Source organism: Amblyomma americanum, chromosome 2 (genome assembly GCF_052857255.1).
Source record: "Amblyomma americanum isolate KBUSLIRL-KWMA chromosome 2, ASM5285725v1, whole genome shotgun sequence".
NCBI lineage: Eukaryota > Metazoa > Arthropoda > Arachnida > Ixodida > Ixodidae > Amblyomma > Amblyomma americanum.
Window position 1 is genome coordinate 159,524,009 of NC_135498.1, and position 72,089 is coordinate 159,596,097.

The following is a 72,089-nucleotide window of genomic DNA, read 5'->3' on the forward strand; positions in this document are numbered from 1 at the left end:
TAGAAAGCTATAAGGAAGAGTATGAAGGCGAAGAGAATCTAAACATGGACAGGCCTATCACCAAGGAAGAGGTAATCGAGGCGGTAAGAGCGGCCACAAAGAACACTGCAACGGGAGCAGACAAAATCAGCAACTCACTAATCAGGAATCTCAGCGACAACGCCATAGACCAGCTAGTGGTGTACCTCAATAAGCTTTGGCAATCCGGCACGGTTCCGGCAGAGTGGAAGCACGCAATGGTGGTTATGATATCAAAGCCAGGCAAAAAGCTATCGATCGAAAACCTCAGACCCATTTCCTTAACATCATGTCTAGGTAAGCTCTACGAGAGGATAATCACCAAAAGGATTCAAACACATCTGGAAGGAGGAAGGTTATACCCGGATAGCATGTACGGTTTTAGAGCGAACCTGTCCACCCAAGACATCCTAATACAGCTTAACGAGGATGTTCTAGCCACGATGCCAAAAGCAGGGGAAAACGTGGTCATGGCCCTCGATAGAAAGGGGGCCTTCGACAACGTCAGCCACAACGCCATCATGGAGGGAATCAATAACACCAACTGCGGAAGAAGAGTCCATAATTATGTCAGGGCCTTCTTAAGCGATAGAACTGCGACAGTCGGGCTTGGAGACCTTAGAAGCGACCCTTTCGGCACACCATGCAAGGGCACTCCCCAGGGATCGGTCATCTCACCGATATTATTCAACGTTGCGATGATCGGGCTTGCGCGACAACTCGAGAGGATACCAGGGATAAAACACGCGATGTATGCCGACGATGTCACGGTATGGGTCACCCAGGGCTCTTTGGGGGAGAAGGAGGACAGACTACAGGAAGCAGCCGCGTGCGTGGAGAAGTACACCAAAGAAAGAGGCCTCAGATGCTCAACCGAGAAATCGGAGCTGCTGAGAGTCGGAAGACATCCCACTAAAGCGGAGCTGGAAGTCTACCTGGAACGGCAGAGGATCCCAGAGAAAGACATGATAAGGGTGCTAGGTATGTGGCTGCAAAGAAGCAGGAAATGCAGCCACTCCATCAGCCTAATTAGTAAAGCAGCAGAGCAGGTAGGAAGAATGATCAGCAGAGTCTCGCATAGGCGGTACGGCATGAAAGAGGAAGACACGCTCAGACTCGTGAGCAGCCTGATAGTCAGCCGAGTCACCTATTCACTGCCCTACCAGATACCAACCAAAGCCGACATGGAACAGATAGATGTAATATTAAGGAAGGCATATAAGACCGCCCTGCATCTACCTAGGAACACACCGAACGAGAAACTACTCCAGCTAGGGATTAGTAACACCTTCCAAGAGCTGAGGGAGGCCCAAATTAGGGCACAGTATACGAGACTCCGAGGCACGCCAACAGGCCGGGAACTGCTGAAAAGAATAGGGGTGGAAACACAAGAGCGCCTTGACAGGTACAGGAACGTCCCGGATGGAGTTAGAAAAGCCATTCGGGTCGCACACCTGCCCAGGAACATGGATCCGAACCTGCACGAAGGAAGACGGAAAGCAAAAGCCGAGTATATCGAGCGAGGCTTAGCCAATCTGGAAAACACGGTCTTCACGGACGCGGCGCTGTACCTGATGGATAGGAAGCGCACGGCCGCGGCTGTAGTAGTCGACCACCAGGGAGAACTGATCACCTGTGCAGCGGCAGAGGCTGCGGACGCAACAGAAGCCGAGGAGGTTGCCATAGCTCTAGCGGTCGCTTGCGGCTCCCAGGGAAACAAATCTCTAAACATACTTACAGACTCGAAAGAGGCATGTAGGAACTACACTAGGGGAAGGATAGGTGCCGCAGCCATGAACATACTCAGAAAAGCGCGTGTCTCAGACACAAAACACATACACAGCCTGGTTTGGATACCCGGACATGCAGGTATGAAGGGAAATGAAAGAGCGAACGGCCATGCTCGAGCGATGAGTTTCCGAGCGAGATTACCGGACGACTTTTGCACCCGAGCCTGCGACGGGGGGTATGCAGAGCACCTGGCCCTATAAAGGGGCTTAAGGTATAAATATCCTCCGCCACACAAGGCACTAACAAAGGAAGAGGCTACCGGGTATAGCGCAGACTGCAGACGGCTATTTTTCCAAATTTACACATACTAAACAAGATGTTTCCGACACAATATAGAGCCACATGCCCGTGGTGCGGGGCGGTACCAACGCTGTACCACATCACATGGGAGTGTGAGCGAAACATAAAATTCCACCAACACAAACACACAAGTGCGGAGCAATGGGAGAGCCGGCTCGTCAGTAGCGAGCTCACGGTCCAAAGGACCCTGGTGCAGCACGCTTACGAGGCAGCGCGGCTCAGCGGAGCCCTGGAATGAGGGCCCGACCTTGCGAAGACGGGATCCGGGATCGCCTGATATGAAGACGACGCGGATCCTGCTGCCGCCGAACTACGCAAATGTTCAATAAAAGTTTTTCACTCACTCCATAAGAGGAACGGCTTTTCCCGTGAATGTGGGTTTGAGTGCTTCTGCGGTAAAAATCCCTATCTTCATTAGGCAAGTTTCCCGATGCAGTCTGAAATTTTCAGCTCGTTCAGAAAGGAAGCGTAAAGGAGTAAAGGCTTCAAAATGACTGGGACTGGAAATTTCGCGGCCTCTTCAGTGAAACTGGTGATAGTAAAAAGTGTTTTAGCGGCCGAGGTGGCATGAATCGTTGTCTTTTTGATCCCAGTGGTGATTATAAAGTGTCTCCTTTAATATGCTCTGTTACAAGGTTAGTACTTCATGCCGTGTTCTTTCTTTTCTTTGATACACTGCTGCTGAATACGTCCCACTTCAGTCGTGCAATGCAGTACATTCCTCAGCGGTTCGCTGCAGTGACTGATTAAAACGACCGTTCCAACCCCCCCCCCCCCCACCCCACCCCCCCAAGGACCATCTCCTCGTGTACACCGACGGCTCAGTGGCCGCAACAGCTGCTCCCTTGCTGTGGGGGCCACCATCCCCGCCCTGCAACTGCACAGCCAGCAACAGGCAGCATTCCTGGGCTCCTCCACCACGGCGGAGTCGATGGGGATCCGGCTCGGGCTGGGCCTGCTGCTCACCCTCGGCCCTCCGCCGCCCAGGAGTGCTCTGCTGTGCGACTCCCGCGCCGCCCTCAGCCGCCTGCAATCTAACGGCCGCGGTACCACACTAGTGCGGGAAATTCGCTCGCGCATCGAACGCCTCGGGCAGAGAGGTTGTGCTGTGCGTGCACAGTGGGTGCCCGGTCACTGCGGCATCGCCGGCAACGAAGAAGCTGACGACCTCGCGACCGCTGCACACCAACTACCTGCCAGCGATCTGCCCCTTGCGCTGGAGGACGTGCGTGCGGCCATCCACGACCATCTCCGAAAGCAGCACCCCGTCCCACGCATCGGGGGAGGTGAGCGCATCGACAGTGTCACCGGCTGTCGCGCACTTACAAGGTCACAACGTGCAATGATCCTCCGCGCGCGCATTGGCTGTGTGTGGCCCGGGGCACGACGGGTGCGTCACGGAATCGCGACGAGTGATGTGTGTGACGGATGCGGTGCAGTGGAAACACTAGAACACCTGCTCCTTCGCTGTGCCGCGTTCGCCGATGCTCGTCGCGATATGCTCGCGGCCTATAGGGCGCAAGGCATACTACCAGACTCCATCAAGACGCTATTGTGGCCGCAGGGCAGTGCGCGCACTCGTGAGCGAACTTTGGTGAGACTCTGTGCATTCTTCGAACACGCGGGCTTGACGTCCCATCTGTTCTCCGTCAGGTAGTTACACGCAGTGACCGAACGCTCCGCGAGTTCTACCTTCAACGATTAATAACTGGACGCCCCACTCCAGTTGTAACCATCACAGTGCTGTGCGTGTGTGTGATTTAATTTCTCTAAAATGAACTAATCACGCGCACAACCTGGACACATTTCTTATTGAGTAAATAGCTTGTACATATTACATCTCCCCCTATCCCCTCTTCCTGTCCCCTCACCTCTTTCATTTCATTTCTCCATTCTGCCTGCTATCCTTTATTTCCGCTGCCCCAGCTAAGGTGCTTCAGTATCGATGGCAGATGCCGGGGCTAGCAAAAATCTTTTCCTTCCTTTTTACTATTATTTTTAATAAAAACACTACCACCATCACCTTTCCCCCCGAAAAAAAATATGTATACGGCATGTAGGCGTACTGTAGAGGGCAATAAGTTCCTGAAATATGCCTTGGTCGACAAGAATTTCGTCGTTGCATAGCTACATATTTGGTTGGTGACGTAATGACGACAGCGTGCCTATATTCCCATTTCGTGCTCGCTACGTAGGAATAGGGGTGTTATCGGGAGCGAACTGCACCGTCTGCCAAGGTATCGACGCGGGAATTGTATTTGTAACCGCGCTGTATCAGTATACCAGGTGTTACAGGGAAGAATTTAAGTAATTTTCAAAAAAAGTTTTTTTGGATTAAAAATATGGCTGCGGAATATACATGTTACAGGGAAGAATTTAAGTAACTTTCAAAAATAGGTTTTTTGGATTTAAAATATGGCTGCGGTATATACATGTTACAGGGAAGAATTTAAGCAATTTTCAAAAATAGGTTTTTTGGATTAAAAATGTGGCTTTTGCGGTATAGTATATCACCAGTGCAAGAGGAGACCAGAAAACCGGTGAATTATTTTAAGTATTAAGTTGGTTAACCAATATTTAATAAACTTTTCAACTGTTACAGTTAAAGCTTAGCTGAAACTAGAGATTTATAGCCGGTTGTTAGTAATAGCCATATCAGTTTTAGAATTTCGAAAACGTGGTTGCCCTTTGCGCTCTGGCTCGACAAGAATAGACCTTTTTTACTTGTTACGTGCATTGGAAAGGTTGCTTTGCCTGCATGTTTTCGACACGATATAGCCAAATTTGTCGAGCCACTGGGGCGAGGGTAATCGCGTTTTCTAAATTCCAAAACTGATTTGGCTATGAGTAACCACTAGCTACAAATTTCTAATTGCATCTAGGCGTCTAACTCTAATAGTTAAAAAGTTAATTATTAAAAGTAGTTAACCAGCTGAATACACAATAAGACACACCAATTTTCTGGTGTCCTTCGACACTGGTAATACTATGCCGCAAAAGCTATATTCTTAACCCAAAAAGCATATTTTGAAATTTACTTAGTCTTCCCTGTAGCCCCTGGTGTATGTCAGGAAGCACGCTCGGACCTTTGCTTGTACCGCTCGTATCACAGGCTTTCACACCGGCTGGGCCACTGACTTAAGAAAAATTTTGCTGTTTCCCATACCAAAAACCCGCCGCTTGTCCCATCGACCAAAAGGAACTGGTCAACGGCAGTCGATATATGTGCAATTTCATGGCGAACGGGGTACACAGTCGACGTCAGTGGGCACGGCTGCTGTAAGAGACTGCGTAGGGTACGCACTGTGGTTCATATAGGGCAACAGAATTAGGCTACCGTACTGCCGGCATTAATGCACTTTGAAAAATTATGAGCACAAAAAGTGGTTGGGCTTTAACGTAGCTAAGCCGAGTAGACGTGCGAAGGCATGTATGCGAAAGGCACTGTAGGCTGCCCTTCCGTGAAGAAAAGAAGAAAAAAATTACCGTTGCGGTATGGAAAACCTCTAAGTTTATAGTCACCCACCGGAGTGGCTAAACGACCGCCATGTTTTGCGGCAGAGCAACAGCTGCTGCTCGGTTCCGCATTGCAGACACTTCTCGTCGAGGTCAGAATACAGTCATAGCAGTGCACTTGTCAAACTTTGTTAGGTAGTGAATAAACTATGGTGTATGAAATTATTCCGGAACCGTCAACTGTGGCCTAGTATATGCGCCGTTATGTTTCTTTGAAAAGTAAAAATTCAGTATTGCACGGTGCTCAGTCAGATTTTTTTCCTGATCACAGTAGCAACAACAAGGACTAGACATTTTGCGCTCCGGCCTCCATGCTGCTTACATGTCCAGGGGTGTCAACTTTTGTTTCCTTTGTGCGGAAACCACTTACACTCTTGATTAAAAACCTTCTGAAGTTATTGAACGTGCATTGGCGTCAGTGCCAGCATACAAAGATTGAGTGCGAAGTAATGCCGACAGCGCTTCAGAAAACACAACACATTCATTACTTACGAGAGAGATGTCAATGACAGCGGCGCTTTATTTTTTTTCTTTACTGGCGATATCTGCTCTCAGAAGACGTATCCGCCGTGTGCGGCCGGAGCGGAGTAACAAGATAAGCGTATTTGCAGGCCGTTCAGATCAGGTGTTTGCCTCGCCTTCTCTAGAGTGAGTAAACAACTACAGATAGAAGAGACACTCAGTCGCATCGCGATAACAATGTAACGTTCCCGACAGCCCCGGTTTGTTGCTCTCCCAGCCCTCCCTCATCGAGCGTTGTGAGCAGCTGCGCCTGGATCCGCGGTAGTGAAACGACGGCAAACCGCGGGCGACCTTCCCACAACAGCGACAGTTGTCCTCCCGCTCGGCTGGCTTCGGAAGTGCCGGTGCGCTATCGTGTTCTCACGTGGCCCACGAGCGGCAGGCGCAGCAGAGACTCTTTGGGGGCGTCTGGTATTTTTTTTCGACTAAAACTGTCCCGGCAGGAAGGATGGCGACAAAATGGCGGTCGTCGCTAACGGCGTGCCCAGCGTTCGGCCCGGACTCTGCGGAGAGCTGGATGACCGCGGTGTGTTGCGGCTTCCTCCTGCTCCTCAGTTTCTCCGCCATGAGCGTGAGCGGAGTGTTCTTCTACGGAATCGTGGAGACTTTCGGAGCCGCTAGGGAAAGCGCATCGTGGCCCGTAACTCTCAACTGCAGCCTCGTCCTGCTCGCCGGTAATGTATTGAAGGTCTTTACTGTACCGGCTTCGAAACAGGTGCATTGGTAGCCGGCTCTTGCGCGTTTGTCTCCAGCCAGGAGAGGTTGCCTAAGCGTTTTCCTAGTTTGATAGTTTGCAGGGATGCAGTTAAACCAGATGCATGTTTAAGCCGGTTCGCTAGAAAGTTTGAAAATGGCCGTGATGGAGTGCCCTCCACGCAGTCACATAAGTATAAAGCCGCGGAGAAAGAACATTCGGCGCTTGATGGATGACAGCGTTAAAAATAAGAATCTGCGTAGTCTCGGCTATGTGTAAGCAAACCTGTACAATTAAGTTGGAAACTTGCAGTTAGCAGCCGTGCTGGCTGTAGTTTGATAATACGCAGAAAAAAACATTCGATATTGGTAGGTCTTCCTTGTATGTTACCTTTTAACCTGTTACCTTTATTTCGTTACCGATGTTAGCTCTTAGTTTTATGCTATCAGAAGGAGCATAATAGCAGATTTTTCTAGCCTTCCCGGAAGCAGTAAAGAAATAGTAATAGAAATAGAAACACCCTACCGCCCCCTGCTACTCTTGCCTTCTCTTGGAATCCACTTCGGTACACAATGGGGCAATCGGTTATTTGCTGTGCACATTATATGCCCCTGTGATTTTCCTCTTGCAAACCTCAGCTAGGAAATGATTAACTTGCATTTGTTTCTTAACTCACTCTGCTTCCTCTCTGTCTCTTAATATTGCAGATATGATTACCCGCCAAGACTCTGTGAAGATGCGACTGTTATATACTTTCCTCTTTAGGAACATTTGTAAACTGGTGTTCAGGACCTGGGGGTGTCTGCAAAATGCACTCAGCCCCATTCTTATTCTCCCAGTTAGTTCGGTCTCGTGGTCCGGATTTGCGATCACTACTTGCCAAGGTAGATGTGTTCTCTTACCACTTCCGGTACTTCGATGCTTACCATGACGTGTTCCTTATTTGCCACTCTTCTGAAAATTACTTCAGCTCTCTTCACCGTAATTTCTAGTCCGATTATCCTGCTTTCTATGTTTGGGTCTTTAGCTCAGTCATGCGCTGCAGTTCATCCCGCAGGTGACTCAGCTGGACTATTTCATCAGAAAATTGGATGTTACTGAGATTGAGAAGGTTTTAATTGAATTCTGTCCCAAGCTCTTCCCAATAAAACCCTTTGAGTATCCCTTGCAAACACCCCCCACATATCAACGAGACACGGTATCTCCTTGCCTGACACTCTTCTCGATTGGCATTTTATCTGTTTTCCTCTGGAGCACTATAAACGCTGTGCAGTCATTACAGATATTGTCTCGCATCTTAACGATTTTACGTTGAACATCGTGATCACGCAATGCCTGCAGAACTGCGGAGGTTTACACTAAGTGAGATAGTTTCTCGTAATCTATGAAGGAGATATGTAGAGGTTGGTTATCTGCTGTTCATTTCACTATCACCTGAATAATGCTGTGAATAAGTTTTCTTGCCAAGTGCCCTTTCAGCAAACCGGCCACTTGAACTGGTTGACTGAAATGTAAGGCTGCAATACTAAGAGCGGTTACCTTGGTGACCATTTTGCAAGCAATTGGCTGTAATCGGATCCCTCTGTAATTTTTCGAGTATTGGACATAAGCTCTGCTATCGATAATGTCAGCATTCTTTTATGGTTCCGGTACACACGAGGCCTTGAGGTATTTGGTAAACAGGTTAGGAAGTTTTTCTATCACAATGTCCCCCCCCCCTTCCCCCCGTCTTTCAAGAAATCCGCAGTTACTTGGCCCTACTAGCTTTTCAATTTTGCACTGCTCTCAAGGCTGTCCTTCCTTCGGCCGCCGTTGACCACTGGATATACATTTTCTCGGCACTGCAGGCTGGACCATTACGCGTCAAATTTATTTCCGGCACTATAGAAATCCGATAAGAATTTCTTGGGTGCTTTTAGCATCTGATCTATGCTGTTAATGGCATTGCCCTCTTGGTCTCTTAGTACGTACTATCGCGATCAAAATATTGCCGTACGCGTGTTCTCGGAAAAAAAGTTTGTTGCAGCTTTACCTCGCGACACAGTCGCTTCTTGTTGTTCCAGCGTATAGACTATACTTGTTCCCTCATACCGTTACACATTTCAGGCGATTGGATTATATGACTGCGCCTAAAAAAGCTTTTTCCAAACACTTGTGGCCCGTAAACGTTTCATCCCAATAGTACATCTGATTTTTTTCACAGCTCACTTCCTCTTGACCACTTTTAAGTTACTGCTCTTATTTACAGGACGCTCTATTCAATTTATCCACTTATTTCGCTTATATTCTATCTATGCACCGTGTACTTATTAGCTTTGGCAGTTCTTCCTCTTTATTCTTTATAAGGCGTTCGAGGCTTTGGTGAAGTGGAAGTTTTTAACCACATCGTTTGTTTCCGTCAGTATCCTGCCTGGCTACCTTACACCATACTCCTATTGCGCACTTCCTTATTATAATGGCAAGGTTATCGTTGCCAGATGGTGTTTCGAGCTTAAGCGATTCGAAATAAAAGCAATGCGGCAGTGATTGGGAAATTTTGAGGCACTGAATAAAACGGTAAAAAAATGTAAATAAAAAACTCTTATTACATTAAAGAAAGTCCCCACCACGGAACGAGCAGATCAAGGACGCTACGTTTTTCAGCTTTTCAATGTATTCTTTCTGGCTTAAGCTGTCTTCTCATTTTTTCCCATTTTCCGGTGACGAATGCAGCGAACCTTCTATCGTTCAGGTTGATCTTGTGTAATTTGTCTTCTGTAATTACTATGCTTTCCAAACAAGACGAATGAGCAGTTGCGTGCTTCCCTACGCCCATCTGATCGCTCCAGAAAAAGTGTGATGATGCTATTGAAGCGCATATGCAGGTACATAAGATCAGACCTTTGGCGTAAAGTACGCAGGTTTCAAGACCTTTTGCGATTGCTTTGTTACGCTTTAGACCCGGGTTGGCTAGCAGAAATCAAGTTGCGTACCGCCAGAAAATTTGCAGCTCAGAGGAATGAGTTTTGGGGGGCTAAGTGCCTTCAGCAAGCTATCGCTCGCACCAGACCAGCAGGCAACGCGCAAGTTCCAAGAAGCCTTCTAGTTCTGGACGAAGTGGTGCTGACTGAAGAGGTGACTGGCATCCTTGGCAAGGGTCCGAAGTGCAGTTATGAGCCAACGGTTCCAGCTCATGACCTGTTAGCGTTTAATCGGTGCATTTCAAGCAAGGCCGACATAGAGGATCGTGAGAGGTGCCTCTTGGAGGGAGTGGAGGCTCTAACAAAAACAGTTTCTACGGCTTCCACCAGGCACACTAAAGACCTAGCTAGAAGCATCGTTAATTTCTTCAGGCACAACAACCTGCGGTTACTTGAGGCCGACAAGAATGGAGGATTCGTTGTCCTAAAAGAAGATTCCTTCAGCGAGAAAGCGGCACAAGCAATCGCTAAGAACTTCGTATGCGTCAAACCATGTGCCACAAGGATTAAATGCAAGACTTCAGCGCTTTGCAGGCAACTTGAATTGTGTAAGCTTGGAATCTCGATTATCAACTGTAAAAAGAAAGCGCTGTCAGTTTTCTTCAAGGCAAAAACGCACAAGGACACTGTGCTGTTTAGAACTATTTTTTAAGCGAGAAGGGTTCTTGGCAGATGTTAATTACCCAGTTTCTGCAAAAACATCTCGGTTCCTTATAGGTTTTAGACCCTTTTGCGACAAAAAACTCTGGTGATTTAGTTAGGTTCTTGGCTTCTACTGCGCATATTGGCTACGCCTTCTCTAAATTTATTTCGAAGATCTGTTTTTTTCTGTGCCTCATAATGAATTGTTTGCTGCTGTAAAAGAATGCATTGAGAGCTCCGGTGAAATAGCGTTTCAAAACTCGGCTGGGGTTTCAACAGACAGCTTCATGTCCTTGCTGGAATTTTATTTGCAGGCCACCTTTATCTCTTTCAACGACAGTTTTTACATTCAAAAACAAGGCGTCTGCATTGGCTCCTTTGTCGCCCCGATCCTATGCGAAATATATTTAGCTGATATTGACCGCACCCTGACTCTAGAGCTTACTAATCACGGTGTTCTTAAGTGTTTTAGATATGCTGACGATTTTTTAATTGTTTTTTTCTAAACAGAAAACGGTGACCTGCACTGACTCAGTTAGAAGTGTTTTAACTCTTTTTAGATAATATGGCCAAGGTTTGGTGTTCAAACACGAACTCCCAACTAACGGTTCTTTGCAGTTTTTAGATATTAACTTGCAGTTTGGATTGAATCATGTCTGTTGGAAATATGCTCCTGGAGCACAGAAAGCGCTTCGGCCTTTTGATTCTGCTCGCTCAAAGATTGTGAAAAGAGCAATTGCAATATCAAGCTTAGAACCGGCCTTAAACAAATCATGCCAGCATGAAATGCGTTCCAGCTTTCACAATCAGATCTCCAGGCTGCTTTGAGCCGAGCTTCCCTGCTCGCTCCTCACTGCGGTATCCGAGAACCTTTTGCAGAAGACAAAGAAAGGCAAGCGCAGCTGTGTCCCTGAGCGCATGCTGAGTACAAAGCCGACGGTGGTCCCATATATGCACAAAGTCTCCCACAATATAAAAAAGTGGCCAACAGGCATGGCGTTCCGGTGGTATTTTTGGCCCCAAAAAAGCTCACGGGGTTATGCTCCAGGAACACCGAGGATGGAACCCCACGAAGCGCATGCACAAAGAAACATGCTGTACAGCTTGCCAAATGTGCCACTGGCGTGGTCTACCAAATCCCGCTCAAATGTGGACGCGTGTATGTCGGCCAAACTGGACGCTGCGTCATTGAACGAGCAGGGGAGCATGCCCTTTCCATACAAAAAAGAGAAGGGGGAACTTGCCCGCTCATTGCATTTCATGTCATGGTTGTGAGCCGATTCTAAAAGATATCAAGATTCTGGGCAAAAGCAAAAAGGAAAAAGCCCGCGAACTTTTGGAGGCATTTTACATCAGAGAAAAAGGTGATAGATGTGTAAGTTATACCTCGGTCACCTTATATGATAAAGAGAAAAATTTTCTCCGCTGCTTTTGTTGACACATGCAGACTTGACTTGTCACAACCTTCATCTTTGTTCTCTCTCCTCTTTGTTTTGCACGTGTAATTTCTGCATATATATGTTGCTGTGATAGCAATAAAGTCAGTTGATAGTTTGCGCTCTTTCTGTCGACCTACTCTTTACTGTGTTCTTCTCGTCGTGTGCGCAACGCCATACGAAGAAAGCTACGCACCAACTCGCCCAGCAAGAAGTTTTTCTACATTGTGACATACCTTCTACAATTATGAGATCGTCCGTGACGTCGCATTTAAAAAAAAGGAATTACATGTAAACCTCGCTCCGAATGTTTCCATGAGCGTCGGTAAGCTCTATCTCGACGATTCCAAAGTGTGTACGTCACTGCCACCAACACCCAGCTACTTTAATTTATTTGTGGGCAAAGTGCAGCGAAAAACAACTGTATCGTGTCAGCATAGTACGTCTGCTTTTGGTCGCTACTGCGTGCCGATATGAAAGAGAACACACGCGGTATCTTGTGCCGGTGTGGGATATCATTCATCTCTTGCTCATGGAGGATTAACGTCCCAAAGCGACTCAGGCTATGGGGGATGCCGTAGTGAAGGACTCCGAAAAACTTCTTCGACCACTTCGGGTTCTTCAACGTGCACTGACATCGCACAGTACACGGACCTCTATCATTCCGCCTGCACTGAAATTTGACCGCCGCGGCCGGGATCTAAATCGCGTCTTTCGGATCAGCAGCCGAGCGTCATAACCACCGAGCCACTGCTGCGGCCGTTCATCTATGGTTCTTCTTAATGTGTGATGCAAAGAAAATCTCAACAATAACGGCACATGCCTCTACTTGTTAATAACAGCGGGAATTTCAGACCTAACGGCGCTTAAAGGCGAGGCCGCTTGCACCGAACTTTTAAACAGCCACATGTGCGGGATCACCCGCGGCGACAGGCGCGCTCGCTTGCATGTTCCTATAGCACATGTGCGGCGTGCCATAACTCCCGGATGCCTGTGTGGAGGCCGTTTTCCGTGAAAAACATGTTGGCGTCCCGGCATTTCCCATTAATTTATTCTTTTTTGCATGCCTTATAATGCGGCTGCCTGCCATGTGCGTATTGCTTTGAAATCTTGTTCTACTTGGTAGCTCCGCCAGGAATTTGTCTTCCCTCTTTATGTTCGACAGTGTATGTATATGGAAGCCAGTGTCTGTTAGATTCTTGGCCCGTACGTATTGTGTTTGACCGGGATCTGCCCTGAAGTGATAGAGGAAGAAAAGGCAATGCCTGATTTGCACAATACAAATGGTCAACATGTATACAGACATTAGCGTAATGTTTAGTGTCGATAAATGGGTCGGGAATGGCGGCAACTGTTTCCTTCGACTCCGTCGTGACTGGTACTGTAGCATCGCTTTAGCAGCCCTTCTGGTACAGCAAGGGTACAGGGAGGGTCTGTTCACCTGGAGGACCTCTGGACACTCCCTTCCAGCAATCGTATCTGCGCTTGAAGTCGGTATCCGGCAACTGGAACCTTGTGTATGAGAAGAGGTCACGCTCAAAACAATAGGTGTACTTAATTCAGTGCAAGCACACCGAAAAGAATCAAACCTAAATCCGGACGAAAGGCAAGCGCTGCAAGAGCTCAAGACCGACACCAATAGAGTGATCCTCCCAGCGGACAAGGGCAACACATCAGTCGTTCTGGACAGACGGGACTACGAAGAGAAAATATCCACCTTACTCAGCAGTCAGGAATATGAAAGATTGAAGAAGGACCCCACAACCACTACCCAAGCAAGACTAAACAAAACATTAAAAGAAGTATTACAAAAACACTCCACCTTCCGAAACCTCTACCTTCAGTTATTGAGCACCAACGGATCGGCTCCAGCATTCTACGGCCTGCCCAAAGTCCACAAACCGGGGATCCCTTTGCGCCCGATTGTCGACTTTCGGTGTTCCCCTCTTCGCGCGTTGTCAGCATACCTTCACAAACTAATATCCCCAATCACAGTAAAAACAGCGACTCATATCCGTCATTCCAGTCACTTCATCGAACTGGTGTCCCAAGCCACCCTTGAGGCCTACGAATGCCTTGTCTTTTTCGACGTGGTGTCCCTTTTCACAAACATCCCCGTGAAGCTTGCGGTGGCCGCTACCCGTGACGCCCTAGAACGCGACGACACACTCAGCGCACGAACCCCGCTGAGTGTAAATGATGTGTGCCGCCTCCTGGAGTTGTGCCTATCAAACACATACTTCTCGTCAAACGAGGAATTTTACCGACAAGTGAAAGGAACACCAATGGGAGCATCCATCTCTGTCGTCATGGCCAATTTAACCATGGAACACATCGAACAACGAGCCCTCAACTCATTCCACCCGAAACCAAAGATTTTCCTCAGGTATGTCGACGAAAAAGATCTCAGGCTCAAAATTTCCTTCGTCATTTAAACTCCGTAGAACCTGACATTCAGTTCACGCTAGAGGTGGAACAAGAAAACTCCCTGCCGTTTTTGGACGTCCTCGTGTCCCGAAACCACAAAACCTTTCAATTCTCCGTATACCGCAAACCAACCCACTCAGGCCGGTATCTCCACTTCTCTTCGAACCACCCGACCATCCATGAAGCATCAGTGGTGAAGACGCTGTCCAGAAGAGTTGAGACACACTGCAGCACAGAACTGGACAGAAAAAAAGAACAACGCACGATATTCAAAGAACTCGTCATGAACGGCTACCCAAAAGACTTTATTCAAAAAACCATTCGACGTCAAAAACGCAACATTCGTCAAGAAATGAACGCACAAAGACCAACGCCACCACCAAAATACGTCACTTTACCTTATGTCGGAGGTGTCAGCGAAACCATCGCCCGAATCCTGAAAAAGTCGGGTCTCCATGTTGCGCACAAGCCCACAAACACTGTTGCGCTTTGCCTACCTGTTCCCAAAGACCGGCCGCCAAGAGAAAGAGCCCAATGCATTGTCTACCAAATTCCATGCGCCGACTGCGATGCAAGCTACATCGGCGAAACCAAAAATTTCAAAGAAAGAATTCGACAACATAAAAACGACGTCCGCAAATTCGCAAGAGAGCGCAATCCAGTAGCCGAACATTCCGAGGACTCCGACCATAGAATCAACTTCGAAGAAACCCGCATCCTCGGAACCGAAAGAATTACCACAGAAGGCTCCTTCTGGAATCCTGGCATATCCAAACCACCCCGAACAATATCAACCGCACAAAAGGAAACCTGCCCAAAGTATATGCCCAGGGACTTCGCTCTTCAACGTAACGAAAAAAAAGAAAGTTGCCATTCAGCACCTCCCTGCAGTGCGCCAGCGTGACTAACAGCCTAAACCCCCTCACCCTCCCCCGCGCCTTTCGCGACACAGCTGTCGTTCTTTTCACCCCCTCTCCCCTCCATACTTAAAAGTGGCTAGCTACTGCCCTCAGACACCACTGATGAAGCAGCCGAGTGGGCTTCGAAACGTTGGCTTAAAGTTACAATTTTTGGTTGGAGATTGCAGTTTATTATAAATGAAGATGCTGGTTATAGGATTTCAACTCAGCATTTTGGCGTCGCTGGCCCGTGCAGAAAATAAATGTAAATGTCTAGTCGGTTTAGTGAGAAAAATGTAGCTATTCGTTGGAAGGCGCTGATTAGCCGAACTTCGGGACGTCTAGAAACGATGAAACGCCGCGCACGTATTGAGGCGCTCACAGTGATGGTTACGAGTGTTCAAAATTGTTCGTTCTGGTCATGCAGCAATACGTCAGTTAAAATTCTAGATTGTTTTTCGCGGTGCACGGGTTTTTACTATTAGCGATTTTTTACAAGCAATCTTCGTACTTCACCGCTCTCACTTTGGAGTCGTTTTCAGAATAGAGTTTTTACTCCATTTATATATGCAATATACCCGTAGACGCAATATACACAGAAGGCACGGAATGGTGGGTGCCCTTGTGAAAACAGTGCCGTCGGGCTCTTTGCAATGAATTGTTTCGAGCCCTCAGACTAGGGTGAGACGCAGTTAAAGGTGCACTAATGAGGGATCTGCACTCGTCTTTTTACCGCGGGAACTGTATACGTTCCGGCCATTCTTAGAAACGTCGAATTATTGTCCTGTGCGGCCGATTGCCCTAATTAAACTGGAATAAACGTCCCGGCTCCCGCCCTTTCTTGAACTCAACGCGGTAGGTAGGAGGAGTCAGCCAACGCGTCAGCCAGCCCTGCGGCGGCTTGCCGCTTTGCCATCGGCGAAGTGATACGTAAATAAATGAGTCCACGTGTATTTTTATTTCCGTTGGCCTGATTTGCAGCTATGTTGTCTGCGACTGAAACGACTTATTCACAGAAAACTAAAAAAACAAAATAAAAGCGAAACGCGAAGCCGCTACTGGACTGGCTGAAAGGCATTCCATGCGGTGGTTGACTCTGCCTACCTACCGCGTCCAGTTAAAAAAAAAAAAGGCGGAGCGAGGATACGTTTAATCTAATTTGATTAGGGCAATCGGCCGCACAGCATAATAATTCGAAGTTTCTAAGAATGCCCGGAACGTGTAGATAGAGTTCTCGCGGTAAAAAGACGAGTTAAGATTCCTTTTTAGTGCACCTCTAGCAGTTTTAGAGGACAAGCGACGCGTGCTAAGACCGTTTGTACTGTTGTGATTTGTAGGATATTGGCTTTCGTATGTTACACGCGTTGGAACTCCATACAAAGCACTCCAGAACACACGGAAAGAGCAGCCTGGCACGAAATGGCTTAACGTTTAAAAAAAGCTACATTCTGAAGCCGCGCACATTAATATTTTTTTAAAGCGTCAGCTCTTATTAACTTGTTCCTCAATTTCGTGCCGTCGCCGGCATAAGCGTCCGCAACGCCACCTGCCACTTGCCTCGGTTGGCAGGTGGCAAAGTGCAGAGAGAGCAAAAGTGGGAGAGAGGAGAGAGGGCTGGAGGCGATGGGTGGCAAAGTAGCTTGGGCTTTCGCGTCGGCCTCTGGAGATGGTTGGTTAGAAACCCGCCGAAACCAACCACCGAACCCCACTGCAGAGCACCACTGCAGCCCTGGGCAAGTCCAGGTTCACTTTCGGCTGTGCGACTTCGCGACACAATGCAGAACTTTTCTGTGAAGAATAATTTACCGTCGCACCCAAGCTAACACTCAAATATTGGTGCTGCGCACTTATATCAGTTCTGCGATTTTTTTTGCAGGCTGCAGTAGAATGACTTGGTGCTTGAATTTGCGTGTCGGAGCCTTCTATTTGCATTCTGCAGCACATCAGGCGGGGTTCTGTTGCCCTCCTGTGATTAGGCCACCAAATGGAAGTCTTGCCTAGTCTAAAGCTCTTGAGCACCTGAATAGCCGAAGTGTTGACCCTTTAGTACCGTGTCCCTGAGTGCTCGGTCGATTCACTCAGTCCGTCTTACCATCAGGTATTCCTCTCCAACGTCGTTCTATCAAGCTACTGCGGCTCATGGCTAAACCTTTAGGGAGCTTCCATATTTCCGTTGTAGCAGAAGATTCGACAGCACCAGTCGATGAACAAAGGCTGCCTATTTTAGCGGACAGATGCTCAAAATATAGAAACTACGTCCACGTTTATCCTTCGGACTCTCTGATGCCCACCTTATTCAACAGCGGCTGTTTTTATAACCGATCAGCAAGCAATTCAGTGTTACATTTTTGATTACAAAACAATACCAACCGCTGCTGAGCTGCTTCCAGTGAAAGAAGCCATTTGCCACATCAGCGAATCTCAAGCGTGGTGCGTAATTTCCGACTCTATACCTGTGCGTCTAATTACAGAATGCGTTTTGTAGAAACCACTATAGCCGCTGGTCCTTAAGGGTAAGGGAATGAATTCCGAAAGAAGGCAAGCGTGGCAGGGGGCGGCCGAAAGTTAGCTGGGCGGATGAAATTAAGAAGTTTGCGGGGTTGCGGAGGTCGCAGCTGGCAAATGACAGGGTGAATTGGAGAGACATGAGAGAGGCCTTTGCCCTGCAGCGGGTTTAGTCAGGCTGATGATGATGACGAGGACCATCCGACATCGGTGAGCTGCATTTATCTTTGCGGGCTACACGGAAACGAGAATGCTGACGCAGAAGCAAAAATGGCCTCAGCAGTGGCCTTCGAAGAGTAGCGCCGTTTTACGACCAGACGCCACGTGCCTTCATTCCGGTTTTATGAGGAGAGCGGCAGCGTGACACTGGGTTCAACCACACACTGGACTTCTGGGTCTTGGAAGGCTGGATGCTACTGTTTCCTTTTCCATTCCTCTTTACATTCCACGCTACCATACAAGCCACCTCCATATACTGAGACTGCCTGCATTTAATTGGACTGGCGGACTCTTCACACTGCCATTCTTGTGACGTGAGTGACGCTGTGGAGCATGTTACTTGCGGACCGCCCTGTATATGCTTGCAATGGCGCGCTTTGAGCGCAGGCTACTTTGAGAAGACCCTATACAGGGCGCTCGGCCGGAGAGCTCGTAAGCTTTCAAGGCAATCTGGGTGTTCCTTTCATACGCAACACTGGTCTCGACTCGCGGTATTGATTGGGCGAATTCCTGTTGTGGTTACCTATATCTCCTTCCCACTTCTGTACCCAACGACACCCAGCATTCCTCTTCCATTCCTCTACTCCAGTGCCGGGTAGCAGGCCACATAATGATCCTTCAGGCCGACCTCTTTGCCTTTCTGACAAATAGCCCCCCCCCCCCCCCCCCTATCCCCACTTGTTCCTCTAGCCAAGATTGTTGCTCCGGTCCGCACGTCTGCTTCTCCGTTCCCGCTGCCTCCACTAGTGTTTTCCGTTTATGGCCCAGCGACTTAACAGTCCTGGCATCTCCTGTTAGTAGAGCATCTGAATGCAGCGTAGCTAAGCTCAGAAAGTTCCAGGGCTTGAGGCACTTCCTCAAAACGTAGAAATATTGCTGGTTCCATGCAGCCAGCATGCACGTAGGGGCAGCCCGCCTCTCTGTATTGAATGACAAAAGTGTGAGTTATTAGTTTGAGAAAGGTTCAGGCTGTCTCTTTGCAGCTGGAATTCGCGAATCGCGACCTTAAACGCAAGTCAGCACCGAGAGCCGACTGCGTTCAATGCACACTCCCACACGATCGACCTCGCTACCCCCATCTCTTCTACTTTTATTTATTTATTTATTTATTTTTATTGAATACACCAGCTACGGCGTTTCATTCTTTCAACTGGTATCTGTGAGTTGATAGATGAGCAGATGTGCTCACAGGCAGGACTCACTTCTCATTTCTCCCGAAGGAATAACGACTTATGTTTCCCTAGATTCCACTGCGGATGCATTCTGTTGCTCTGACGTGTGGGCGCGTGGGTATCGAAGACAAGTAACTCGATGTGCGAGTGGAAAAATGGAGCCGGGTAACGCTTTTCGACATTGTTATGTTACATGTCACAATTACTCTCACTGCAAGCTACGACCCCGAGGGAAGGGATTCCGCAAAGGTGCCATTCTCACATATAATTGCGAACAAACCACACACAGGATCTATTTGATAGTCGCCGTCTCGCTCTAGTAATTGCCTCTAAATTACCGCCACGGTTTGCGAAGTACTGAGTACAGGAGTACCGCTGACTCAACGCAACTTCGCTGGTGCGTGAGACTGCCTCATGTGCTGCGTCTAGAGTGCCATCGTCGAGGCAAAAAAGAAAAAAAAAACAAATTATTTTGTTATATTTGTGGAAAAAGGAAGCCAGAATTTTTCAGTCAACTTTTAGAGGGCTGCATTTAGATGTAATTAAAACGTGAAGTGCGCGAAGTGTACTGGGAAACCCGTATAGCACTTTTTCTTCGCAACATAAACACTCCTGCTTCTTTTCACTTCACGAACAATTATGTTTCCCACTCTTTGTTATTTAAAGCAATCTTGCCACTTCCCAAATTACTTTTGTCCCGCTGCTTTAGTTGTAGCCGTGGGTCCTGATGTCACAGTGCAGAGGGTGTTTAAGTAGGAGCACCCTGGCGCTTCTATATAGCTGCCCTCACCGACACTTCTACATACAATGCCTCCATTCAGCCCTCCTTCTGTATAATGTCATTTCTATCGCAGTGTATTTCTGCAAATGTCTGCTGGTATTTGTTAAGCGCGAGTGCTTGGAAAGCATTTGGAATGAAAAATCACTACATATCTGAAATGATATCAGATGGTTTCAAGAGGAGCTTATAACGGTCGCATGAACGGACATATTTACGATCAGTGTTGAAAGGAAAACACCGGTCAAACAGTGCCAGGAGTGATGCACATGATTTTTTAGATAAGCTATATGTCTAGTGTACGCCATTTCACACAGGCCATCTGTTTAATAACATGCATTCGATTTCAAAATTACGGTGGAGATGTGCGCAGTTCGGTGTATGTAGCGAGAAAAACCAAAGCCAACAGTACTTTCGTACCCTGGCTTTTTTTTTTTTGCTTACTAACGAATCCTTGCAGAAATCCTGTTATCACACTTGGAAACTGGAAAGAAATTTTTACACTAAAGTTTGACCGCAGAAAGTAAAAATGCTGGACGCAGTACTTCGAAAAATTTACTCCGGCACGCATGAAATGAAAACGCTTCCAACTGAAACGGCCTGAGCTATTTCGGACGTGCGGTGTTTACTTCTTGCAGGTCCTATCATGGGCTTCCTCAGCAAGCGCTACTCGTGCAGAAAGGTCTTGCATGCCTGCGCCTTCATCAGCGGACCTGCCGTGGGTTCGTGCTTTTTTGCCGAAACCATTCCATATATTGGTGTTTTCTTCGGCATAATACACGGTAAGCAAGCAGCGACCGCTGCAAAATCTGCTCGAATTTGGAATTTGCATATTTAAAGGAGGATATAACAACGCCGTAATTTAATATCTACGCGAAAATCCGCCTTATTGTAGGAGTTTTGGAAGCGAATATCGCGTGAGTGTCCAAAAATCACAGTAGATCTTGCAGCTGTTAAATGTAGGAAAGGAGCGCCGGGAACCAGCCACCGTGTGTTCAATTTTATTTTTGCTAAATTGGAAGCATACTGCTGTCTTGAGAATACAAAACCAGACATAGACCACAAAATAATGCGTAATGCAAAAATATTGACATGAAGAAACCGACACAGCTTACGTCCCTAAGGGACTTAGGCTATGAGGGATGCCGTAGTGAAGGGCTCCGGAAATTTCGACCACCTGGGGTACTTTCTGGAGCCAACCCGTGTCTTTCGGGTCAACAGGCGAGCGCCATAACCCCTGACAAACCGCGGCGGCGAAACCGACACAAGTAGAAGCACAACTAAACCATGTAAACACAGTTGCAGTGCAGTCAAAATGCAAGTTTGGACACAGTAGTGACACAGTAGTAAGTCCAGCGGTGCTGTGTGTGTGCCTCTTTGTCTTGTCCTGCGTCAGTTTCGCTGGTTCCACTATGTCTGCAGTACGAAAATACGGATGCTATGTTTATCCGAGACAGATTTGTAGAAGGTAAGGCTGGAAATCAGCAGCAGAAACTTCTCTGTTGAGCAACCCACGAAGAAATCGGCGCCCGCTTAAACAAAACAAAAGAAAAAATAGACTGACCGAAATGAACTCCCGTTTCTCCGTACATACGCGAGCTGGCTTCAACGCACGAAAATGCATGTAGCCGAGAGAGGTTAAAGCACTCCATTAAGGTACCCCAGCTTGTTCCAGTGAAACTCAAGAACCTGCAGCAAAGAAACTCTCGCGCAAATGAATTCACAGCGATAATATCCTAACGAAAACCATTAAGTGAAAACAAATAAGGACAGTCCAAGAATTTTGCCACAACAAATATATCAGATGCATACATGTGGGAAGTCGTGCACGTGGTACCCGTAGAACACGTGGAAAAATCTTTCATGAACGTACTAGCTCTATGGTGAATGTGAAGAATGAGGTTGGTTTACAGGCAGACGTTCATTCTGCGGAATATTGCAGCCGGTTCGGATGCTGTGCCACGATGCGGTCGCTTACCCCGTTCTGCCTCGCCATGCAGGTGATCGCTCCCCTCTGGATTACCACGCTTTTCCCCGCCCCTCTTGCTGCCTGTCCACCGGACATCTCGCCGGAATGGACGCCCGCTCTCAACCGAACCGATATGTGCCAGCCTTGCGCCATCACCGCTTCGCCCGATCGTGCGCTGACTTCAGTGCACTGCACCCTCGACAGACAGTTGGAAACACCATCGCCATCAACATCCTCTCCCGCTCCAGCTTTTAAGCAGCTTCGGCCACCGGCGTCGCTTTGTGGGCTCGGTGGCTGTGCCACGATGCGGTCGCTTAACCCGTTCTGCCTCGCCATGCGGGTGATCGCTCCCCTTTGGATTACCACGCTTTTCCCCGCCCCTCTTGCTGCCTGTCCACCGGACATCTCGCCGGAATGGACGCCCGCTCTCAACCGAACCGATATGTGCCAGCCTTGCGCCATCACCGCTTCGCCCGATCGTGCGCTGACTTCAGTGCACTGCACCCTCGACAGACAGTTGGAAACACCATCGCCATCAACATCCTCTCCCGCTCCAGCTTTTAAGCAGCTTCGGCCACCGGCGTCGCTTTGTGGGCTCGGTGGCTGTGCCACGATGCGGTCGCTTAACCCGTTCTGCCTCGCCATGCGGGTGATCGCTCCCCTCTGGATTACCACGCTTTTCCCCGCCCCTCTTGCTGCCTGTCCACCGGACATCTCGCCGGAATGGACGCCCGCTCTCAACCGAACCGATATGTGCCAGCCTTGCGCCATCACCGCTTCGCCCGATCGTGCGCTGACTTCAGTGCACTGCACCCTCGACAGACAGTTGGAAACACCATCGCCATCAACATCCGCTCCAGCTTTTAAGCAGCTTCGGCCACCGGCGTCGCTTTGTGGGCTCGGTGGCTGTGCCACGATGCGGTCGCTTAACCCGTTCTGCTTCGCCATGCAGGTTAGTAAGCCATGTTGTCTTTACGCTAAGAAATCTAGTGATTACTTTTTGATACAGCTGCCGAGCCCGCAATGCTGCCTTGCCATTGTCACTGAGTGTTCTGATGTCATTATTTCCTTGCTTTTGTTGTCCGGCGACATAGAGACTAACCCCGGCCCTGCCTCACTCGAAACTGTAGTTACGAAACTTAAAAAATTGTCCGCCGGTCAGTCGACATTAATCGTGGAAGTTACAGACCTCAAAAACCAGTTACTAACAACAGACAACCTTATTTCTGATCTAAGCAGGCGCATCAGCGCTCTTGAAGGTCATTACCAAACCATACAGTCACTACGCACAGAGATAGAAGGCCTAAGCACTCACACCACCCAGGCAACTCGCCAGCTCTGTGATCTCGAGGATCGCATAGACGAAGCATAAAACCAATCACGAAGAAACAGCCTCATATTCTACAACATTCCGGACCCTGACCCATCTGAAACGTGGGCCGACTCTGAAAAGCTACTAATTCGCCATTGCTCCGAATTTTTGGACATCACCCTCGACCCCAAAACAATAGACCGCACTCACCGTCTTGGGCGCCACGAACCTGATCGCTGCCGTCCGTTAATTGCCAAATTCGCACTTTTCAAAACGAAGGACGAAATTCTAGCTAATGGCCGCAAATTCAAGAACACTGACTACTCCGTCGGTGAAGATTTTTCACGCCGCGTTCGCAATGTGCGCAAACATCTAGTTACATTTGCCAAAAGCAAGACTAACCGTTTTTCTTTGCGATACAAAACCCTGTTCATCGGTTCCCGACGATATATCTTCGACGAACCATCGCAATCTGTAAAAGAGATACCATAGCGGTTGCTGCGCCGCCAGCCCCCAGCCGCTCATGTACCTACCACCCCCCAGCCTAATCTTTCCTTTTCGGCGATTTTCACAAACATACGTAGTTTTCTTCCGAAACGTGAAATCATCTCCAATCTTGTGTGTTCATCTGCTAGTAACTTGCTGATACTTACCGAAACATGGCTCACTAATGGCATCACCGATACTGAAGTTCTTGCTGACTTACCGAATTTTAACCTTCTTCGCAAAGATCGCACATCCGCTCGAGGTGGAGGCGTTTTCATCGCAGTTAGCAATCAGTTCTCGTGTACAGTTATTAATATTCCATCAGACCTTGAGATAGTATAGCTACTTTGTCGCGCTGCGCCCCAAACCGTACTGCTGGGCGTTTGTTATAGAGCGCCAAATACCAACTCCAATTTCTCTCGAATTCTTAACGACGTGATCAGCCAATTAACGAGGAAATACCCAAAAGCGCATATCATTCTTTTTGGAGACTTCAATTTTCCAGAAATCAACTGGCAGACACAGACAGCTGTCGGCAACAGGGAAGCGAATGATTTTATCGAGGTCTGCCTAAACTTCAACTTAACTCAAGTGGTATCTGAACCGACCCGCGGTGCAAACATCCTAGATCTAATCCTGACTACCCACCCGGAAGCCCTCTCATCTATCACTTATCTACGCGAAATCAGCGACCATAAAGTAATCCACGCCACATTTGAGTTCCACCCATCACGACGCCAGAATCAAAACAAAATTATTCGCCTCTACGACAAAGGAAACTATGAAGCCTTTAGTCGAATTAAACCAATATCTCACAACATTTGAAGCATCTTTTCACGATAATTCAGTAAATGACAATTGGTCCCGTTTTAAGAAAAAGGTTAGCGAACTAACCGACAGATACATCCCCAAAATAAGCTTCCACTCGGACCGCCAGAAACCATGGTATACCAAAACGATAAAAAGACTCGACAATAAAAAGAAGCGCCTTTTCCGTGCGGCAAAATTAAAGCAATACGACGAGTGCGCATGGGAAAAATACTATACAGCCGAACGCACCTACCTATCAGAAATTCGCTACGCAAAATACTCTTTCCTTCACAACGACCTCCCCAAATTGTTGACTTCCAATCCCAGAAAGTTTTGGCAGGTCATAAGTGAGCACCCGGCACATACCATCACTCTAACTAAAGAGTCTGGAGAGGAAGCTGATGACATTGAGTGCGCTGACATTTTTAATAACGCCTTTTCATCTGTGTTCACTAATGAAATTCACCCACCAACTGCAACTTTCGCCGTCGATATAGAGTCCAGCATGCCTGCTATCGCGTTTTCTGAAGCCGGCATTACCTCGCTCATTGAACACCTTAAAACTTCATCATCGGCCGGCGTCGACGAAATTAACTCCAAAATACTGCGCAACACTAATAATATTTCTGCAATGTACTTATTGTTATTGTTTTCACAGTCGCTTTCTACAGGTTCCATTCCGGATGACTGGAAAGTGGGAAAGGTCATTCCCGTCTTTAAGTCCGGTAACAAAGATTCTCCTTTAAATTACCGTCCGATATCATTAACCAGCATACCTTGCAAAATCATGGAACACGTCATCTATTCTCAAATCATGGACTTTCTTGACGCTATCAACTTCTTTCATCCCTCACAACACGGGTTTCGCAAGGGTTTGTCATGTGAAACTCAACTGGCCGTCTTTCTTCATGACGTTCACTCTAACCTCGACCTAAATTTACAAACTGACGCTATTTTTCTAGACTTTGCTAAAGCATTTGATAAAGTTCCCCACAGGCGTTTACTGCTAAAACTAACCATGCTAAAACTGCATCCTAACGTCTTATTGTGGACCGAAGAATTCCTTTCTAAGCGCTCCCAGTTTGTTCTCGTTAATAGCCAGAGCTCCAACCCTCTTCCAGTAACATCAGGCGTACCCCAAGGTTCTGTACTTGCTCCCCTCCTATTCTTAATCTACATAAACGACTTACCCTCAAACCTGGTTTGCAATGTTCGTCTGTTTGCAGACGACTGCGTTATTTACCATACGATTTCCAACACCTTTGACCAATCACAGCTGCAAAACGACATTGACACAGTGCATGCCTGGTGCGATGACTGGCTAATGTCGCTTAATCCTAATAAATGTAAACTCGTATCTTTTCACCGCCGGCGTAACCCCCATATTTTCTCTTACTCCGTTGCTAACGTTCCACTAGAATCTGTATACTCATACAAGTACCTAGGTGTCACCTTGTGCCAGGATCTCTCCTGGCGCTCTCATGTAACGAACATCGTCGCATCAGCTAACCGGTCATTGGGTTTTTTGAAACGTCACCTACGGCACGCCCCTCAAAGTATTAAACTTCTCGCCTACCAATCACTAATTCGACCAAATCTAGAATACGCATCTGCTATCTGGAGCCCGCAACAAGTATATCTCATCAGTTCACTAGAATCTGTCCAAAATCGCGCCACGAGGTTCATTCATTCTGCCTATTCATACGACATCAGTGTATCGTCACTTAAACGACAATCAGGTTTATCAACTCTTGCCCATCGTCGTCGCATTGCTTCTCTTAGTCTGTTTCATAAGTTTTTTTACAGTTCCCTCGGACAACCACCCTACATCACACCGCCCGCTCGCATATCTCATCGCACCGGCCATCCACTGCAAGTGTCATGCCAACGCTCCCGCACCGTCACTTTTTCCGCATCCTTTTTTCTTCGCACTGCTAAAGACTGGAATGGCCTTCCCCACGACGTTGATGCCATCACCTGCCAATCAAGTTTTGTGTACAATTTAAATATGCATTTCATAAATATCATGTAAGCAACCATATTCAACCCATATTTGTACTCCCACCCCTTATGTAACACCCCCAAAGTGGGGTCTTTAAGGTAATAAAGTGAAGTGAAGTGAAGTGAATTCTTTCTCTAGCAAAGGTGGAAGGTAGGCACACGAATTCGCAAAACAGCAGGATCAATAAAAATTCGGCGGACATTTTAGCTTCGCTTGAAGGTATGACACGATAGCGGTAATGGTTCCTTCAGTGGCCTCGGGTCCTGTTTACATATTATTTCGCAGGCACGGATATATTTTTGTTAATTTTATTTCATTTATTTTATTTTGTATATATTTTTTTGCTCTTCACGACAAGACACACAAGGCCTCCCTTTAACCGAGTCGAACGAAAGTTCTGAGAGGTCAAGCGGTAGCGCGCCTGTAGCGCGCCCGACTCACGACGCCAGGGGAGCGGTATTTTCACCAGAGGAACTACGTACTGGTGGTGTATTACCGTCACGACTCTTTAGACCAATCAAGAATTGTCTAGCGATGTCATCACTCTTGTACTCTATGATTGCTGTGGGGTGTTAGTATTAGCCAGGCGAGCTCATGTTGTTGCGAGAGCAAGACCCTCTCCACCAATACTGATTTTTTCGACACGCGAACTCACAGCGGTTTCTTTGCTCACAGCGATAACTCACAACGGTTCATCTGGTGAGAGGATTAACGCTGTCGCGTTAATACTCTCACCACGCCGCGACGCCAAGCTGGCGGAAAGACGTCGGTAGGCTGCCTCTGCAAACAGTTTTTTGGGCGACGTTGTGCCCTTCGACGAAATGAAGCAATCGGCGGCGGCGTCGATAAGAGGCAGTGCACTCGGCTATCGTTGAGATCACAGCGACCATTCATCTCGGCCACAATCTATGTAGAGGTTGCTGGTAGCTTTCTTAAAAACTCGCATTCATTGTCGAAAACACTCCTGGATATCACGGAAGATGTTTTCACGCTTGATTACGATCCTTTCAGGGCGTTCTGGGGGACTTTACGACCGACAGCTTGTCTCCTACGCGAAAAGAAACTGAGAAGGCTACATGCCGGCGCTGATGGAAAAGAAACTTCGTCAACAGCAAACACAACAAACCTTCGCGCTAACACAGAGATGAAGACCTATAGGCATATGCTGCACTGCGCTGCCGCAGACTACGAATAGAATAGTTGTCAAGCATTGCACCTTATCACCTCCTTTTAACCGCCATTTCGTTGCTCCTGTGGGGATTTTTTGTGAATTTCTCGTTCACAACCAGCGACGACGGATTTTCTGCGACACGGAAGCCTTAACGCTGCCACGTTAAAACGATTAATTCCTGACTATTGCAGCCAAATCCTCAAAGACCAAATATGAATCCTTTGTTCCCACGGAAGGAATTATCCAAGCGCGCTTGTGCTTACAAAAATTAAACTTTCTTGTCGAGCCGATATATAGAGAGGCTGCAAGAAGCCCTGATTTTTAATTTGTCTGAAGAATAATAATTTTATGAAAGAGCTCCGGGCTTAATTTTCATCTCATATGACCAGCCGGGGCCTCTATCCCATATACCTGCAAACGGGCCTTATTTATTAAGTAATTCATCACGAAACGAACCACCTTGTTTTGGAGGTTTCTATAATTTCGTTGTGATATAGTGCCGACGTAGGCCCGCTACAGGACGTGCGTAGACTGGTGTTAATCACGCGATAAAAATTTGGTTTTATTAAGGACTCCAGAAGTGATCTAAAACTCCTTTGGTGTAATATATAGCATCTAGCAAGCCTTGAATCACAAATGATAAGCTTACTTAATTAATTGCTTTTAGTGAAGCGTGTGTTTAGCTTTAGCTATGCACGCAAACTCCTAAATGTTATGTTATTGACTCTGTACTTGGTGTACTCAGACATTACATGTGGAGCTAAATTTATTACACTTTCTAATTTTTATAATCAAATCTGATTGGTCTAGGTGGATTTCAGCTGCAAACGGGATGTACTGTTCATAACGATAAACAGGTAAATGCATGAGTTTTAAATTTTGTAAATTTGACAGGGTATCTCCCGAACTACTAACTGTTGAAGTGGTGCACACTTTCAAATTTTTCAATTCAAATCTGACTGCTCCCCGCATTGCTCTGATGCTTTGCGATAATTTGGTATCAATCTGAAAAATTTATTTTTAGTGTCTAATGGCGCCACATCAACAGTTGTTTCTGAGATACCCTGTCAAATTTGGGAAATTTAAAACTAATGCATTTACCTGTTTATCGTTATGAAAAGTATATCTCATTCAACGCTGAAATTCACCTAGGCTTCTGTAACAAGAACTTTTCCGTAAGCAACAAAGAAACACTGGTTTATGGTTTACAGAAAAACTGGTTTATGGTTTATGGCGCTTTAATGACCCAAAGCGACTCAGGCTATGAGGGACGCCGTAGTGAAGGGCTCCGCAAAATTTCTTCGACCACCCGGGGTTCTTTAATGTGCACTGACATCGCACAGTACACGGGCCTCTAGAATTTCGCCTCCATCGAAATTCGACCGCCACGGCAGGTCGAACCCATGTCTTTCAGGACAGCAGCCGAGCGCCGTAACCACTTAGCCACCGCGGCGGCTCTCACACAGAGCAAACTCGGGCTACGCTTCCGGAGTTCCCGGGTTCGAACCCGACCGCGGCGGCTGCGTTTTTATGGAGGAAAAACGCTAAGGCGCCCGTGTGCTGTGCGATATCAGTGCACGTTAAAGATCCCCAGGTGGTCGAAATTAATGCGGAGCCCTCCACTACGGACCTATTCGTTCCTATCTTCTTTCACTCCTTCCTTTATCCCTTCCCTTACGGCGCAGTTCAGGTGTCCAACGATATATGAGACAGATACTGCGCCATTTCCATTCCACCAAAAACCAATTATTATTATTATTACGCTTATGGTAGCCTTTCCTATTCAAATCGCTCTCTATGAGCGCAAACAACAAACCACTTGCCTACCAGGTTTGCCTACCAGCTGCGCAGTGTAGCAGCGTATTCGAAGCTACACCTATACACATATGTAGCGGCTGCATCGTGGTGGGCAGATGCTCGTGCAGCACAGCACATGCATAAATTGCGGGAAGTGTGTCACTGCTCGCTGTCCTTTGGGATAAAAAAGCTGACAGTCGCAGTTGTGCTCAAACTGCACCGTATTTTGGATTCGTAGTGTTTACGTTCTCCGCCATTCAGTTCCTGTTTCCCTTGTGCACCAGTTGTCAGCGGTATTCTGGAGGGCAGTTCAGCGTTCAGAGGCATCCTCTGTATGCCCGCTAGATTTCGATATCCTACCATCAAAACATAACCCCTGATATCACCTTTCCAGTTTCCTGCTGATAAAGAGCCGTTCAGAAGCACATATGCGTTGGAGAGAGATTCTAGGGCAAATAATACCGCCGGCAGATGGATGATGACGGAAATGAACACTGCAATGCGAACGTCATTGAGCTCGGGCTCTGCCCAGCTGGATGGTACGCGGCGAGGAAGAATGGCCTTTCGCAAAAGGTTTTGTTATACGATTGCAGTATGACGTAATATTTAGGAAAGACTGTCTCTGCACATTACGCTGCAGCGGGCGAACCCGACGTTTTAATGACAATGACAAACTTCGCGGTATGTTGACGGATGCTCACGCTGCTCACAGCTTCGAAGCCATATCGAAAAACACAAGAGAAAAGCTTTGTCACAACTGATTTTTCCGTAGTACTGCGCAGTCTCGTGTCGTAAAGAGTCAGTTCTGTCGTGACAAAACAGAACTTCACAAAACTAAAGAAGAATCTGTCGTACAACAGGACGACAAAATTTCTAGAGCGCTGCTGCGGTGACTCAGTGGTAATGGCACTCGGCTGCTGACCCGAAAGATGTGGGTTGGATCCCGGCCACGGCGGTCGCATTTCCACGGAGGCGAAATGTTAGAGGCCCCTGTACTGTGCTGTGTCAGTGCACGTTAAAGAACCCCAGGGGTTGAAACTTCAAGAGCCCTTCATTACGGCGTCCCTCATAGCCGTAGCCGCGTTGGGACGTTAAACCCGCATGAACTAAACTGAATTTTCTAGTGCGCAACTACTATTTACCTCATACCCCAAAAAATCATACTATTTGCGTGAAGACTTTGTGAGAGTCACGAAAGGAAAGGTGCGTAACTGGCTCCCGGGGTCAGTGGACACGGCAATCATGCTTTTAGGTGCGTAGCGATGTTGTCCACACGCAAAAAAAATTAGCTTTCGCACAGTATTTGGTACTTCGCAGTGCTAAATGGCCAGCCAATTTTGTAGTGATAGCTACATTACGGGAGCATTCCGAGCCTTCAGCGTGGCGGCGCCGTGGTGGTGGCGGCGCTGCCACCCTGTAGCCACAGTGTTCTAGAAGGAGTTGTAGTGGCAAGAGCGAAGCGGGTTTCGATGGGAGGCGCTGAAGCAAAAAAAGCGGTTGGCCGCGCGCGGCGCTGCCGTCGAATACTGGAGGAGAAAAGCCGGCCGCCTGCGTTGCTGCGTCGTTGCATTCAACGAGTTTGAGCGTTGTCTTTGGTAAAGGGTGGCGCTTTAAGCTCGTTGGGATAATAAAAGCGGGTAAGCGCGCCCCTCAGAGACACAAAACATATGCGAAAGTCTACAAAGTGCGGGTACAACTCCACACCCAGTCGACCGCGAACATTTCGCCTGAGTGGGGCACCCTGAGGATGCATTGCCAACCAAAGGCACACAAAGCAAGAAACCAACTGGGGCAGGGGAAGTCCACTGCAGAGTAAGTAGGCGGCCAGCGAACGCGGGCAAAGTTGATGAACAATTACATGCGATGAGCACTGAAGCTCGAGGAGGAGGTGAAAGAAGATTGACTAAATGATCGAAATGGACTCGTGAAACCACTCGGCAATAGCACGAAACGACGGTAAAGCAAGAATCAAAGGGTGTGGACGAAGAGTAAAAGGAACGTGGGAGGTGTTTGAGGAGATAAACTGAAACGTTTGGATCGGTTTTATGGGGTTCAACCTGGGGTTTAACCTCGCTACCTGGGTCGCTATTGGGACAATTGACTCGGATTACGTAGGACGCCGTAGCCATTCTGGATACAATCGAACCCCTGGGGTACGTTCTTTAATGTGCACTGACATCGCACAGTACACGCGTGCCTTTATAGCACTTCACCTTCATCTAAATAAGCTATGGCGGGGATCCAACTCCAATCTTTCGGGCCAGCAGCCGAGCGCGCACTACTGCCATTGATAAGTCATCAGGGCGGCGAAAGAAAACGGAAGCGCGAAAAAAAAAATACAATAAAGCAAGTGCTCATTAAGCAGGAAAAGAAGGCAATAAATAAAACTAGTTATGTGAAGAGACAAACAAATTAGAGACCTACGTCTGCCGACGTAGACATAAACGACATTTCCCTTTCTGTGAGAAAGAGAGGGCTCGCTGATGCGGCAGAAGTAATTTGAACGGTTTCAGAACTATTTCCTTGCTAAGGCAGCCACTATTCGTGATCGCTGAGCAGCTCTGAGACTGGCAGGCAGCCGCAGTCCCTGCAGTGACACCAATGAGGCGTCCGCCACGGTACCTTCGAATCACTCTTTGCATCGCCTGAGCACCAGTACGTACTAAGTGGAAACGGGGCAGTTTTCTGCATATATTTATTGTGTGAACATAACAGCTGTTATTTTATTAGTGAATACTTCCTATCTAAGAATGCACGTCCAAGCCCGAAATGAATGCTTTATTAAAAGCGGAAGTTCGTTGCGTTGTTAACTGTATCATAATTATCATTTTATAATTATAAAATGCATTTATTTGGCTTGTGGTTAGGTTAACGTTAAGCTTAAATTGGAAAAACAGTCATTTATAAGATTAGGCAGGAGCGACATGTAACTCAATTATAAGGTCTGCATTAATTAATTAGTTGTGAAAAACAAAGATTTGAGAAGCGAGTATTCGAAGAACCAGTAACAGTATGTGTTGGCCATTATAATTAAGGGCGCAACCTATTTAAGCGACCTTGAACAAAGAATAAGCACTGACACCATGGGTAGAAAATCGCGCACTATAAGGCGATTTGCATGAATTAATGCTTGAGGCCTTCATTAAATAGGGGGCGTCGTACTCCCATGCAGCTGATGCTACATCCACCCGTTCCATCAGCCATGAAATGTCCAACAATGAAAGGGTAGCCGTAAAATTTCCTAGTAGCGTTGTAAGAACTCCTCGAGCGTGTTCTGGCGTCCAACAATGAACACACAGCGTGGAAGCAACCAGAAGAAGAACGTTTATTCGAGATTGCTTCCCAACATATATACTCGACCGGCGGCTGCATGGTAACAGCCACGTGTTACAGATAGCACGCTGGCCAGGGCCCATACATAGCGCGCATGCGCGTCTGATACATCTTCCTCAGTGCAATATTTAAAAGTCTGCGAGCACAATACGAGATATTTGGTGGAAATTCTGATCGTAGTGAAGACGACTGGGCTGTCGCTTTGGTCGGGTGGACCGCCTTGGCACATACTGCGTGGGCTGGGTCGTAGGCTGCGATAATAATAATAATAATAATAATTGGTTTTGGCGGAAAGGAAATGGCGCAGTATCTGTCTCATATATCGTTGGACAGCTGAACCGCGCCGTAAGGGAAGGGGCTGCGGTGGTGGCAGACAGCGGTTCGCAGCCTAACTGCTCCGTACAACTGGTTGCAGGTTGCAGACTGCGCGACGGATTTCTCCTTCGCCTGGAATTCCCAAGACTGTGGGACCTGCAGTGACCTTCTTTGAACTGATCGGCTGTGGATGCACGGCATTTCGTTTCCTCAAGCAACTACTGCTGCTAGCGTCACCAAGCTGCTATCACCGGAATGATTTGTGCCGCTCCTGTCACGCCCACTGCTCGTCACTTCGGCTGCGGTGGTGGCAGACAGCGGTTCGCAGCCTAATTGCTCCGTACAACTGGTTGCAGGTTGCAGACTGCGCGACGGATTTCTCCTTCGCCTGGAATTCCCAAGACTGTGGGACCTGCAGTGACCTTCTTTGAACTGATCGGCTGTGGATGCACGGCATTTCGTTTCCTCAAGCAACTACTGCTGCTAGCGTCACCAAGCTGCTATCACCGGAATGATTTGTGCCGCTCCTGTCACGCCCACTGCTCGTCACTTCGGCTGCGGTGGTGGCAGACAGCGGTTCGCAGCCTAATTGCTCCGTACAATTGGTTGCAGGTTGGTGCTTTCGCCTTTACATTTTCAGTCTTGGTCTTACCCTGCTGCCACCGCTGCCGAAAGTGTCTTGCTTTGTGCTGTGCCTTTTTGACTTGTTGGCCCGTGTTAGATAAGACATGGCTGGCCGCGATAAAATATGTGCGGCATGTTCGAAAGCAATTCCAGCCAAAGGCCGTGTAATGGAATGCTCTGAATGTAGCAACTTGTTCCACCTAGTAAAATGTTCTGGGGTGTCTGAGGCTGCTGCGAAGGGAAAGGCTGAGGCTTTTTTCGAGGTCTGGAAATGTGGCACATGCTATTCGTGACGCCTGAGAGGGGCGGGAGGCGGCAAGGAGGGAGACGAAGTCAATATACCTGTCATTCTCAGTGCTATCCTTGCGAGACTTGAGAAACTTGAACATCTTCCAGAAAAAGTTGACAATATTGAGAAGTCGATCAATATGATGTCAGAGAAATATGATGAAGTGTTAAAAACAATGGCTAGACAAGAGGCAGAGATTAAGGAACTTCGAAAGCGAGTTGTTGTCCTTGAAAGTTGTAGTAAGAATGAGGAAGTGAATCATCTGAAGGTCACTGTGAATGATTTGGAGTGGAGGAGTAGACGGCAAAATTTGGTATTCCATGGCATTTCGGAGTCAGATGGTGAGAATTTGCTTGAAAAAGTGAATGATGTGGCCCACTCAATTGAGCTTCCTGAGCTGTGCGAAGGCGATGTGGATGCCGTACACAGGCTTCCCGCGAAACAAGGCAAAGTTCCAGGTGTGTTAGTTCGTTTCACTTCCCAGAAGCTCAGAGATCAATGGTTTTTGAAAGGCAAATCACTCAGAACGTCTGACTCTGAGGTCTCAACCGTAGAAAACCTGACTCGGTTGAACAGAACGCTTCTCGATTCTGCAAAGAAATGGGCTGATGCGAATGCCTACAAGTATGCCTGGCACCGGAACAACAAAGTGCTTGTACTAAAGGCGAACGGGGAACTGGCACACGTGATTCGATGCGATGACGATTTGAGGGGGCTGTTGCAGTGAGTCACTGCTCTTGATTGTAATTAGTTCCTTCTAGATGGGTGATACTTACCTCTCTCCGAATGATATTAATAATGAGGTTCAGGGTCAGTCTAACCATTTTTCAGTGCCATGTTTGAATATTCAGTCTGTTCGCGATAAACATGACATTTTACGTGCATTCCTTGAACAGTTTAAATTCATGTTCTCTGTGGTAATGCTTACTGAGACATGGGTCAAAGACAAAGTTGATTGTCCTGAGCTGCTCAACTATCAGTCTTACTTCCTAAACAGAACAAGGAGAAGAGGTGGAGGCGTTTCTTTGTTTGTGCTTGATAGTGTTCAGTGTGAAAGGGTTGATGAGATTACATCGGTTACACCTGATTATGAGGTGCTCTCAGTTTGTAGCAATAAGAACCTCTTCACTGTTGTGTATCGCCCCCCGAATGGTTGTGTTGAGAACTTTTTTCACTATATGGAGCATGTTTTTCAATTTGCCACTGAATATAATTACACTGTATATATTGATGGTGATTTCAATGTCGATATGCATGAAAATACACCCAGAAAGTCACGACTATCATTACTAATGGAATCATATTGTCTTGTAAACGTTGTGGCATTACCTACACGCATAACACCCACTACGGCAACACTTCTTGATTTGCTGATTACAAATAACGCAACAAATGTGCTCTCAACCGGGGTTATTAATTATGCTATTAGTGACCACCTGCCTGTTTACATCATATGTAATAGTGTGCCTGTATTAAAATCAACCTGTAAACAAACAAATGTAAAAATACAGCAGATCACCCCAACCACGTTAGAAACATTTCGACGCAAAATAATGAACGTCAACTGGGAACCAGTTTTTGCTGCATTGACTGCTGACATAGCGTTTAGTTGTTTTCTGAAGATATTCGCTTGTATATATCGTAACAGTTTTCCGTACAAAGATGTAAAGAAACCAAAACGAGCTCGTAAACCCTGGATTACCTCGCATATTCTTCGAATGATTGCCAGGAAAAATTCCCTCTATCAGAAATTCTTACAAAGTCGCAGTCCAGAATCGTGGGCAACGTTCAAGAGGTACCGAAACAAACTGAACTTAACTTTAAAGAAAAGCGAGGAATGCATATCACCTTAACAAGTTCGCTGGTCTGACCGATCAAAAGAAAGTATGGAATAGGTTGAATCGAGTCTTGAACCCTAACTCTACAAATACAATTGACAGTATTACAATGGAAGGCATTAGTTATAGTGGACTCGCACTCGCAAATAAGTTTAATAGCTATTTCAGTGGACTTGTTGATAGTGAACACAACAATATGGCATTGGATTACATTACGAATCATACAAGTAACAGTATTTTTATAACATGTTGTGACGAAAATGAGGTGCTTAATATATATAAAGGCATGAACAATACAAACAGTGAAGATGCTTTTGGACTGAAAATGAAACCTGTTATGTACGTCTTGGACATTATCTGCCCAATTTTAACTTATATTTATAACTTGTCTTTGACTACGGGCATTTTCCCTTCGGACATGAAAATAGCAAAAGTAGTTGTTCTTTATAAAGGTGGTTCGAAAAACGATCTTGGTAATTATAGACCAGTGTCTATATTGCCTATTTTTTCTAAGGGCTTGGAAAAAACAATACATTTACGACTTTCCAATTTTCTTGAAAAATACAACGTGATAACTCCAAGACAGTTTGGATTTAGACCTAAGTCCTCTACTGAAATGGCTCTCTTGAAGCAAAAAGAAATAATCTTAAATAACATTGAATGTAAACCAATAACCCTTGGAATATACATAGATTTCTCCAAAGCCTTCGATAGGATTCATCACGAAACTCTTCTTAAACTTTCTGCATACGGTGTCCGGAACAAAGCACTATGTCTTATCACCAGCTATTTAACTGACCGATATCAGTACGTTTCTATAGATAATCATGGCTCTACTTACAATAAAATAAAGCATGGTGTACCTCAAGGTAGTATCCTTGGTCCCTTATTATTTAATGTATATATAAATGATTTAGTACAGATTGACTCCGAAACAGAATACGTAATTTACGCTGACGACACTACTTTATTTCTGACCGGCACCAACGCGAATGATATAGTAGAAAAGGCTAATAGCGTGTTGGGAAAACTTAACTCATGGTCTGAAAAAAATTCCCTACTAATAAACACACGGAAAACGAAGGCGATATTTTTTAGAGCTAAAAATGTCAAATGGGTTGTACATACAGATTTAGTATTGGGTGGTAATATAATAGAAATAACTAATGTTGTAAAAACACTTGGCGTTCACTTCAATGAATTTATGTTATGGGACTGCCACATCGAGCAAATGGAGAGTAAGCTAGCTCGCGTTGTCGGCATACTCAGAAGGTTAAAGTGCATGATACCTACTAGGACAAAACTTGTTATTTACCATGCCCTCTTTGACTTTCATGTTAAATATTGTCATTTGGTTTGGGGTACAACGACGCAAACTAATATTCAAAAGGTTTTGACATTACAAAAAAATGCAGTCGGAGCAATTGCGGGTGCCACATACTTAGCACATACGAGTGCTCTATTTGCAAAATACCGCATTATGGTTGCAAGGGTTATTCATCAGTACCGTGTAATTCAGCAGTAAAAATCTCAGGTACATAGTGACACCACATTTTTTTCTGACCTTGCGAATCTACGGGAAAATACCGCTGTTCACAACACAAGGCACTACGAATATTGGTATGTACCTTGTCCACGCACAAATTACGGTTTTCAAACACTCAGGTATGTGTTGCCATCTTTCCTTAATAGAAATGCTTTCACTAATCAATCCATTCTTTCCGTTTCATATAACGCTGTCAGAAATATGTTCTTACAAAACAATGAATCATATCCAACTGTAAAATAAACTAAGTATTCATGTGCTGTGATTAAACTATGATTTGTGTGTGTGTAACAGTACCGAGACTATTCTGGTGATCTGTTATGAAGATATTGTACATATTTGTTATTTCATGCATTCTCTTGTTATTGTTTTACTGCTGCCTGTCATCGCCGTGCCAAGCCGCTACGGGAGATGGGAGCTTTGTCAAGCCGCGTGCGCGGCTTTTTTTCCTTTCTCCTCAGCCATTGTACATGACTGAAATAAATGCAAAAAAAATTAAAAGAAGAAAGGAAGAAGAGGTGCCGTAGTGGAGGGCTCCGGAATAATTTCGACCACCTGGGAATCTTTAAGGCTGCGATACTCCAGTGCTTTCCTGGGCTTGCGTAGGCTGTGTTATAGACTGAGGCTCTCCCACGTTTTTCTGGGAAGTGTATTCACTGTCAGAGTCATCTTCCGTTAAGTCACGTCGGAATGGTTCACGTGTGACTAGAAGATGTTGTCGGTTGCGTCGAAGCACTTTGTTGTCCTCTGTAAGGACGCGATAAAACCTTGGTGCCACCAGGCCCATGACTCGAGCCTTGCAGTCCCATGCATCTCTTCGCAGTCGTACAACTGCATCTTTCTTGAGTGCTGGCAGAGTTTTTCCTTTGGATGGTCTTTGGTTGCGTGGTTGGCGCCGAGACGTCAGTTGACTGGAGCACGACACGAAGTCCGGTAACCGAGTGCGTAACTTCCTGCCTTGAAGGAGCTCTCCAGGGGACCGGGCTTCGGCTGGTGGAGTCGAGCGAGAGCCGAGTAGACCCAACCAGAAATACTCTTTGAGCTCGCCAGTCTTCATTATTCTTTTCACAGTTTGGACTCCTTTCTCGGCGAGGCCATTGGACCGTGGGAATCTCGGACTCGACGCCACATGCTTTAACTCCTATCTGGATGCGAACAAAGAAAATTGATGGGATGAAAACTGAGGACCGTTGTCGGTGCAGACTTCCAACGGAATTCCATACCTGACAAAAATTGAACTAAGTCTAGCAATGACAGTGCATGTCGTTGTGTCGATTAGCTTTTCTACTTCGGGAAAGTTCGAAAACGCGTCAAACACGCACAGGTAGGGGTTTCCACGGTACATAAAAATGTCAACACCCACCCTGTACCAGGCATGGTCTGGGATCGGCCTAAGCACCACAGGTTCGGTTTGTTGTTTGTATGCGTATTTTTGACAAACAGAACAGGTCTTGACCATGTTTTCAGTGTCCGTATTCAGTTGCTGTCGCTTCTGTCAGTCGATCAAACATTTTCTTGCTTACCAGCTCTGAAGTCAGGTTCACTGCATAAACGTCGACATCATCAGTGAAGTCATCTTTGTCGCTTGGAACGGCCGACGATGATCTTGATAGCATATCGGCCAGGAACAGTTGTTTGCCTGGGACAAAGCGAAGAACGTATTCGTACCTTAGCAAGCGCAGAAAGAACCGTTGCAGTCTTGGTGGCATGTCGCCAATGGCTTTGGAAGCAATTGCTAACAGTGGTCTGTGGTCGGCTTCAATGACAAACTTCCGGCCGTAAACGAAATGAAAAAATTTCTCACAACCGACAGCAATAGCCATCGTTTCTTTCTCTATTTGCGTGTATCTTTGTTCAGCCTCAGTCATTGTGCGTGATACATCGGCGACCGGCCGCCAACTACCACCATAATTCTGAAGAAGGGCCGAACCAATCCCATTTGTGGAAGCATCTGCAACCACCTTCGTCTCCCTAGCAGGATCGACAATGGCTAGCAAAGGTGGACCGCTCAATGTGTCGCAGACAGCTTGCCATTCTTTAGAGTGATTTTCGGATCATTCAAAAACGTTGTGTTTTTTAATGAGGCTTCGTAGAGGCGCCGCCCTTTCCGACAGATGCGGTATGTATTTCCCGAAGTAGTTCACGACCCCGAGCATTCTGTGAACGCCGGCTCTGTCCTTTGGCGGAGACATTTCACTTAATGGTGCGGTCATTGCACGGTTAGGTCTAATTCCGTCTTTGTTTATGACATCACCCAAGAAGTAAATTTCGGTGACACCGAATTTGCATTTCGCCGCATTGAGCGTCAGGCCGGCCTTTTTAGCTAGTTGCAAGACTGTGCGGATGCCAATATCATGCTCTTTTCTTGTGCTTCCTATATCAATATGTCATCGACATAAATCCGCACCCCTGGAACCTGGTCAAATATTTCATACATAGTTCTCTGGAAAACTTCAGGCGCCGAAGCCATGCCCAAGGGAAGTCTCAAGAAACGGTAGCGTCCAAAGGGCGTTCCAATTGTGCTCACTTTTGACGTAGCCTCATCTAAGGGTATTTGATGCAAGCCCAAGTACGCGTCAATGCGAGAGAAAAAAGCGGCTCCGGCAAGCTCAGACTCAATGTCTTCTCGTTGCGGCATTTGATAATGCTCTCGCTTTAGGCACTCGTTAATTCGCCTCGGGTCAATGCATAAGCGTAATTTCCCATCCTTTTTGCGTGCTACAACAAACGGGCTCACCCAGTCAGTCGGTTCGCTGACTTTGGCCACGATTCCAGCACGTTCTATCCGATCCAGCTCTTCTCGCAGGGGCTCGAGCAACGCCAAGGGCACCCGTCGCACCATCTGGACTACCGGTCTTGCATCCTCCCGCAGAACCATGTGGTACTGGCGTGCTAGACTGCTGATGGCCTGAAACAGCTCGGGAAATTCCTTGACCAGTTGGTCAGTGCTGTTCGTGTGCACAGCATTGAGAGAACGAGACACTAGTCCTAACGCTTCGCTGGCAGACAGTCGCAGTATGGCCTGGCGGCTCTTCTTTACAATGAAGTCGAAATGCCCACTTCGGTCGTTCACAGCCACTTGTAGCGTAGCGACGCCGATGTGCTTTATAACGTTGCCGGTTTATGAGCGGAGGACGGAGGGGCTTGCTCTTAGAGCAGACTTTGCTTTGAGCCTTTGAAAAACTTAGTAAGGCAACAAATTCGCTTGCTAGTTTCAGAGACACTAGTTGGGGAGCCACTCTTGCGTGGATGACCCAATCGGCTCTGTTGCCTAAGCTGACGTCGAGGATTTCGAATCCTGCCTGCTTGACACATACTTCGCTCTCTTGAGACCCTTTTCTGCAACAGGCCGAGAAGTGGTTAATGCCACGGCACCGAAACTATGTTTTGCCGAATGCTGGGCATCTGCCACGTTCGTGGAAGCGGTTACACTTGGAACACTTGAACTGCCTGCGTGCTTTGATCTGAGCCCCTTCCTGTTCTTGTTGAGCCTCGTCTTGCTCCGAACATTCCACAGATTGTTCACAAACTGAACACTTGCCTTGCTGGCGCGTTTTGATTTGTGGTATTTGCTTCTACGCTTGAGCCCACACATTGTTTGTATCGGCGCATAGCTCTTGAGCTTTGCAAATTTCCTCCGCCTTCAGTAACGTAAGGTCCTTAACTTCCAGCATCTTTTCACGCAATTCCGTATTCTTTGTTTCAAACACAACCTGGTCCCTAACCATGGAGTCACTTAGGCTTCCAAAAGTGCAACTGCGTGCAAGTCTCTTCAAGTCCCGGGAAAAATGTTCGAAAGGTTCGCCCTCAGCTTGCGTTCTTGAGCGGAAGACATACCGTTCGTACACTTCGTTCTGCTGCTGCTTGCAGTATTCCTCAAACTTCTTCATAACAGTTTCATAATCTTCCCTGTTCTCGTTTTCCGAGAACACAAAATTGTTGAATACCTCTAGGGCGTCCTCTCCGGCCACGGTGAGCAGCAGTGCAGTCTTAGCCACCTGCGTTCGTGGTTCATTCGTCAGCTCCGCGGCCTGCAGGAACAGCTCGAACCGCTGCTTGAAGAGGCTCCAGTTCTTCGCGGTGCTACCGGACAGCATCAGCAGCTGCGGTGGCTTCACTAAATCCATCGCGCCTGTGCATAGCGACGCCCCTTCCACAAGCGTGCTACTGCGTACGTGAAGGCGATCCCGCTTCTGACACCATGTTCTGGCGTCCAACAATGAACACACAGCGTGGAAGCAACCAGAAGAAGAACGTTTATTCGAGATTGCTTCCCAACATATATACTCGACCGGCGACTGCATGGTAACAGCCACGTGTTACAGAGAGCACGCTGGCCAGGGCCCATACATAGCGCGCATTCGCGTCTGATATAATACAGAGCGCACCATATTTTATAGCATTACAAAATTTTCACGAATAAAACTACAGTCAGAGCTATGGTGAATTATTGCAGAGGAAAAAAAAATCAAGGATACGGTGTTCTGTGTTGTGAATCTCAACGAGTGAGCGAAACCGAAAAAGGCACTTGAGGACTCATCGTTCAAGCGCTATCCTATTTCGTCTGGAAGATATTCCACCTGACCTTCTTGAAAAAAAATATTGAAACAAAACCCCGAAAAACAAAGATTGGCATTTGCTTTTTTTTCAAATAGAACAAACTTGCAACCAAAAGTTGTAGGTTATGGTTTTACCATTCCAAGGGTTGCCCAGGATATCCTACGGGGTGGCGTACGTCGAAGGGGGAGTTAATTTTTGGACATTGTTCCTCATCAAGAAAAAATAAAAAGTACAAATTGCGGCATTCAGACAGCGATATGTTGCTTTCACATAACGCAACCCTAAGATTAAGCTGCTTAGGTGCTTGTGAGCGAACGAAATCAATTCCTCCAGTGGCAGAAAGGAGCGCCAGGCAAATTTTCGAGATAGCGGCCGCCATCCCTTGCCTCCCGTTGGAGCCGTCGCTGAAACACGGCCACTGATTTCCCTTTGAAAGGTAAAAAATAATTATCCATTCGTTTTTTGCATCTTCATTTGCAGCCAAGCGGTGATGCATTAAAAAAAGGAATACTTATATGATAACGCCATAAAAAACAGCGCGACTTTCCTGTCCGCCCCTCGTAGCCGCGCAGTGCGCGTACCGACGACGCGCCGTTTCTGCTCCAGGAGTCTACGCCAGCGCCGCGCCGCGGCAACCGTTCTAAATCCTCACGGGGAGAGTGCCGCTGTTGCCACTACAAAACCTTCTAGAACACTGTACTGTGGCTGCACCGCCACGCTTTCACGTGGTTGGTCACGGGATGCGGAGCAGCTGCCGGCGGCGCGGCGCCGTGGCTTACCACGTGGTTCGTCACGTGGTTGGTCGCGTGACTCGGCCAGCTGTAGCTATCGTGTCACTCCTGGTTTAACCAGAGCTAGACCACCGCCAATTTTTTTATTGTAATTTGGGCCCGGCTCTTTCTTACTTTGCATCTGGGAGTGTGTAAGCGGACAAGCAGAGCTTAACCTCTTCTTTTAAAGCAATGAATAGGGAGCTATGCAGTCATGAATCATGTTTTGTGTTCCGCTCTAAACGATCGCAGGATACGCCAAACGCAAAATGGAAGTTCATCTTGTGCACTTAACTTTAATTAAGATTGTCGTCTAGCAAAAAAAAAAACCCTGGTTTCTCCATAACGACATTTCCTGGCTGGTAGAGAGGGTGGCTGTGTCATGAGCACCGCCAAGGTTGAATATATGATGATTAGATCGTTCTTGTGCCTTCCATTCGATTATCATATGGGATTATACTAACCGAACCCACTTTCCACCTTAATCCATCCACTAATCACGGTGATTTCATCCTTTCTCACGCATTAATTTATCTTATATCATTGACTGTGGTGGACCTATTTCGAAAATTTGCGGTCATATTGGGGGGTGGGCAAAGTTCCAAATGCTATCGCATTTTCTTCTTTAAGGATGTATTTAAGATGAGTTATATGGTAAGTGACACCGTTGTGGAGGCCGCTGGATTGATTTAAACACGTGGGATTTTTTACGTGCGCTGGCATCGGGCAGCACACAGACGTCTTGCAGTGCGCCTCCATACAAATGCGGCCGCCGCGGTTGGCATTCGAACCCGCGTCCTAGGGCTGAGCAGCCAAACGCCATAATTACTTAGCCTATAGGTACTCGTAAAATTATAGGCCGTTGCGATATTAACACAGTAGCGTTAAGGCTTCGGTTTTTTGCAGAAGATCCGGCGTCATCATCGTCGGCATTGTAAGCGAAAAATTACAGGAAAAAGCAACCAGGCGGGCCTCCCTCAGTACGTGTCCTTGTGGCGTCATCACAACCTACCCACGGGATTGTGATTAAACTGAGCGCAGCGGCAGGTGGCAGTAAAATTAGTTATTGGTCGCTCGCGAAAACCAATCTTGGTCCTACAAGCCGCACCGGTGCCAGCACCTGCAATTGCGGACCAGTTGCGCATCTACACCACTGTGCCAAAAATGGTATGATGAATATCTGGGATCCATGAATGTTAAGTCGAGAATGACCAATTCTACACATATGGGTATTAATTAACATAGTACGTTATGGCGTCATACCTTTAAGGCGGGGCTTATGTTTCCCCCCCAGTTGTTGCCCCCCTAGGATGAACACTAACACTCCTAAAGCAATACGCTAGAGAGCCTAAAATCATTATAACGTTAGAATGTACATGAGACGCAAGAATTTCGAAAAAAAATTGCCGTCAGCAGCGGTGACAAATTTCCTCAGCAAGGAAATGGAAGATGATATTGTACCAAACTTACTGTTTGTTAAATAAAATTTTCTAAGTTCGCTTGGTCGCCTATTTGCAAAATGAGTAGTGGTAAATTCGCCTGAAAGGAAAAAATGTGCTCTGGGTAAAGCACGATTTAAGAAAAGGCTGCGAGTTCACAATGTCTATATTTCTGTACAAAGTAGCGTAAAGGGTTACGCTGGGAGCCATGTATGTTCTTGCGTTGACTGCTATATACAGGGCGTTTCATATAAATAGTGCCGTGCTATAAAAACAACATGGTCTACGAAAATGCGTTTATTGTGCGTTTGTAGGCAATCGTCTTGACAAGGTCAGCATCCAAGTAAACCATAACACGTTACATGGACGTCAGCAAGGTGTTTACACAGTATATTAGGCACCTCCACCAGACATTCATTTTAGTACCGTTTAGCAAAAATCTACGCACTTACAACGCCAAAATTAGTGCCCAGTCCGAGGTATACTACTACGTAGTGCAGACATCCAGCTCAACATTTACCAGATATCTGTGCATGGTGTAAGTACACCTAGTCTACGTAGTATAGACATCCATATAAAAAGTATAGGGTTATACATAGACCATTAAGGTGCCTTAAATAGAGCAGTTGTAATAACCAAAAATTCTGCATTACAAAAATTAGTGACGTCCTCTTCCTACTGTTCCTTGGGTGATCTGTTGTGCAGAGGCTTCCGCCGTACCATGCTATGATAATGCTAACATAATGCAAAGAGCATTGGGTTTACCATTCCAGCGGACTCCTTACGGGGAGAAATGCCGAAGGGACAGTGGGATGAAGACCTTATATTTTTCTAATGCAGCGCGTAAAGCATAGGTGCTTGCAACCATGGTTTACGCAATTACGCATGCTTTATGAACAAACGCAATTGCGTTTTTTCCTTGACCCATGGCGGCTTTGTTATTTCAACTGCAATGTTATTAACTCAATTTAAAAAAAACATCCTATTCTAAATAACAAAACAGGCGTGGGCAGCGCATGTAACGTGAACTAAAGATAACCGATCATCATATAGGGTAACGGGCTGGATTCATAGAGAAAGCAAGCATAGCAGAGAGGATCAAGTCAGGTGGGCAGATGAGGTTCGGAAGTTTGCTGGGATAAGGGGCCGCCGCTGGCACATGAGAGCGTTAATTGGATAAATTTTTGGCCAGCTGCGTACAGAGGCTGGTGATGATAAAAAGTGGAGCTCAAAGAGGTCGGTGTAAGTCATGCCTACAATACTGATTGCCTTGTATGATGCTCTGGCGCACTTTAATATTGGCAGTTTTTTTTATAATGGCCTGGATGTCCTGAGAAAGGCTGGCATTGAGCGAGAGCACTACACGACAAGAGCTTGCACTGCCAGAGACCACCAGCGAATGCAGAAGGCTCAACGCACACTGACTGACGAAAAAAAATAGACTAGGAAGAAACAATGGGCAGCCACACGAACAAAAAGAGACTCTAATGCACCTCAAGAGGGCCCCAGCTATGAGCCTGGTGCACCTTAGACGTACATATGTTTTTTTTACATATTTCACACGTTTCGTAATCTTTACGTTTTTCTCGAAAGATTTTGCTCCACCTGATCTTAGGGAAACTGTGATAACTGTTTTCTGAATGAATATTTGGAAATGAAATTTTGGCCACTAATTCCTCGTATACAGGTATATGCAATAAATATGATAAATTTTAAATCTATTGAAAATAATAAATATTACAGCTTAGTTTTGAAATAAATGTGGAAATTTGTATTTCTTTCACTTCGTTCAGTTTTCAAACAATTACTTTCTCAGTATTGATTGCTTTACATTTAGCTTAGTTCATTCCACAAGTCACACATTCAGCTACACAAACGCCAAAGCTTTCCTCAGTTCATCATTCCATTAGTTATCTGTTAGCGTGACTTGCAGTTTTAACATATTTTTGAGAAAAACTAACTCCCAAAAATTGAATGGACGCAAGTTTTGTATTTTTAATAGTTGTATAAGTTGAATAAAACATGCTTAATCAGAAAACAATTGTTATTATGGCCCTGGCTGCTGGTTTAAAAAAAGTTTTCCAGTCTTGAATCACACGTTATGGCTTAAAAATTGCTTCCGATGGCTGCAGCGCAAGGTATAAATTGAAAGTAAGAATAGTAACGAAATAAAAATGGCAATCATTACAAAAGTGATTAGCATTTTAAACCAACTGCGTCCACTTGAGTCAGAAACCTGATGGGTGTACATTCAGATTTGTCTTTATTACTTTGAATATTTTTCTGCTTTTTAGGTAGGATAATGTTGCCGTAAAGCAAGCGCGAACACACACACAAAATTACAGGCAGCGCTGGTCATGCCTCCAATTTGTAGTCAACAGCAGTTTCCAACTTTAAATGCAGTAGTGCAACACGAAATATCGAGTGATTAAAAATGCGCATGGAATTCTTAAATGATATCTCACTTACATTCCCAGGACGTCACAAGTAATATCTACGAGGAGTCTAGGTTAGGGCAGACATAATGTAGTGTGTACGTCTCCAACGTTTCCGAAAAAAATGTTGGTAAATGAGACGTCTCAGAGATTATGCCTCGGTACGTAGATATTTAGACTGAATGCGGACATCTCTGGAAGGTTTTTGGTTTGCTGGGCTACTATAAATGAGGCTGATCGCCTAGTTCAGAAACATAAATTAGCAAACTTTCATATTTAACTTTAGGCCAAAATATTCAACGTAGAAGTTGTAGAGCATTTTCAAAAACATCCATTTCAGTTTTTCTCTCGTTACCTTTAGCATCGACATTTTTTCGGCCTTTAAAGTGCAGCCCGCGATATTTAAGAAGTGTCACGTAAGAGTCGATCCCACGTCGGGACGTTGGCACTCATGAACCGCTTCTGTTGAAGCAACTTGGTTGCAATAACCCGCAATGAATAAACAGCCCAGGGTTGGCAGCGACGTTTCAGCGATGAACTCCGGCTCTTCTCTGAGTTAGAATCATTATACTTCATTGGAATCACTTTGATGTTAAACGCCTCAATAAATATGTCTAGCAGTCTAGCGTGGAGGTGCTCCTCTATGTTGCAGTTTATAATTCGAGCAAAGAAAAGCGCCTCTCCAATTATGGAACGATCTCTGTTACCAGTGGCCTGTTTAGTAATTTCTGCATTTGTTCAATTGTTTAGTAGTTTAAAAATGTTCAGTAACCGACTTCCTTCAATCAGGGAGCATATAGTGACTAGAAGTTTCCTATCTGCAAACCTTTTTTTTTGTAGAACCCATATAAACCTTTGTTAAAATGCTATACAATTCTTAGATCGAAAAACTAGCGGTAATGTTTGCAATAAAAAAATTGAGCAATTCATCTTTGAGTATTAGAAAACTTCGCCACATTTATAATATATGCTGGCCCGGTCGAGACAAGTGGCCACAACCTTACACAAGCCGAATTTTCTTCGAAAGAGTTGCCTTACTAAAGCTCGGCACTACACTTAGCGTCAGCACCCTTCGTAAACGGTTGCGAAAATACATTCCGGGGGGTATTCAACATCAATCTACACTTACCTTTCGTTTAACGCCGAGGGCAGGTAAATGCCGCCCGCACAAAAAGTAAGCCTGCGACTACTGCTGTGCTTCTCGTCGCACGGTCAGCACCATCAACCGACAGATTCGCCTATTGCGGTGATCGCCGCGGTGACACAAGTTTGCGCATCGTTCTTCTCTGACAGCATCCGAGTGGCATGTGCCGCAGGGCAGCATTAAATACGCGAGCTACTCTTTCAGCAACCCGACAAACGATGCTGAGATGCGACGTGAAACGTTATCCTAAGCGGAGGCGATGCCGCCTGCGGACAACAGCGTACATAGGAGACTGCACTCTAAAAAAAGGAGGGCACATGGGCGCCAGCGGAGGCGTAGATAATGTCTTAAAAAGTCAGTCGTTACATTTAACAGTCACCTGAGCACGCTTAGACGACTATCGAGCTCTAACTGATGCGAAAAGAAAAATGTCTAATTACTGGGCTCTTGCTGTAAGTCGGAATTTTTAGCACCCGTTAAAGAACACCAGGTGATCTAAACTAATTCATAGCCCTTCACTACAGCGTCCCTCATAGCCTGTGTGCCACGTTAGGAGATTAAGTCCTAGAATTCACATTTCACGTGACTGGCCTTGAAGAAAAGATTTTTTTTTTCAAGCACACTAGCGTCGAGTAAACCTTTCATCGCGATAGTACACGCACGTAGTGCTTTTCTAATTAAAACTCTGTTTTCAGCCACGTACCTCAATCTCCCTCGGGCGATTTGTGTGGGTCAAAAATAATTGAATTAATCAACAGCTCGTATTACATTTCTTGTCTGAGGAAAACCGCGACATACGTGGCGGTAACTTCAACTTGTAGCACCAAAGCGGAAATGCTCATAAATAGCGCCAAGGACGCCATTTGTGAGTGCAGACAGATAAAGAAAATTTCGCCTGTCAATTTTCGCAAGTACAATTATGCGTGCTTGAGATTTTTTTTCGTTTTGCGTTTCCATTGCTAATATAGGTCGACTGGCTCAAGTAGGTGTGAATGCGGTTTCATCAACAAAGGATTATATGTGCGCATAACCAGAAGTCTTAGAGAGGTCGGTATTACAGATTGAGGTTACCTTCGGCCTGTGTGCGATTAACGATATTGACAGAAAATATGCTGTGGTTTAATTACTGCTGAACCTGGTTTCAGAACGAAAGCTGTGCTGTATGGGATAACTTAACACGGCTTGGCATCTGTAATGTTGAGTGCGTCCCGGACAACTTCGCTGCTCGCTTAATTGGAACATCTGTAGTTTACACACTCATAATTATAATATTCATGAACGCTTCAGTACATAACTAGAATATACGCTTCTAAGACATCTGTGCATTCACTAGAGGCGCGCCATCTGATGGACCATTGCCGTACATTGAGTGTTCGGGTTTCAGTGGGTGCCGCATGATGGCGCTACGACTGCACGCCATGCACGAAGGAAATTCACTTAAAACTTACTTCGCTACTTGCTTAATTGGGATATCTGTAAAATACACGCTCATAATTAAATTATTCATGCAAGCCTCAGCACATATCTCGAAGACACGTTTGTTAGACATCTGTGCATGCACTAGACGCGCCATCATTCATTTCCAAGAGTCGAAAGGACATGAGACTGTGTGTCTGCATCGCGGAATTGTATGCGTGTGCGTAAAGCGTTTGTTAGCTTAGCAGGTTTGATTTCCATGCAGTAAAGAAAAGAACAGTCCTGGCGGACTGAAAGCCTCCCCATCTCGCTTGCCGGAGGTCCGCGTTCTATTCCCACCTACACCACAAATTTTTCCTTCTTTTATTAATTGAGGCCGCTTCAAGATCATATCTGCGCCGTATTCAAGGTTTGTACGGGAGAAGTGGAGCTTTCGCTCTAAAAAAACTGGTTTTGTCTTCTTGCAAGGTATCGAGGGCGATGCTATCCGCGGCTGAACCTCGATAAGTGCAGATTTTCATCTAGCAAAGTTAATCCCGCATGAGCTTTCCTGGAGGGATGCGTGGTCATCGATATCGATTTCAAGCAGCTACTGGCTCGCTCGTTGCGTCCCTTTCATGTCACTAAGAAGCAAAGAATTGCACGAGCACCTGGAGTGTATTAAACCATTCTTAATGGTTAAAAAACACGAGAGCAAAATTGGCATTTATGGATATACTGCTGCACTCTAAGGGCAAGAAGACTACTTTCACTGAAAATGAAGCTTACACAAGGTTGAAAAGACAAAACAAATATCAAATACCGGTGTCGCCACCATCTGCTGATTGCACAAGTATGCGTTTTTGGGCGCAGACTCCAGAGGCAAAGGCCTTGCATCGACACTAACTTCAAAATGGCGATCACGGAGTCCTTTTTTGTGTAGACGACACGAGTATGAATTTAGTAAGGCACTTAAATGATGTTTTTTCTCACCACCAGTTGCGTCTTTTGGTTCTGGACAAAGAGCAACATACCAAGAGAGATCCTTGCAATTGATATTTACTAAAGACAAATATATGACCTGTTTTTCCTCCTTGCCCCATGAAACTGTTCGCAGGCCTGGTAGGAAGCAGTACAATGTACCAAATGGGCCCAGTTTCCCCTTCCGGTACGCAATATGGACGTTTTTGAAGGTTTGGTTCAAAAGTGCCCAGCAAGCCACCACAATGCAGAGGAACTGTTGTCCATCATAAGGAACTGTTGCCACCCCTTCACCTCCACATCAGTGATTCGCCTAGGAGAGAAAGACGTCGGTGTAGATCTTCATCATATTTACACAAAAACTGGGTCTCAGGCTCATTTGCCTTCTCACATTATTCGTGCGTTAGGTCAGCGTTTCCCAGAACGAAGGAAGCGCTTTCACCCGCCTTTGCCCCTTGAGAACCTACACTGCACGTTCATCATCCTTTGCGCAGGAACAGCGCATTAAACATTTGTCGAAATCATGTTCGTTGGTGCTTGAAGGTGTAGAAAAATCATTTCATCCTGAACCGCGTTTAAAGCCTACATCTTGGCTTTGTCATGTCCGCAAATTCCTGCCTTGAGTCCCATCCGTACACTCTACTAGGAAAATTCCGTCGCAAGCAGCGGACGAGAGCCGAAAAACGCCGAGCGTCTTTTGCACTGACCGCCTCCATCGTGTAGTCCAGCAAGCCTTAATGACACCTTTGGGTATTCGGCTGCGATGGAAGCTTCACCGGTGGGCGAGATTGCACTTGAAGCTGACGCTGATCGCTTGGTCGCGTGCTGTGCGACGGCTCGGAAGACAGACGCACAGAAACGAGTGCCAAAGGTGCCAAAAAACAAGCTTTGTTTGTGAGCATGGCGACAAACCACGGCCGGGCACGTCTGCATTCCTGCAGTGGGTAGTCCAGGCATAATGAAGCTTAGACCACAAAGTTTTAAATGCCGGGTGCAGGAGGGCTCTGCGGATAGGAATCGAGGTGCTAGCTCAGAGGCCTTCCACATACCTTTGAATGGAGCCTGGGCATTGCGGTTACCCGAGTTACTTATATCACAGCGACCCTAAGTTGGTGTTCAGGTGACCTACAAGAAACATCAGTGCCGTCCATAACAAACCATGGTGATGCAGCCGGACTTCATGTCCTCTTCTCAGTTAGCAGAAGCTGGTCACCCGTCTTGAAAGGTTGTGCGAGGAGATTTTGAGCTTTTTATAGCAACTGCAGAACCTAGTGTTTAGTGTACGTTTTAATGGATGCCTACTCACATACACCTCTTGGACAATCAGACTGCTCAAAGCCTTGCCAATGAAGCACTCTGCTGAGTCTGCAGATTAAGTATCCGACAACGCCAGAAGGCTCCGTGCAGAAAAGCAGACAAACCATCTTATAACACCGTGTTCTTCACCCGACAAGTCATATGTGACCACAGGGCTAAGATGAGGAGACCACATTCTTATATGCGTCCGCAAGGACTCGGCTTGGACTCCAGTGTGGATTTCAATACGGCACGGGCATCCTCGTCATCTCTGCGTTATTAAGCATTAAATGCTTTTAGCTCCCGTTGTCGGCGTGCCGCGGGTGACCTTGCCGCCAAAACGCAAGGAGAACACGGCGCCGAACTGGAGGCGAACGGAAGGGAGAACACGGAGGCGAATCTAGTGAATTTTGGCGAACCTTTCCGTCTGCCTCCTGGTGCCTGCCAGGTGCGCTTCCCTCGAAGGAGCGCATGCGTCAACAACAGTGTTTTCGTAGTCTCGTGGTTGGAGAAGCCAGCGCGCGGCACGATGCCTGTGCTCTTGTCCTGCAGGCCGAGCGACGCACGCGCAGACCTCGCATCTTGAGAGCGAACTGAGAGAGCCGTGCGTTGCACAGTCCGCGCGCTCGTGGGTCGTGGTCTCGTTTCGCAGCCATAGAGCCATCCTTCGGCGTGGCGCGGAGCCCGTTGTAAAGAGTGAGGGCACTGCACACTGGCTCCTGTTGCTTGTGTTCCGCCGAGACGAGGCATATTCTAAAGACAAGGTCATTGAAATATGCTACGCCCGCACTGCAAATAATTCATGCTGACGTCTACTGTCCTACACAAGAGATACTGTTTTTTTTCTTCCAGTGCTTACGGCGACCTTCACCAAAATATTATGCGCTGTCCAGAACATGAACCGGAGAATCGTCTGGTCGCTGCTCTTAAGAGCAACACAGGTGTCACATGTCACAGCAGGAGAGGTCGTCTTTCAGCGCGGAAAGCGGAAATCTCGAAATGAGGCTTTCCGAGTTCTCCTCGCAAATCTCTGTGATACTGAAGTGGGCGACAAATGATGATGATGACATCTAGGGACTTTTCGATTTCTCGCTGCCTGCGCGACACTTGAAGTACTTAGAGCTGTGCTATGAATGAGGACTTTTCTGCATTTTTTATTTTTAGTTCAAATTTGACACGGCAGAGGAATTGTCGACCGTAAGGGCGAGGCCATTCTCATGTGAAGCCACCAACAATCTAATACCCAGTCTTCGCAGAGAGTGGATATTTTTCTACGCTATATCATCGCCAATGATAAGTTCAGTGATTTGGATCTTTGTATCTCAGACACATTTTGTGAATTTTCCAATTCGCGAATAAATCTGCGCCTAATGAAACGTAATTTTTGTTCGTGCTCCCACTCCAACATGGTCTCTAGCGTACGGAAACAAGGACTAAAATGGAGAACGCATAAGGGAAGCATCAGAGCCCATGTGTCGTCTATTTATTTGTCTTGACTTCCTTTGCAAAGCGGGAAGATTAGTGATTGTATCAAAAGCTAGATGTTCGAAAAGGTTTAGCTAAGCCGCTTTAGGTACTTAGGTACGCAAGGTGGAATAATCCGATATTGTGGTTATAAAGAGGCAAATCAAGCAATAAATTTGGACGGCCAGAATCTTTGTTAGCAGACAGCAGCTCTGTAGACCAGCGTTCGTGAACGGAAAACTGAGCTTCGTCAGCTTCATCTTCCTCCTGCTTTTTCTTCTTCGCCGGCGCTGGCCGCTGGGGCATCAAACCCCAACTGCCTGTCTCACAAGATGAATAAAAGTGGAAGGAAATCAATGCTGTTAAAAGGCAATTTTAACATCTCTCCTCAAGTAAAAAATTGAAAAAATGCACGAGATGTTGTTTATTAATTCGATCTTGATCACCCACAGCCTTCTTTCCATTGATACAAGAACTCCTGTTCTGCAATAGAAACATTTCAAGAAAAGGTGAGAATAGCTGAAAGAGTGATTTGGGGATATTTTGCTGGAAAGTTAGGTCTTATTTACAACAGCATGTCCGCATGTACTTTGTAATATTGCCAAGCGTTTCCTCAAAATTTCATAGTATGATTATTTCTATTGTTCCAGGAATCGCTCTCTCAGGCCTCTACGTTGGTGCCAACGTCCTCGTGGCCCAGCACTTTGAAAAGCGGAGAACAACGGCCTGCAGCGTCATGTTCACCATAGGTGGCCTGAGCGCCATTGTCTTTCCGGCGCTGGCTGATGTGTCCTACGCGGCGTACGGAATCCACGGGGCTTTTCTTCTATACGGAGCCACTCTTCTCAACGCCATTCCTTTTGTCTTCCTGTTGAAAAGCCCCCTGTGGTTGGACGCGCCTAAACAAAAGCGGGTGCTCGTGCTCGATAGCAGCACTCCATGCAAAGTGGATGACGAATTTTCTGAAGAAGAGTGTGATCAGAATGGCGTCCGCGAGGCAGGTGTGAATCTGGAATCTCGCAGCACACAGGACTGGAAGGAAAACGCAACCAACGCCTCGACCGGTGCTGTGCTTGGTGAAAGAGCGGTTTCGCGTGTTTTTCTGAAAGACAGGCTACGAATAAATGTGGCCGCCAGAGAGGTAAAGCATGCAGTGAAGCCGTTCCTGACGTGCGTCTTCTGGTTAGACGCCATGTCGTTTTCAGCAGTCACCATGGGCATGGTGATGTTCGTTTCGACGTCGACGGACTACGCGATTGACCAAGGAATATCTTCTGCAAACGCTGTGTTCCTATTGCATGCGTACTCCGTCAGTGACATTCTCATCAGACCGCTTACTGGAGTTGCGGTGGACTCAAATCTTTTGTCTCTGGAATCCACCATGCTCCTTGGATTCCTTTTTCAGGGAGTAGCGTTTGAGATTCTCGCGTGGTTCAGTGCGCTACACGGGATTCTGATCGCCTCGGCCCTAATGGGAGCCACATGTGGATCTAGGATTGCGCTTCAAGCTCCCGCTCTGGTCAAGAACTTCGGCATGGAAAGGCTGCCCACCATGATTGGAGCAATGTCGTGGTGCATGGGAATAGTGCTGCTGCTGCGGCCACCAATTGTGGGTACGGAAGCACACAACATTTTGTAGTTACGCAGAGGTTCTCCTACGTTAAACAAAACACAACAATCTCGCTTAAAAAATAGAGGATATTTGAAATGCTTTTGGGCGTAAATAATTTCTGAATTGAAGGTTTCATATTTGTATTGAAACTGAAGGGGAAGCTACATCCAGCCGAAAAAAAAGGGCAGGTTACCAGCAGGATAGTTGAGAACGCTTAGCCTAATTATAGCCAATACGAAACAATATCGAAAGGTGCAACCAAAAAATTCTTCTCTTAGCACTTTCAACGCAGTCTCTGAGAGCAGAAATGTAGCTCTATGTCCTCCATAATCCACGCGAAAAAGAATTTATGGCTCAAAATGTACGACGCATTAGAGAGCAGGGCGAGAAAATGTCCCCGTGTTTGCACTTCCCCACTCTAGAGCGCATTATGGCTTAGTCCCTCCCTTATCCTCCTCCTCATTTCGTCAAATGCGTTGGCCCGTCTTCGTTCTGAACCTCACTCCATTGTTTTTTTCTAACCTCCTTCACTATTACCACGCAAGAAACGTCCGCCCAACAGGGATCTTACCCTCAGCCTCGTCAGATTTGAGTTACGCTTTCAACCTGCCGACGTATGCCGATATTACTGACTGATGTGTAATACAGGTCCTCAACACGCCAGTTGGGCGAGGAAATTTAGAACTGATCGTGCGAAGCCCTTATGCTTAGACAAAGGCTGTGGCTTTATGTTCTTCAAAAGAAACCGGTACAATTGTTTACAGGGCATTTTAAACGGACGCGTCAGAGTGCGTGAGATGTGTATGATGAAAGGCTTTGCGCATTCGTTTGAGGAGGTTTATTTCACGATTGCGTCAACGCTTGTCTCTCGGCCCAGTGAAGTTCGTTGCATACATGGCAAATCAAGCTCATACGCTCACATATACCGGCCCTGAACCAGAAAGGTGAAAGTTTTTAAAAAGTAGACCTTTTGAGAATATGAGGTGGGTTATGCGGCTTTTATTACCTGTCTTGGCGGACATCAAGAGTCACCCACGTTAACTAGTAAGCAGGTTGACTAATTTCTAACTGTAATTTTTAACTGTTACATTAGGCGCTCGAGTGTAATCGGATATGAGTTCTCGGCCTGTAGCAACGGCCATATAACTTTTTAGAATTTCGATAATGCAACTTCCCTCGGCGCTGTGCTCATGAAGTTTCGGTCACCGCGTGCACGTTTCTAAAACGCGCGGTACAAAGCAACGTCTTTCACTAGGTGTCACTACGTGGCGCACGTGCCCCGTGACCTGCTGTCTCAACCGCGCTGCGGTGCTCGCCGCTCCTCACACCTCCACCACGCACAGGGGAGAGAAGGTCAGGTAACACGTGCGCCAAGCAGCGACGAAAGTTGATGGGTGTATGTTGGAGCGGCGAGGTCGCGCGCTTTTAGAAAAGGACGAAAGGGCGGTGGCGAAAATTTGTTGTGTGTGGAACGTGGGGAGGGCATGCGCACCGCACTGCGATTCAATGCGCACGCCTTTACACCTGCCCCATAAAGACGGTGCGGTCCCTTGTATGTACAGCCGTGACAAGCTCTCATGTTAAGTACGGTGCACTCTAAGCACGAGTCTTGTGATGAAGGCATAGGCAAGCATACTTTCAGGTCGCGCGATATAGGGTCAGCCATCCGCGAATAATAAAGGCAAATCGGCTCCCATTCACAGTAGCACATTGTCTGTATATTCGGTACTAACCTAATAGTGAGCCTTTGTCTTGTTCTGCATGTTTTTGTTTGTACAGGATTTTTTTTTTGGTGGGGGAGGAGAAGCTGTGCAGTTTACCGCTCTGGGGACAAATATTTTCGTTTTTTGATCTCTCAGTACTTTTTTCCACACAGGTTACTTCCGGGACACACTCGGGTCCTACAGCGGACTGATGCACGCTGCCGCTGCTTGCAACGGAGTGTTTGCGGTGATCTGGATGGTGAAGCCTGTGCAAAAAAGAACGCGGTGTTGGTGAAAGGAAGGACACCATCGGACTCCACAAGAAAGCACGTGCTGACGGTGTACGAGGCAGTGTAATAACAGTACCACTGGCCGCGCTTTTGATAGATGATTTTATCCACTGTAAAGTGCAGTGCAACTACCTCTTCACAACACTACGTGGACTTCGTCGTTAGTATTGTGAAGCTCTCTAATTAAGCATTGAGCTCGTGTCTCCAATGCGTCTTGTGCGATACTGTTCATAGAAGTTTCCCCGGAGAGAGCGCGATATACTGTCAGGTCCCACATCCTCCTCACGTGCTCAATGCTGCGGCCAAGGGAAAGGCCTGCGTCCGCCACATCAGCACAGGTGGTACAAAGTGCACTTCTAGTGCGGAAACACTATACCGATGCGTAAACCCGAAGCAGTATATTCGGTTGCTTGTGAGTTAGTGCCGATCTTGCGATGTTTGTTGGTTTGGTTTATGGGGGTTTAACGCTCCAAAGCGATCCAAGCCAAGAGGGACGCCGTAGTGAAGGGCTCCGGGAATTTCGACCACCTGGGGTTCCTTAACGTGCACTGACATCGCACAGTACACGGGCGTCCAGAATTTCGCCTCTATCGAAATGCGACAGACGCGGCCGGGATCGAACCCGCGTCTTTCGTGTCAGCAGCCGAGCGCCATAGCCACTGAGCCACCGCGGCGACCCGTTTGTGTGTTTGTGTACAGTGAAATAAGTAGATAAAAAGCAACTAAATAAACATCCGCGACTGGAATTCGAGCCCGCGTTGGCATGATTAGATCAGCTTCGGTGGCCACTTCCCGAGAGCACTAGGCTATCGTCGCACCTGGACACGCCTCTTGTTAAACTGCAACGTATTGTATTGTATTGGGTTTTATGGCGCATAAGCAACTTAGGCTATCATGCGCCAAACACATGGTATAATTTATTTCAAAAATTGGGCGTCCTCAGCGAAAGTCCTTGTCCGGACAAGGACTCCGAGGAGCCCATCAAATCGAATGCAGACCTCAGCCTTCTTCTCAGGACTGAGAAAATGGATGAGGTGCGTTATAAAATGCGCGAAAGCACGGGGTAAAAAATTTTTAGAATTAATAGTTCTGCGATATTTGATATCATATTTTATTTAAGGTGGCCGCGTCTTTCAGAAAATTAAAAACTGATGAAGATCTTACAAGTGGATTATCTTATAAAAGTAAGTTGGGGTGAAAGGGAATGCGTTCATCGAAACTACAGTAAAATATTTTTTTCTTAGCCGTTCAATTGTCTTTTTTTGTCAGGTGAAAGTTGTGCGTTTGGTGTGTGTGTCCGATGCGTAGGCGGCATAAAATTATTTCTATAAAACGTTCCTGATGCCTGCATGATCTCCATTCTCCCAGAATAGGTTTTACTAAATGTAGTTTGTTATTTTCTTCACTATTCCATGTATATTGTCATTTTTCTGTAAGTTTACTTTTTACTAACTTCATGCATTCTGCATAGGGTATATTTACAGTCTGGACTTCCTAATGGCGAGCTTGAGCAGCGTACGTGTCAGCTTTCTCGTCACGAATTCCGAGATGGCTTGGTATCCAACAGAGCTTAATTTCATGTCCTTGTGTTTCAGCAGTTATTATGCATGTATTATATTTCCTATTAAAGGTTCCCTTACGTTTCTGGCTTTCAGTACTGTGATTGCGCTCAGCGAGTCCGTGTATATAATGCTGTTTTGAATGTTCTTTTCGACTATTTTTGATACAGCCACCGAAATGGCATAACATTCAGCTGAGAAAATTGTCGCGCACTGAGGTAACCGAACGACCTTTTCCCATTTGTCTTGCACCACAGCACTTCCGACATAAAGTGATGTTTTAGAACCGTCTGTATAAAATGCTGTGTGTTCTTTGTACTTTTCCTCTAGTGCCAAAAATTCTTGTAGTATTTGTTCACGTGGAGTTTGCTTTTTCTGAAATTGTGTCATTGTGTAGTCCCCTACAGCGGGTAAGGTGTACCAAGGTGGCAGTGGTTTGGGTCTCTGGGCGACATCAGGTAGTGTGTCTAAAATACCCAATTCCTGGCAAGTTTCTTCAAAACGGAGGATAAGGGGTCTCGTCGCATTCGGTTTGTTACTAAAAAGCTGCTTAGACGGGCACTTCGTAACTAGTGAGTAGCAGAGGTGTTTTGGTAGTCAACGGGTTTTTAGGACGTATGCACATGTGAGCATAACTCTTCTGTCTGCGAGGGCTGGTTCGTTACATTCGACATATAGGCTGATTATTGGTGATGTCCTATATGCCCCACTTGCAAGGCGCAAAGCTGAATTATGTACTGGGTCTAATTGCTTAAGGTAGGATGGGCGAGCTGAGTTGTACACTATACACCCATAATCTAGGCAAGAGCGAACTATGCTGCGGTAGATGTGCAAAAGGCAGGTTCTACCAGACCCCCAGCGTTTATGTGAAAGCACCTTTAAGATTTTAATGATCGAGAAGTTTTCTTCTTCAGGCTCTTTATGTGGGGCAAGAAGGTCAGTTTTTTGTCAAACGTTATGCCCAGAAATTTGTGTTCACGTTTTATCGGTAATTCGGTTTCGTTCAGGTGTAGTCTAGGATCTGTCTGTAGGCCACGTTTGAGTGAGAAAGGAATGGCCACTGTTTTATGTGGGGAGAACCGGAAACCATTTCGGTCAGCCCATGTTGAAAGTTTATTGTTAACGGCACTTATCTTTCGCCTGTTGATATGTTTGAGGATGCCCAGGCTATCTGCAGATCATCGACATAGATCGAATACATAACAGACCTTGCAATTATTTTGCTAATAGAATTCATTTTAGCAACAAAGAGGGTCGTGCTTAAGACACTTCCGTGAGGCACTCCATTTTCCTGGATGAAAATCCTCGAGAGGGTTGAACCGAGGCGTGCATTGAATGAACGGTTTGACAGGAAATCTTTTAGGCAGTTCAACATCCTGCCACGAATGCCAAGTTCAGCCAAGCCGTGAAGAATTCCGTACCTCCAGGTTGTGTCATATGCTTTCTCTAAATCGAAAAAAAACAGCAAGACATTGTTTGTGTATGAAGGCCTCACGGACAGTATTTCAAGACGAACTAGGTGGTCTGTTCTGGGGCATGCCTTTTTGAAACCGCACTGATGGACATCGAGAAGCTCACGGGCTTCAAGCACGAAGGTTAATCTGATATTCACGATACTTTCAAATAATTTTGCAAGGCAGCTGGTAAGGGCTATGGGCCTATTACTACTGGGAGAGGTTGGTGGTTTTTCGGGTTTTAAAAATGGAACGATGATGACCTCCTTCCAGGTTTCGGGTAGTTTACCCGACACCGAAACCTTATTAAAAAAAACTTAAAAGTGCCTCTACGGCAGGTTCGGAGAAGTGGGACAGCATTTGATAGTGTATTCTATCCGGGCCCGGTGCTGTCTGTTTGCCAGCGGACAAAAGTGTGCTGATATCATGAACTGTAAATAAATTATTATATGGTTCATTTGTATATCCACTTGTAGGGAGTCTTTGTTTCTAGGGTGTGTTTTTGTACCTCAGAAATGATTCTGTGTAGTGTGATGAGCTGGTAACTACCGATAAATATTCACCTAAAATGTCTGCCTGTTCTTCGATGTTTGTCTGTATACCAGGAGCTGTTAGAAGGGGAAGTGTGAATGGGGAGTATTTACCATCTAGCTTTCGTACATTCTCCCACATTTCTTTTGATGTGGTTGAGCTATTTATTGATGTCACGTAACTTTGCCAAGAAGTTTTTTCAGCATTACGAGGAATGTATCGGGCTTCTGCCCTTGCCTTTTTAATGTTTATCAGATTTTTAGGCGTGGGGTACCTCCGAAAGTTTCCCCATGCTTCGTTCTGTTTCTTTTTTGCTAGTCTACATTCTTTTGTATACCAGGTTTTGAGGTTTTGTTTCACTACTCCAGAAGATTGAGGTATAGCCAGGCGCGCAGCGGAGATAATGCAGTTTGTGATAATTTCATTAAGTTCATCTATACTTATGTTATTTTGATCTATTTTTTCTAAGCGGGCATTTTCTTGAAACAGTGCCCAGTTGGCCAAATGGAGTTTCCAACGTCGTGGTTTTGTAGGAACGATTTGCGGAGATGATGTTAGGCTTATAAGAACGGGTAGATGATCGCTACCATACGGGTTGTCCAAGACATCCCATTTAAGAGCAGTAAAAACAGAAGGCGATGTATGAGACAAATCTACGCAGCTACATTTTCTGGAGCTTGGAGAACAATATGTGTGTTTGCCCCTCTTGAGCAGGCTTATAATATTTCACAGAATAAAATCTTCTAAAATACGGCCTCTAGTGTCCGTTTGTTCGCTTCCCCACAATTTGGAGTGAGCATTAAAATCGCCGACTAACAGATATGGCTCTGGTAATTGTTTTAAAAGGTCTTCTAAGTCATGGGGTTTTACTGTCAGGTGTGGTTGGAGGTATACGGAACATACTGTAATTGTTTTAAAATATACTACAGATACTGCAACGGCTTCAAATGTAGTTTGAAGCTTGACTTCACGAGTGGCCATGTTACTTTGAACGACTATGGCGGTACCTCCAGAGAGCCTATTTGGTTGCTCTCGGTCGTGGCGAAAGACTTTATATTTACCTAAAATATTTTTATGTTTTGATCCCAAGTTTGTCTCCTGGAGACACAAAACAACCGGGGAGTATAAAGCAAGAATATCTGTTACGTCACTGTAGTTTTTTAGTATGCCTCGACAGTTCCAGTGAATTAGGAACGCCATATCTATTAACTTTTGGTGATATATTTAAAAAACCTATGCTCCCGGTTTTGTGGGGCCTGTTATTGGAGTTTTTGGTCCCTTTCTGTGTTCAAGGGAGTTCCGCCGCCGCTGCTGCGGAGGCGGGCTACAGCTTATATCCATCGTCTGATGCGACGCGATCGATTTCCACGGAGAACCCGCGGGGGTACGGATTTGTGGCTTCTCCCTATGGGGGGAAGCCGTGCGGCTTACCGGCTCAGGGGACAGCGAGCCTTTATTTTGAGATGACAGGGCAGCCTTGGCTGCACCTGTCAAAGATGTGGATGGTCCTGCCTGGGCAGTGACCTGAAGTTGTGGTGGTGTATCACTACTCCCGCCAACAGTGGTTGTGCCAGAGGCCACCTTCAGGTGCACCTCTGGAATGTCAATGGTGCCGACATGGGAGTGCCTTTCGAGTGGGGGACGGCGCAGGCACACATCAACAATGGTGTACAGTGTGCCCACTGTCACCAGACGCCGCTCGGCCCCCCGGCGCACGGCGTCAACATATGACCTGGCTGTCTCTTCCTTAAACTTTTTCCTTGCCTCTGGGTAAGATATATTTTCTCGTACTTTCAGATTGATTATTTGTTTTTCATTCTTGAGAACTGCAAAGGTTCGCGAGTAGGCTGCGTGTGGACCTTTGCAATTCGCACATTTTGTTTCAGTTGCTTGGCAGTTATCTGTTTCATGTTCGGCTTCGGCACATTTGCCACAGGTCTCTTTGCCTCTGCATGTCTTGCTGCCATGGCCATACCTTTGGCATTTGAAACATCTCCTAGGGTGAGGAATGTACGGGCGCACTGGGCACCTGATGAATGCAACTCGGACAGACTCGGGCAAACGAGTGCTGCCGAATGTTAGAACGATGTGAGGTGTTGTTTTTTCTTCTCCGTTACGCCTTATTGTGATGCGTCGAAGGGACGTCACGTTTTGGTCACGCAAATTCTCGAGGAGCTCTTTTTCATCCTCTGTCATTAGCAAACGCTCAGAAATTACTCCCTTAACGCTGTTCAGGCTTCAAAATCGGCAAGTTTCTCTTGTTTGAGTAATGCATCACTCTGCTTTTTGGATCTCACTTGTACAAGAAGATCTCCTGAGGATAATTTTTTTGCTTCATATTCCTCGCCTATGTTAGCCACTAGCAACTTTTGTATTACAAACACTGATAGTGCTGCCACTGGAGCGTTTTGCTCAACAGCGTGGACTATCAGGAACTGTGGGAAATTTTCAGTAGATTTTGCAGTTGGAACTGCGATTCCTTCAGTGCGGTACCGTTTCCGGTTCCGATCTTTTTTTAGGGGGGGGGGGAATTGAGAATCCATGCGGCATGTATGGATTAAAGGTTCCTATTCTGTTACTTGTGCTTCACACTAATAGGCACAAGAAGGTCCCGGAGCCCCCCACCTGGTATACAGATGGGGAGCCCGTCGGCCGGGGCTTGACCATGGCTCCGACCGCCGCCGTTCATGCTTTCTACCCTTCACCTTAAAACCTATCGCCACGGTGCGGATGACAGCTTCGGTATGGGAGCTAGGGTCCGTGGTGGCGCCAAGCACCATCACCTTGAGACTCAAGGTGCCCTTGCGGGTGTTAAAATGCAACGTAACCTCTTGTTGTACATTGGACATCGTCTTCTTCATCAAGCAATACTACCATCAAACTAATAGTCGCACTTAGAGCTATGTGGCAGTACGAGAGAGAGATGTGCGCTGAGTGCGTCGACGAGGACAACGCTGTAGCAGAAATGCAGCACTAAAGCAGAACGCGTTGTCGTTGACAACATTGCTGCAGAAACACGGCGATGGAGCATAGACCGCCTATGTACATTGAGTAAATTGGTATTGACTACGAAAAGTTCAAGACACGCATAACTGGCTCCCTGGGTCAGAGGAAAGCTCAATCACGCTTTCACGTACATAGCGGTAGTGTCTACGTGCAAAAAACTGTGCTGCACGTCGAACAATATTTCGTGCTTAGTGATACTTAACCGCAAGCAATTTCGCTTACAGTTAGTGGCCTACCAGTGGAAAGAGTTGTGACGTAGCAGGGTCATAGATGAATGAGAGGCAAGCCTGAAGATCAACTGCTTGAGTTGCTAACGATGTCTAGTTTCTCGTACGTGTTAAGAGAATAAGAATGGTATTTACCTTATTTAGCTCCAAAATAGCTGAGACTGCGCACAAGCACGTTAGTGTTCATGTGCATTCTTACTGAAGTGGTCTTAAGGGGAACTGCAGGTAAACCTCTTTGGCGAAAATCTGCCTGGCCATGGCAACATCCGCTTGCATTCCACTTTCATGAAGTGTATAGTTACAGCCGCTCTCATCCATAAAGGAGATCTGTGTGTTGCTCCATACTAACAGGAATCCTGCAAGTGGCATTCTAGTTAACGAGATATGAGTTGCTCTCGAAGACAGGGATAAACACAAAGAACTCGGTGGATTGTAATTTATTCATGGTTGCCATTAAAGGTACCAAAGAGAAATCGTGAGCGCAAGCCGTTTTGCCGCTCTTGGTTTTCGTGATGGCCTTTCGTCTTCAAATCCGTTGAGGAATTTTAACGCGCCTACTCATTCATTTTCTAAAAATGCCCCATAGTATTGTCCTGGAAAACAAGGAAACCTGTTGCCTTCGGCAACGACGTTTCACATCTGAGGCAGTAGGAGCCATTTAAGAACCTTTTTTTAACGTTACCTCGCGACAACAGGTGGCATTATTCGTCCTCCACTGAATGCTCTGAATTCCAATGCTCTTCAGTGCCCTCTTTCACTAACATCCAATTAGCTCTTTTATGCGCCAGTGGCGGCATACCTATCTCCGCGAATTTCCTTATGACATCCGCTTGCTTGACTATCTTGCATCCCATGCTAAATTGCCTCCTCCTACACCCTCTAAATTTTTTTTATTCGAAATGTGTGCCATGAGGCATAAGTTGAAAAAAGGGGGAAGGAATGCGGGAGATTGAAAGTTGAAAGGAGTGAAGTCCCGTTGCGCTGAGGTAGTAGCAGATGTTGCTGATGAAGCGATTGTCTATAGTCCACTGCACATAGTCACGTCCGCGGTTCCCCGCAGGCCCACCTCCCTGAGGAGCCCTTCTCTAATAGCAGCCGTCGCTGGGCACGTCCACAAGTGCCGCACATCACAAATGTCCGGTGCAGCGCTACAGTGAGGGCACGTGTGAGTTGCTGGAAGATCTTTTGCACGCCACCGATGACGGACAGGGGGTCTCAGAGCCGCCCCTGCCCGAATCTGGCGCACGAATACCTCCTCCTGCTGAGTAAGATTACGGGGGAGAGGGTGCGAACACAGGGGAATCAGAGCGTGTGTTCGCTGGAGCAGAACTTCGGAACCGGAAACATGGGACAGGAACGGATCTGGGGGCAGAGGAGAAAGTGCCGGGTCGTCTGATGTGTGAAAATGAGTCATAGTATCCGCTTGAATGTTATGTGGATCCTGAGCATGGCCAGGAATCCAGTGTTTGCGCACAGGACATGGATAATTTGCGCAGAGCACATGAATTAATTGTGAAATCGGGAATGTGTATCGAGCAGCCTTAAGTTGTTTAAGGGTGGCGCGGGAGTCGGTGTAAATATGAACTGTATTGAATGTTGGAACGAGCGGAAGTGAAGCAATGGCATTATTAATGGCCTGAAGTTCCAATGCCAAGGGAGTGCACGTATCCGCAGCATACGTCACGCGAGAGTTATCATGCGGATGAAATAAACTATACACAGCAGTAATTCCCCTCTCTGCAATATGCGATGCAACCGTGTACAATATGCACCCTTCAGGCAGGTACGCGGCTGATACCGACGGGGAAGCAGTGGGGCGATTGTCTCTGAGCTGGCAATATGACCACGGAGGAAGTGTCTTTAAACGATGAATTTGGAGGGACTGTTTTAGGGCTCTGTTTGCCACCCGTTGGTCGATGAGTTCACTGAGTGTATTAAGTTGGGCGAACTCCTGCAGCACACGTAGGAGTTAACCGAGGCAGATATGTTTTGGCGCGCATAGCCTCACGATTGATAGCTTCGAGGGAGTCCCTCTGTCTGCGGGTGAAATGTTGAAATTTTGCCTGACATACTATCCGTTAGCTGAAGAATAGAGCGCACAAGTTGGCGTGCCGTATGAGCACGTGCGCCACCAGAGCGCATAGCTATGCGACGAATCAGACCTAGAGTAGCATGATCTGATTTACGGATGACTGTCAGCCACGGGGTGCCAATCCCAGATGTACGGAGAAGACCAAGGATATGAACAGTTTCTACCTGAGGAATCGGAGAATTATGTATCGTAAGATTTAAAGGGGGAGCGTTCCGTCAGCCGACTTTATTTCCAATGCGAATAAAACATGATTTAGTAGGAGAGAGTGTTAGACCCAGAGGTGGGAGGCGAGATGTCAATACATCCAGCGCGTGCTGAAGGACCGACTGATGGATAGACGCATCTGGATGACAGCACCACAGGGATATATCATCGCCATACGGAAGCACACGGATAGAAGGAATGGTCTCTAGGGCTCGAACAAGAGGAATTAAAGCCACATTAAACAATCAATGTGGGGGCGGGAACGGCGCCCTGGGGCACTCCTGTATTGGAAGTGAAGTTACCAAAGTTACCAAAGAGCTTTCTGTGGACACGCACACTGAAGGTTCGATTTGCTAAAAACGCGTGAATGGAAAGGAGGCACCGATGAGGGACACCAAGAGTTTGAAAGTAGGCAAGAATGGCAGAGTGAAGGATGTTATCATATGCCTTTGTTATGTCTAGCTATCACGGTTCGTGCAAGGTGACTCTGCGGAGAGTGGTCAAGCACGTCAGCAGCCAAAGAAGCAAGACCATCCTCTGTTCCAATTTATGGGTGGAAACCAATTTGGGAATCTGTGTAACAATCATGGGATTCCAGCCATCATGACAAGTGTGCGGCGAGAATGTTTTCATAAAGCTTGCAGATGGTAGGCGTAAGGGAAATGGGACGAAGGGCCGAGAAAGAGACAGGAGGCTGACCTGACTTCTGTATTGGAACCACAATAGAATGCTCCCAGTCTCCCGGAATGACGCCAGAATCCCACACTTCGTTAAAAGTATTAAGTAGGGTTTGCAAAGCCGTCCCTTCTAAGTTACGGAATAAGGATTTAGGTATGCCGTCGTGCCCGGGAGTAGTGGAAGTTTTTAGGCGTTCAATGGAGGCCAGCAGCTCTGTCATGGTTAGGTCAAATATAATCCCATCGGAGGGCTCTGTAACCGATAAGTCAGGCGGAAACGCTGCGGTGCAGTCATGGTGCAGGAAAAACTGATGGGCCGCTTCTTGTGCAAATGTGTCCTCATCCACATTCAGCGCGACGCGAATGCTCTCTGTGTAATCTGCAACCTGACAACGGCGCTCCATGGCGTGAAATGCTCTCCAAGGATGCCGATTGCCCTGCGTAGAGGACAGGCGGGCACATCATGCAGCCCAGCGTTTCCTGCCTAGCCGCTTTGCATAGCGCCGCGCACGTGCGGTAGCGTGGTGAAGAGAGGGAAGAGCCGATGGGTCATCAGGGTGACGAGTAGCGTAAAGATCCGCCTGGCGATGAAGAGCTCACATATTCAGGAGGTGTGTGTCCGGGTTTGGGTCGTCTTCATTTACAGTAGTGGCAATAGTGTGAGTCGCGAGAACAGCAGAGAGAGTAGACAGTGCTGAAGACGGGTTGAATGTAGATAAATGAATGTCTGCGCGTACAGAGTCCGATGATGTTATGCGCACGTTGCGGCGTATTTTCAGTAGACGCATAGGATTGAGAGAGATAAAAACAGGGCTGTGATCTGTCACATTTATTAAGGAGCCTAAATTAAATTTTAAAGGAAAAAGGTGTGAAGAAGACGACACGAATTAACCGAAGAATGAAGAAGAGGAAGAAGAAGCATTCGTTGAGGTGGAGAGAGATGATTGGTGGAGAAGAGAAGACGACGACAAGGCTTACGTGGACTAACATCGAGGCTTTAAAAGGGCGAGTGATAGCGAGGCACAGGAGGGGAACAACAGAGAAGCGGAGGCTCCGGCGGTTCAGGGACACATCGACTGGAAGAGAGGGACGCCGGCTACTGCTCCGGTGAGCTCGCGTTCTACGACTCCACATCGTGGACTTCCTGCCGTGCCTGAGCCCGTTCCGGGGAGTCAACGGAGGAGGCTACCACCTGCTACGGCCAGGGGTGTCTCCAGCGCTGTTGCCACCCATCTGGGTGATGCCCCCACGCCAACACCGGCATCATCTCCACAGGCGCTTGGACCGGGATCTTGTACGACACAGCCAGCGACGCCGCCAGCGACGCCAGCCCAAGCACGGCGAACGCCGCCTCGACGCCGCGTACTGGATCCATACAATGCCGCAGCCACACCGAACCAACCGTGAGCACGAACGCCGACCGCTAAGGGTAGAACAGTAGTAGTAGACGCTAGTAGCAGTGTGCCCGGCTCATGTGTATTTATAGTCTGTGTTTTGTGTTAGTTTTGTTAGTTTTGTGTTCTAGTGTGTGTGCCACGTAGGGTGTATTAAATGTGCGTTTTTGTGCGTACACCCGTAACCTAGTCCATTCCTTCGGTCAGAGTGTTCTCCGGGGAGATCCTTGACAAAGATAAGTGGCGAGCCGGTGCCAGTATTCATTTCTATTTTTCTTTTTGCTTTGTCTCGGATCTTTCTGATCTCTCAACGGCAGAAAGGATGGATTTGGAAAGAACGTTAGAACTGGCGCTCAAGCTAGGGTTAAGCATGGAAGAGGCGATGCATCTCTATGAGGAGGAGGGAAAGAGGCAGAGAGAGGAAAGGGCGCCAGCACGCCCAGACGCTCGCGAGGCAGAAGATCGAGAAGAGAAAAGAACTCGTGATGCAGAAGAGCGCGAGGCGAAAAGAGCTCGCGAGGCAGAAGAGCGACAATCTAGAAGAGCCTGCGAGGCAGAAGAACAGGAGAAAAGAAGGATAGAACGGGAGAAAGAGTTTATTTTGTGTAAACAGGCGCATGTCGCGGGAGGATATGAGGAGATCACAGACAATGATCAGCGTTTCTTAGCGGGTACAAAATCTCCTAGACCGGCCAGAGTTTGTCTAACAAAGCTGATGGCTCCTTTCGATGACAAGAGAGATGATTTGGATGCATATCTGCAACGATTCGAGCGGATAGCTTTGGGGCAAGGCTGGTAGCGCAGTGAATGGGCCATGGCATTGAGCATGTGTTTAGTCGGAGATGCGCTGAATGTGTTTGGAAGGATGCCTGCTGCTGATTCTATGGACTACGAGAAAGTCAAAAAGGCGGTCCTCCAAAGATTTAGGCTTACGGCAGAGGGTTTTCGTGAGAGATTTCGCACCGCAAAACCTGAGGACTCGGAAACCGCTAAGCAGTTTTCCTACAGGCTGACCAACTATTTTGATAGGTGGCTTGATATGTCAAACACAAAAAAGAGTTTTGAAAAGGTGCGTGACAAGCCGGTCACATAACTATTTTTAGCATGTTGCAGCTCAAAGCTAGCACTATTCCTGAAAGAAAGTTGTGTTCATTAGAAGAGTTCGCCGACACTGCAGACCAATTCCTCGAGGCTCAAGGGCTAAGAAATTTGAGTAAGGCAAATGAGGAAACCCAAAAGACCTTAGAGACAGATGCGGCAAAACCAAGAGTATATGGGATGCATCTAAGGCGCCAGTAAGGTGTTTTCTCTGCGGCAAGGTGGGACACCGTGCAGCTGACTGTCGAACTAGTAGCGCTGCCCAGAAAACGCAGGCTGTGTGTCAGGGTTGTAAGAGGAGGGGTCATACTCTGGATGAGTGCCGATACAGAACTCAGGACCGAGCTGCATGCGTTGTCGACTCTAGGGTAGAACTTGTCACGCCACCCGAAGTTCCACAGCTGAAAGGAGAGCAAACGCCGCTGGAAAATGAGGCAGTGAGTGGAGCACCCAAGTCGAAAGCAGCATAGTCAGTGGTGGTTGGGCAAATAGGGGACCGTCCTATATTGGTGCTTAGAGACAGCGGAGCTAACACAGTCTTGGTTCGGAGAAGCCTGGTGAAGGACGAGGATCTTACAGGGAAATCATCGGCCGTCACTCTTGTAGACAGCACAGTAAGGTACCTTCCTGAAGCAAGGATTCTAGTTCCACGCCATATTATACTGGGCAGGTAGTGGCAAAATGAGTAGACCAACCCATCTACGATCTCATCTTGGGGAGCATTAAGGGTGCAAGAGGTGTCGAAGACCCCGATACCGAGTGGCGGATGCTCGATGTTGAAGAATATCCTAAGGAGGAAAGGCCTGCGACAGCTCAGACGGGTGCAGTCAGTTTCTCGTCGGCAGTGGAGACAAGAGGTCAAGCGACAGCCCGAGCAACGCAGCGTCCGCTCTCTACTCCTGTTACCATGTGCCTGAGCGTAACACCGGGCGAAATCGCAATTAGGCAAAAAGAAGACCCGAGCCTGAAGACCTGCTTCGAAAGAGTCGCGGAAAGAGTGAAAAGAAAGAGTCGTTCGTCATTCGAATATCAGATGGTAAATGGTCTTCTGCACAGGGAGTGCATATTTAGTTCAGGAAGGCGGGTCCAACAGCTGGTGTTACCGAGAGATATGCGAGAGACACTGCTACGCTTAGGACATGACGCCATTATGGCCGGACACCAGGGTGTTCAAAAAACGGTGTCTAGGATCACCGAGGAGTTCTTTAGCCGGGTGTTCAGAGTGACGTTAAGTGCTTTGTTCACTCATGTGACGTGTGCCAGCGCACAGTTCCGAAGTGAAGAGTTGGTCCCGTACCTCTGGGCAAGATGCCAGCCATCGACCTACTATTTCAAAGAGTGGCTATTGACATTGTGGTGGTGGGATAAGGTACTAATAAACCCCAATTTCAATGTAGACAGAAGATAACGTTGGAGCGGACTTCCTGAACAGAGCCAACCGAACAGCTCTAGGTATATCTGGGATGTATTTTGTTGTTGCTGTGTTAATGTATCTCTGGGATTTATCTTGTTGTTGTTGCTGCTGTTGTTGGTGCTTTGTGATCATACAAGGGAGTGTGTTGTGGACACGAACATGTTTATCAGGGACTCTGTGCGGACAGCGGCAGTGGTGTGTTAGTGTTCTGGAAACGCAATTTGGTGTGCTGTGTTAGTGGTGTGCGTGTGGTGTGTGCTGGACCTCTGCGGTGTGGTGTGTGCTGGGCTCAGAATCGCCACAGAAGATAGTCGTTTGGCTGGGTGGCTTGGAGATGAGGGTGACGTGAGCAGTTTTTCATGGAAAAACCCTTGAGAGAGGAGCCCTTGCCACATATATTAAGGAGCCTAAATTAAATTTTAAAGGAAAAAGGTGTGAAGAAGACGACGCGATTTAACCGAAAAAGAAAGAAGAGGACGAAGAAGCATTCGGTGAGGTGGAGAGAGATGATTGTTGGAGAGCATTAGGTGAGGTGGAGAGAGATGATTGGTGGAGAAGAGAAGACGACGACAAGGCTTAAGTGGACTAACACCGAGGCTATAAAAGGGCGAGTGAGAGCGAGGCACAGGGGGGGGGGGGGACTGCAAAGAAGTGGAGGCTCCGGCGGGTCAGGGACACATCGGCTGGAAGAGAGCGACGCCGGCTACTGCTCCGGTGAGCTCGCGTTCTACGACTCTGCATCGTGGACTCCCTGCCGTGCGTGAGTCCGTTCCGGGGAGTCAACGGAGGACGCTACCACCTGCTACGGCCAGGGGTGTCTCCAGCGCTGTTGCCACCCATCTGGGTGGTGCCCCCACGTCAACAACACCGGCATCATCTCCACGGGCGCTTGGACCGGGAGCTTGTACGACACAGCCAGCGACGCCAGCCCCAGCGCGTCGAACTCCGCCAGCGACCCCAGCCCAAGCACGGCGAACGCCGCCTCGACGCCGCCTACTGGATCCATACCACGCCGCAGCCACACCAAACTAACCATGAGCACGAACGCCGACCGCTAATAGTAGAAGACTAGTAGTAGACACTAGTAGCAGTGTGCCCGGGTCGTGTGTATTTATAGTCTTTGTTTTGTTAGTTTAATGTTCTATTGTGTGTGCCACGTAGGGTGTATTAAATGTGCGTTTTTTTGGGTACACTCGTCGCCTAGTCTATTCTTTCGGTCCGAGTTTTGTCTGGGGAGATTCGTGGCATGATCACTACCCCAAGAATCTGAATCAACAGCCCAACGAGGGTTACCGGGACCTAACCACCAAGTAAAATCAGGTGAATACGGGCCACCTAGTGGGCGGGTAGAAGTATTTGGGTGGTTTAAAAGTTGAAAGGAATGTTCTGAAAAGCTCCCTTGGTTGTGTGCGCCCCTTGAGGAATCCGATGGGTAACCCCACAAAGTGTGGGCGCCGTTGAAGTCACCGCCAACTAGAATAGCGATACCCGAGTTGGTACAACGTAGAAAATGAACCCATCCCAGATTGGGAGATGCGGAGCCAGAACGACCATAAAATGAAACTAAATAAGGGATGTACGCGCAGGTTTGACGAGTAGAGCGACAACCTCTTGACTTGTGTTGCACCACCGTGAAAGGTCGAGCGGTGTATGCGGAACTGAACTGTGAATATAAATTGCAGATTTACCTGGGCTGAGGGGGGAGGAGATGCAACGGCGATCAGGGATAGAGGGTGAATGGTAGGCGCGGAAACCTGAAAGGCGTGGAAGTGAATTATGCTCTTGCAGTAGGAAGCCCAGCCTTCAGCTTTCCGTCGCGAAGGCGGATGCTTACTTCACAGGCCTTATTAGCGAATTGTCGACAGTTCCGCGGCACCACCATAGATGCTGCGCCATCCATGACTAGGCCGAAAAGCTTCTACGATGAGCGATGTCGCCTGCTTCATGAGCGCTAATATCTTATCCACTGTCGG

The 72,089-nt window shown here is 47.0% G+C and overlaps 1 protein-coding gene across 3 annotated transcripts; it reads left to right on the forward strand.

Moving 5' to 3' along the window:
• The first annotated feature begins 6,381 nt into the window (after window positions 1-6,381).
• On the forward strand, window positions 6,382-59,516 carry LOC144121924 (monocarboxylate transporter 9-like). Of its 3 annotated transcripts, none has more exons than XM_077655364.1 (4): window positions 6,382-6,821; window positions 20,518-20,661; window positions 53,506-54,468; window positions 56,344-59,516. In XM_077655364.1, the coding sequence occupies exons 1-4, from the start codon at window positions 6,596-6,598 to the stop codon at window positions 56,463-56,465; spliced, it is 1,455 nt and encodes a 484-aa protein (XP_077511490.1). In that variant the 5' UTR covers window positions 6,382-6,595; the 3' UTR covers window positions 56,466-59,516. The 3 variants fall into 3 exon arrangements, with proteins under 3 accessions (XP_077511490.1, XP_077511491.1, XP_077511492.1); XM_077655365.1 differs by having other exon boundaries at window positions 20,518-20,601; XM_077655366.1 differs by lacking the exon at window positions 20,518-20,661.
• The last annotated feature ends 12,573 nt before the right edge of the window (window positions 59,517-72,089 follow it).

Coding starts and splice junctions, on each gene's coding strand:
- LOC144121924 (XM_077655364.1), top strand. CDS start 6,596: ATGGCGACAAAATGGCGGTCGTCGCTAACGGCGTGCCCAGCGTTCGGC. Junction 6,822..20,517: donor CAGCCTCGTCCTGCTCGCCG/GTAATGTATTGA, acceptor TACTTCTTGCAG/GTCCTATCATGGGCTTCCTC. Junction 54,469..56,343: donor GCTGCGGCCACCAATTGTGG/GTACGGAAGCAC, acceptor TTTTCCACACAG/GTTACTTCCGGGACACACTC.